Source organism: Oryza sativa, chromosome 6, assembly GCF_034140825.1.
Source record: "Oryza sativa Japonica Group chromosome 6, ASM3414082v1".
NCBI classification, from domain to species: domain Eukaryota; kingdom Viridiplantae; phylum Streptophyta; class Magnoliopsida; order Poales; family Poaceae; genus Oryza; species Oryza sativa.
The window spans coordinates 8766046-8838134 of record NC_089040.1 but is presented as its reverse complement, the minus strand read 5'-3'; the positions used below and the strand labels follow the sequence as shown (position 1 = coordinate 8838134).

The 72089-nt window shown below is 45.9% G+C and overlaps 2 protein-coding genes, 1 long non-coding RNA gene and 1 pseudogene across 3 annotated transcripts; 3 read left to right on the top strand and 1 right to left on the bottom strand.

Moving 5' to 3' along the window:
• The first annotated feature begins 15744 nt into the window (after positions 1–15744).
• LOC4340695 (3-ketoacyl-CoA synthase 5) lies at positions 15745–17680 on the top strand. The gene has a single exon (XM_015786783.3). It carries the CDS (start codon positions 15857–15859, stop codon positions 17369–17371), a length of 1515 nt encoding a protein of 504 aa, XP_015642269.1. The 5' UTR covers positions 15745–15856; the 3' UTR covers positions 17372–17680.
• Positions 17681–54098: 36418 nt separating this feature from the next.
• Positions 54099–61393, top strand: LOC136356859 (uncharacterized; annotated as a pseudogene).
• Positions 56451–60206, bottom strand: LOC136356860 (uncharacterized). Its single transcript, XR_010741885.1, has 3 exons — positions 59350–60206; positions 59127–59264; positions 56451–58542 (listed from the first exon to the last, which is right to left on the bottom strand). It is a non-coding gene; the product is annotated as an uncharacterized lncRNA (long non-coding RNA).
• Positions 61394–62729: 1336 nt separating the features above from the next.
• Positions 62730–64782, top strand: LOC4340694 (3-ketoacyl-CoA synthase 5). The gene has a single exon (XM_015786303.3). It carries the CDS (start codon positions 62833–62835, stop codon positions 64315–64317), a length of 1485 nt encoding a protein of 494 aa, XP_015641789.1. The 5' UTR covers positions 62730–62832; the 3' UTR covers positions 64318–64782.
• Positions 64783–72089: the final 7307 nt, after the last annotated feature.

The following is a 72089-nucleotide window of genomic DNA, read 5'->3' as shown; positions in this document are numbered from 1 at the left end:
GTCAGGAATCTGTAAAACAAGCCACGTACCTCATCCAGTCCCAATCTGATTTTGAGTTTTGAGCCTTGTAATTGTGTCATGGGCTAGCCTGAGGGGGTGTGCGCATATTAATTCAGTAGCCATCATCGTTTAGAGTGGGGTTTTGCTTAGATTATTCTGTCGAGAACAGTTTCGCCGCTAGATCGGTTTGTAAGACCCCAACTTGTGAGCTTAATCATTCATCTGCAATTTTGGTTGTATTCTATCTCATTCTTGTTTATGTTCTTCGATTGGCAAACAGGGATTAGTCTTTTCGGCGAGGTCATTCGCGTTTCGACACGGGTGATAACTAGAGGAGACGTTGTGCTGCGATTGCGGGGCTCAAGAGCGTGCGCGTTTAAGAAGCCGGATCGATTTGTGTCGCGACTTCGCCCAAATCGTTGTTTAATCGGGAACCCTAGTGCACATCACTAGGAGGAAAAAGATCCTGGGAGCCTGGTATCTGTTTAGCAAGGTTTGCCCCTCAATCCGCTGTTTTATTGTTAACAAGGCTTGTAACCTGAACAATCTTGTTTTCTTACTCTTCTCCTAATATATTCGGTAAGTCTTTTGCCGACTTTGATTTTTTAAAAAAGAATTGAATGACGAAGAAGAAAATCTCATGTACGGTTTCCTCTAAAAGCAAAAATCTTATCTATCTACCCTATAGTTCAACAAATGGTTTTACTCATTCATCATTCATCGTGTGACACATCCGACGATCGAAAGAAGTATGGTGATTTGCATCGGACGGCATCCGCTCCTCTCCCTCCGCGCCTCGCACCGCATCCGCTTCTCTTGCGCCTCCCTCTCTCCCGCACCTCTCTCCGAGTCTCCGAGATCCGCTTCTCCCGCACCTCCCCTCTCTCGCCGCTATCGCCTCCCTCCCCCTCCCGTCGCCGCCCCAGACTGCCCTCCCACTGCCGGCTCCCTCCCACCACCACTCCAATCCGCCATCCTACCGCCCCATCCCGGCTCCGATCCCTCTCCCCTCCTCTCTCTTTTACTATTGCAAATCCTAGCTCCTTCTGGTCCCCCGTCCTCCACCGCACCCCATGCCATCCGCCACACAGCCGCCGATCTCCGTCGCCGGTTCAAAGTTGGATGTCGCCGGTTCTCCCCGTCGACCGTTGCCCACGGCGCCTCCAAGAGTCACTGCCCGTCTTCCGTAGCCACGCCACCGCCGATCCCCATCGACCATGACCACTCTGCCTGCCGATCCTCCATCGCCGCCTCTACGAGTCACCGCTCGTCATCCACGACTATGTCGCCGCTGATCCCCAACCACACACGGCTCTGTACCACCAATGTCCTGGACAATCGCCATCTGATGATCTGAACCGTGAGTGGCTCTTTCAGTTCCTCCTCTTCTGCCAGGTCTTCGTTGATGCAGTAGGGTAGAAAAATTGATGGATAGTGTATTTGGTTGAACTGTTCATGTTATGAAAATAGATGCACAACAGAGACACCAATTTTATGTGGAAAACCCTTGCGAGCCGTTCTTGCACAGCAAGACCTCGATGATGCGCTTTCTGGATTTGACAAGAGGACACAGGATTGGTCCGGTGATGAGAAGAAAAGGGATCGTAAGGCTATGTCATATATTCATTTTCATCTATCTAACAATATTTTGGAGGAGGTGCTTAAGGAGGAGACAGTCGCTGGGCTGTGGTTGAAGCTGGAACAGATATGCATGACCAAGGATCTGACCAGTAAGATGCACCTGAAGCAAAAGTTATTTTTGCACAAGTTGCAAGATGATGCGTCTGTGATGGACCATCTCTCCACTTTCAAGGAAATTGTTGCTGACCTTGAGTCTATGGAGGTAAAGTAGGATGAAGAGGATTTAGGCCTTATTCTATTGTGTTCATTGCCTAGCTCATATGCAAACTTCAGGGATACTATTCTTTATAGCCGTGATACTCTAACTTTGAAAGAAGTTTATGATGCTTTGTATGCCAAAAAAAAGATGAAGAAGATGGTACCCTCTGAAGGTTCAAATTCACAAGCAGAAGGCTTGGTTGTTCGGGGCAGGCAACAGGAGAAGAACACAAAGAACCAATCAAGAGATAAAAGCTCAAGTAGCTACCGTGTGAGATCAAAGTCCAGAGGCAGGTATAAGTCATGCAAATACTGCAAGAGAGATGGACATGATATCTCTGAGTATTGGAAGCTACAGGACAAAGACAAGAGAACCGGAAAGTATATACCAAAAGGTAAGAAAGAAGAGGAAGGTAAAGCCGCAGTTGTTACTGATGAGAAGTCTGATGCAGAATTGCTTGTTGCTTATGCTAGTTGTGCACAAACTAAGTGACCAGTGGATTCTTGATACTGCATGCACCTATCACATGTGCCCGAATAGGGATTGGTTTGCCACCTATGAAGCTGTCCAAGGTGGTACTGTTTTGATGGGTGATGATACACCATGATGGGTGATGATACACCATGCGAGGTTGCAGGTATTGGATATAAACACAGGGGATATATTGGGCTATCACACCCTCCCAGTGCGGCTTACAAGGGATATATATAGGAGAAATCTAGGAGTCCTAATAGGAAACTAATCCTATAAAGTAGAGTCCTATTAGATAACTAATCCGAATATACTGTCAGCCTAAAATTCGGATCACATATTTAACGGTTCATACTAAAATTTCAGATGCATGAGTATATAGCATAATGCTAATTGGAAAAGAGAGTATCCTGACAAATGTTGTTCCCTTAAAAATAACCAAATATGTTGAAACTATGCCATGCAAAAAGGTCAAACAGAAGAATTTCACTGTCACACTGCACTTTCAAACTTTACGTGAGTGTTGAATTGATATAGGTGGAAGAAATTATTTTCCTTCACGGCTTCACCCACCCTATGCTGCTTAGTGGATACTGGATTCGATTATTGTCAGTTCTGAGGTAAAGAAAGAGTCGATTAGAGTATAGCCTATGCAACTCAAAAGGTATTTATTTCTATTTCTTTTAATTGTTGGAAGAAATTCAATAGTACAGTATAAATGATGAGTACCTATTTTCCACCGAAGTGGAATCGGCTAAAATGTAGTTGATTGGTGCATCCTAAGATGTGTGTGAGTATTTAGTATTTTTGATGCAAAAATTCACTTGAGGCTACAAAGGCATGCATCCATAGCCTCTTGCCACACCTACGATCACCTTGGATTAATCTCAGTGGATTGGTACTTCTGTGTCGAAACTAACTTTGTGTTAGAATATTTTTTTCATGGTGATCGAGGGTAATTAGGGTCTCCACGCTTCATGGTTACTGGTTCTGTAAGCTTCCTTATTTCTTTTTCAGGGTAGCATGTTCGTTTTGTTGATTGAGTTCGGTATTGCCATGGGCTCCTTGTAGCTTAATCATCGCCCTGATTTCTGAGCATGCCTGCCTGAAAAAAAAATTGAAATCAATTTGTGCGATATTTAGAGATGTCCCCGCGAGGTGAAGTCCCCATTATTATTTTAAATTAATTCATGTTTGACATATATGTGTTTCTCACCCTATTTTCAGTATTTGGCACATGTTATATCTATACATAGTGAATTATGACATAATATCTGTTAACTATAAATGGAGTAGGGTGGCATACCGAAATGATATATTTATTAGGTATGTTTGATCCATGAATTGTGGTTTAGTTTCAGGAAGAGTTATGTCCAAAGTTTGGAGATCTATATATTGAGTTTATCATATTTGTAAATTATATATTCTTATGCATATGTTTAAAACAATTTGGTGCAGCCATCTAGGTGATGATTACTCCCAATATGTATATTAATTGTTCAGAGGGATCACAAATATTATTCCCATGACCACAAATAATATTCCCATAACAACAAAAAAAGTTCCTACTGTTTTTAGCGAAGTGTATTAATTTGTGTTGCTGCCAATTTTAATACAATTCTCCTTTGCACACAGTTTAAATCACGTTAAGAATCTGCAGTCAGATGCTTATGGAACTTTTTTTAATGCAGGGTATTTTTGGAACTAAACATTCCCAGTAATGCTTTTTTTTTCTCTTTCAAGCTTTGATGCGTTAAAAGATCTCCATAAAGATGCTAAGCTAAGTATGTTTTCTTTACGAAATTGCATATCGTTGCTTCTTTACTATGCCCTTAATTCAGATAGCCCTTAATTCTTTACTATGCCCAAAATTCAGATTAGCCTCTTTTTACTATGAGGGAGTTTTAAATTGAGAAAGCCCTTAATTATTTACTATGCCCAAATTTAATACAGATAATGTATTTTGCTCCATACTCTTTTGCCTTTTCAATGATTAAAAGGTTTATTTTTCACACCCTTTCCGATTCAGAAATTGCTGAGTGATCTTCAGGGTATATCTTCCAATAAGTGGAAGCCAAATAAAGGTGAAATTAGGGGGGACCTAATAACTAGAGGTAATTTCTACTCTGATCTTGAAACAAGAACAAGACATGAGCATGTGCTATGGTTGGAGGAAGGGCACTGTATATATCAGATTGCTTCATAACATCACAAGAAGAAATTGTCCATGTTTAACTTTTGAACCATATGTACTTATTTCTTGGTGCATGGAGGACCAAACCACCTCATAGTAAAAAGAGACTGATCTATTATTGAGTTGTATATTCAAACAAAAAGAATAAAGTTAGATGAAAATCAGCATTACCTTGGTTTTTATATTGTGATGCTTAGCTAATGTTTGGTAAAAGTGCTCCTGTTTTCAGTGATTCATTCTATTTGTAAATGGACTCCGAGTTTTTTATGTACAACATTTTATATTACGCAAACAATGAAAAGCATATTTTCAGTGACGTGGATATACAACATTTGTATTACCAAATGCCACCGTAGCATTACCACGAGTATGTTACTAGATAGATTAGTTTAGTTTTAGGTTCAGATAATAGAGAGGTGAAAACACGTCATCAAAGTTTGAGCTCAAATATTGGTTCAGGCTTGTCATTTGTTATGTGTAGTACTACAAAATCAAGCTTGTATCATATTGTTGTAGGCTGGGACAGACAAAGGGAGCCTCTCTTGTGCAAGGTTACCGACTCTGTATTTGTTAGCCATCTTGGCCTTGTTTTGTACATGTTGAGAAGATTGAGAAAATTTTGAATTGACGTTTCAAGAAACTGCTGGTTCAAGAATTGTGTATTGTGTATAGGCACCAAATACACGGGAAAGTGCTTGTTCAAGAAAATTAATTTCATACTCCCCTGTGTGGGTTCTGGCTAACCATGATTAGATGGAAAAATAAAAGGTGGAAAGTAGTGAAGTATAAACTGAAGTTTTGAACATTGACTCCTATCTGCAGCAAGGCTTCTTCAAGTGGAACTTCTAGGAGGCTATGAGATCTACCCATTTCTTGCTACGGTAGATGGGACAGCAAAGAGATGAAGCACTGGCAAAGCTATCTTTGATTGGTTATATTATTATTGTATGTTGAACCGCTATGTAAAGTAGCCCTTGTGATCTAATTGTGCTTATGCGCTTCACTAAGCTTCATGACAAGGAAAACATCAGTTTCATGCAATTTGACACATGTGCGTGGATGTAGCAAAAACTGATGATTTACATGACAAATAAAGATGTATTATGGTAAACCTTTTTGTGAAGTTTGTTTTCCTCGAGTTGAATAAATAGGAATTGTTTCTAAGATTGATCAATTTTTTGAAAATTAACTCAGAAATATAATTCAAGTTTTATTCCCTTTGTACTAAGAACTTAACCATCTTATCTTTTACCTCCTGAATTCTTGGATGTAATTATTTTTCTAATACATATTAAAAATAACGTGCATTGCACTTGTATGGTTACTATAATTTTTTTATTGTTTATTCCATTCTATGCTTACAAAACATATATTCTTTCGGTTGTTTGATTTTTACTGCTAAACTTTACCGTAGCGTTAGCACGGACGAATTACTAGTGTATGGTTGTGTGAGGAACCGTTCCTGACACCAGCAGATGTACGGTACTTCTTCCCATGATGTATTACTAATATTTTGAAAAGGACTCTGTTCATTTCATGACCGAGCAACGGGATTATGTCCTATACTAGTGTGCTAGCTCCTCGCCAAAAAAAAAAAAATGTTGTGACAGTGAAAGTCCATGCATCGGTCCCAACTACATTTCCACCCACTAACAACGAACAACTCCTCGCCAAGCTTGATTTGCCACCAGCCCATCACCTGTCAGCCAACGTGTTGGAGCAACAGCAACTAATGGCGGGATTTTTTCACAATTTGGTCTTTTGAAAAACTTATTTCATAAATAGAATCCTAAAGAAACTTATCCCGAAAATAGTTCTTTTTGGGACACCAGAGTCGCTGGCATCGTCGTCCAATGTGACGGCGCCGCTAGGTTGGGGGGGGGGAGCACGCCAATATAGCTGGCGCAGCCCCCCACCCCCATTTTTCCCTCTCTCTAGTGTAGAGGAGAGAGATATTATTATTATTATTATTATTATTATTATTATTATTATTATTATTATTATTCACACTTAGAAGCACACAAGAACCAACCGTAGAAAAAATTAAACTTAAATAGACGAAATATGTGACTTGTAGAATTTTTCAAAGCTATAACGAAAAGCACCCCCGCTCTCCCTGCTCTTCGTTGTTTTGGTTTTTGTCGACGTTTGATGTCGCAATTATGGTATTTGCATGGTATGGGGATCGTTGGTACTAGGGTATACGCGAGACTGAGGTAAAAGAGATGGAGGCAAGGATTTTTATACAGGTTCGGGCCCTTGAATTGTCAGGTAATAACCCTACATCCTGTTGGCCGAAGCCGGTATTGCTCTTATTCATGATAATCACACCAGTACAATATTTGGGGTAGCCTATCTAACTATTGTCGACATGGCGGTCTAACGATCTGACTCGTAGTCGACAACAGGGTAGCCTTTCTCCTCGAATCCGTGCCCGGCGAGATCAGAGATAGCGCTTTCGTCTCTCCTGACAGGATCCGGAGACACCGTAGGGTACTAGCCGTGCTTATCCCTGAAGTCGATATCCGGCGGCGTGTCTTGGCGTATGTAGGCTTTTATGTTGTGGCTTCTATGTCGATTGTGTTGGGTGTTCCTCGTCTCCCTCTCCTCCTAGGGGGCTTGTATTTATACCCATAGGTGTCCCCTTGTCCAAGTAGAACTAGGGAAACCAATATGGATACGATCCGAGTAGTCCTTATCGTTTCCATGTAGAACTCTGGTTGTCTTTCCTTGTCCGGAACTCCTCCTATATCCGCAGGTTGTTTCCGTATAGGACATGGTATGTGGTGGGTCCTGCCGAGATTTAGTCAACTACTATTAGGTATGTGGTATCCATAACCCTGACAATTTTTCTATAGTCCCCGAAAAAAGTAGATTAGATTTCGAACACTCATAGCCTTTTTTTACATCTTTTACATCCTATAAAAAAGTTAGGGTTTGTGCTTTTTTCCTTTGTTACATTCGTGTGCCATTTCTTGAAGCAGGCGTAACTTTCTCATACGAACTTGGAATTAGGCAAATAATATATCCACTGTCACACCCGGAGTTTTCCCTTCCCTTAGGTTCCAAATCATAAATAAATGGCTTTAAGAATTTGCTACAGTTAACAAAACATTTACTAATCGGAATTGTCAGGGAGAATTTTTTTCAAATTCTCTTTGCTCTGTAAATCACTAACAGGACTTAAAGAATAAATATCAGATCACCAAAGGTAGTGTTGCTAAGTTAAAAGTGTCAAGATAATAATTTCTTCCTTTGCCTTTGGTCGTGATTTGTGCCCAATTCACTCCCCTCTTAGCCCGCGGTTTCATTTTGCATGACGAACCGTGTCAATTTCAGTTTGCGGCACTGTTTCCGTTTTTTCATAAAACAGCACCGCATCGGTTTTTCCTTTCTGGGAAAGTCCTAGTCTCCCTTGTTTCCATTTTCCTCCCCCTCCCCCAGCCGGCCACGCCCTCCCCCTCTCCTCCCGTGCGCGCGCCCTCCCCTTCCCTAGCCGAGTCAGTCTCCCTCTCCTCGTCCTAGTCCTACTCCCTCTTGGACTCCTCCTTTCCTAATCTAGTCCTCCCCTATTTAAGTGATCCTTCCCCTGTTTTTTTTTCTTTTTCCTGTTAGCTTGCCACTGCTGCCGCCCTAGCATCGTGCCGCCGCCCTAGCTGCGCCGCCGCCGTCGCCTTCGCGTCGCCAGTAATCCGTTTTCCCTCTTAATTGAATTGGATGAACCCAATGTCAATTGTCTCCCCGTCTAACCTAGCCCGTTGTGTCCTCTCTAGCACCGCCGTTGTCGTCGATCTCGTGCTTGCCGCCGGACCGCCGCCGCCGTCGTTGTGATCCCTCACCGGCTTTCCTCCCCGGTGAGAACCCCCTCCTGTTTTTAGGGTTTTGTTCCCGTGTGTAGTAGCTTAGTCGTGTTGCCGCCGCCGTGCTGTGTCGCCGTGCCGCCACTACCGTGCCACTGCCGCCGTGCCGCTGCTGCCGAGCCGCCGCACCGTTGCCGCGCCTAGCTGCCGCCGCTGCCGCGCCTGCCAAGCCGCCACGCGCCTAGCCGACGCGCCGCTGCCTCCGTGTGTCATAGCCGCTGAGCCGCCGCCGCTTAGCCGAGCCGAGCCACCTTAGCACCGCCGTGTCGCAGCCGTGTGCTGCTTAATCCTAACCGTTATTTTGTCTCGTTGCTTGGTAATTGAGTTTTCTAGCCGTAGGTGCAACCCTAGTTTCCTACCGGCCTATCGTTTGCCGTACCGGGGCTTTACTGTGAATCATGTCTAGCCCGCTGGTTTTTTTTTTTTGAAAGAACCACAGTAGGGGAAGCCCCCACTGTTAAGATTTTATATTAATAAAGGAGAAAAAATTATAACAAATTTAACCACTGTAACAATGTATCTCTCTTAGAATTTCTGACTCTATGAACTACAAGGGAGAGATCATTCCTAAAGAGAACTCTCCAAGAGGGAACAGAGGGAACAATGTTTTCAAAAATTAAACTATTCCTCTGCTTCCAAATGTTCCAAGCAGCATAAAGCACCTTCTCAACAAAATGGGTAGAGTTATATGAATTTCTGGCCGTGACCAACATTTCACCAAAGCTTAAAGAAAGATTCCAAACCACACCAAATTGCGCCCAACATTGAGTGCTAAAAGGACACTGGAAAAATAAGTGGAGAGTTGTTTCCCTTGATCCTGTTGAACAAAGTACACAGAGCAAGGAAGCATTTTGAGGGGAGCAATGCCTTCTGTCTAACATGTCATAAGTATTTAACCGATCAATCAAGAGTAGCCAACCAAACACCTTGACTTTCATAGTACAACTGCTCTTCCAAATCTATTTAATGTAAACTGGCACATAGACATGAGAAAAATTCATGGCATAAATTTTCTGTGAGGAAAAGATACCGTTGCCCCAAACATATGTCCAGCGATCACTCTCATCATTAAGATGCTCCAAGGTATCTGCAGCTGACATTGCCAAATATTCCTGAAAAGCTTGCTCTGAAAGTGGCAAGGCAAAGAGCTGAGGTAGATCAGAAGTAGAGAACATCAGAACTGAGAGATTTGAATTCCTGGCAAAAGAATATATTCTGGGATAAATTAAGGCCCTGACTTTATTGTTCCACAAATCTTCCCAACACAAACAAGATTTTCCATCTTGCACAGTACAGGCCGAGATGCCTCTAAAAATATTCACAAATTGCAAAACATCCCTCCACCAAAAAGATCCTTTAGGAGTAACAGCATGAGGAGGTTCTGCAGTGTAGTAAGTATTCCAAATCAATCTGACCCAGGGAACAGGATATCTATTATAGAACTTATGCAGATTCTTCAAGAGAAGGGCATTATTTTGCAATCTAAGGTCTATTACACCCAAACCACCTCTATCTTTCGGCTGACAAACTCTTTCCCAGAGAACCAAAGACTTTTTACTAGAATTAATATCAGATCCCCTCCACAGGCAATGTCTCCTAGCTCTATCAATACTTTCTATAACTGTCTTTGGAAGTGAAAGAGAGCACATGTAGTAAGTGGGAAGGGAGGAAAGAACTGCATTCACAATGGTCAATCTGTCCCCATAAGATAACAAAGCAGTGGTTGCTGAGAGTCTTCTCTCTACTCTACCAACTAGAGGAGCAAAATCTATAACTCTTGGTCTTGTGGTTCCAAGAGGAAGACCCAAATAAGTAAAAGGTAACTTGCCAATAGAGCAACCTAACAATTTTGAGAGATGATCAACCTTTTCCAAATCTACATTCAGAGGAATCATGCATGACTTACTATAGTTAATCTTAAGGCCAGTTGAAGAGGCAAAAGTGTTCAAAATTGCCTTGAGACAAAAAAGCTCTTTTTGGGAAGCAGTCAAAAAAAGTAGAGTATCATCTGCATACTGGACAATTGGAAATTCATTACCAGGTGTTGGGATTGGCATTGTAAGAACTCCCTGAGAACAAGCTTTATTGACTATAGATTGTAACAAGTCAGCTCCAAGAACAAATAATAAGGGTGAAAGTGGATCACCCTGTCTTACACCCCTTTTGCAATAGAAGGATTTGCCAGGAACACCATTTAGGATAATTGAAGAAGAGGCTGAAGAAAAAATCTGAGAAATCCAGCTTATCCATTTAGGATCAAAGCCTTTCTGCCTCATGATGTCCAATATAACTGAATGTTCAATAGTATCAAAGCTTTCTCAAAATCCAATTTTAAAAGAACTATTTCCCTCTTAGAATGCTGGCACTGATGCAGATATTCAAAAGACCAAGCCAAACAGTCCTGAATATTTCTAGCCTTAATGAAACCATATTGGTTTTGGTGGATCAATTCAATGATGACAGATTGTAGCCTATCAGCCAGCACCTTAGTAAGAAGTTTTAGAGCCACACTCTGTAAAGAAATTGGCCTGAAGTCATTTACCTTTTCAGGAGAAGACTTCTTAGGGACTAGAGTTAAAAAGGATCTATTAATACTCTCAAGCACCAGAGAACCCTCACAAAATTGAGCATAAAGATTATAAAAGTCATGTTTAATTATAGGCCAACAGGCCTTAATGAAGCAACCATTGAATCCATCAGGCCCTGGAGATCTATCAATTGGCATTTTGTTGACAATAGCCCGCCGGTTTTGCCGCAGCCGTTGTTGAGTCATTCGCTCGTTCATTCGAACGAGGTGTTCCCCTGTGGTTCATTCGTTTGTCCGTCCTGAGTCGTTCTTTAGTTTTGAGCCATTCAAAGCCGCCGGTTCCATTCTCCGGTTTCGGTTGATTATTTGGGTGATCCCCTGTCACGTAGAATTGACTCGTTGAGTCGTTATCTCGTGAGGCTCGCTTGCTAGTCAATCTATCCTTTGATCTTATTTTTCCTTTTGGGCATTAATCTCTGCCAAATGATTAAGGTTTTTCTGTTATTAGTAATAACGTAAAGCATCTGGTAAAGTTCATAACTAAATAATCCGAGCTCTGTTTTAACCCATTCAAATCGCAGTAAATTCGTTAAAATGTCTAGAATCCATTAAAATTGGTTTCTTTTGCTTCTTCAGTAGCTTTTTAGCTTGTATTTATTGTGTGCCATGTTTGTCGTTTAGACTCCGGCAGTTCCGACGCTCTAGTTTATTTTGAAGTGGTCGTCGAGGTCCCATCAGCTCAAGAGAAAGGCAAGTCATACAGATATCATTGATCATATTGAGCCTATTTGCAAAAACCATGCTTTTCTCTTAAAATTGCATTATTTTATAATGTCATGTGGGATGGAATTTACCCATACTCAGCCTTTGTTTACCCTGATTCATTGATAGCCTGGGATAATAATTTGACTAGATGATTGGTTTAGGTATGCTTAGCCATGCTTAGATCAACTAGCTCACAATGGGATTCACTATATTTTAGTCCTTAATTTTCATGATGATGCTGTGCCATCTTGGCATATGGTTAATTAATTAAAATATGCTTATTTGGTGGATCGTGGGTACATGCATGATTTATTTGGTGGTCGTGCCCATGATAATAAGGACCGGTTCTCGGGAATCCCTGAAAGATATACTCGCACTAACTACAAGCCAGATGGGCTCCAGGCTAGATCTTAAGTATAATCTTTTCTAGCTAACACACCATTGGCAAGGGTAGGCATGATGGAGTATGGATGGACCGGGAGGTGGTCTATGCTGCTTCCGGATTTACCTAGGCACGAGCGGGGACTTCCCATCGCCTTATATGGATGGGGGTGAAACCGGAGGTGGGTGTGCTGGTTAGGGGTGGTTATATGTAGGGTTTTGTCACGATTTCCCCCTTTGTAGTATCGTGGCGGTACTTCGGGGCATGGTTTCATGTGCGGAATCGTGTCTTGTGGGTAATGTTGTACACCTCTGATCAGAGTAAAACTATTCGAATAGCCGTGCCCACGGTTATTGGGCAGTCAACCAGCTCACCGTGATTAGTCTCACCTTAATAATTTGACTTAATGAACTGGTGTAGTTCAGGTGGTTTTGGGTTGGGCCTGTCGCAACGTGATTTAGCGTTGGACAGTGATGATGTTAATACTACTTAATTATCTACTGTTTTACTGCTTTCAACTTATGATTTATAAATGCTACTTTTACTGCAAAATATCCTATGAGCCAATCCTTTGATTACCCTTGCATCATACCTTCCCCTTGGTATGACTTGATGAGTACGGTGGTTGTACTCAGTCTTGCTTTATTTTTCCCAATCCCCTAGAAGCCGAGAATTCGTCAGATGGTGAGTTCTATGAAGATTAGGCTTGCGCTAGCCGTCAAGATTTTGCCTATGGAGTATGGAGGAAGCTTCTCTTTGCTAAGAAGATAAAGTTTAGATGGTCTTTAGTTTTTCCTCTGCTTTTTTGAATTTATTTTATATTTTTGTAAGACGTGGAACTGTATCAAATTGTCATCTGTGTACTCTGCTTGATGCCTGTCCAGAGGTTAAATGCACAGATAGCAGGTGATTCGGGCTGTCGAATCCCTGGGCGCGACATCCACGGACATCTACAGAAAAAGTTACATGCGATTCTCCCCACTTTGTTGGGTTCGGCGAAATTAGAACCTCCAAATTCCGCTTGCAAGATTGTGTTTTTGAGGCCAGAAGCTTTTCGGTAGAGCTTTGAAAAATTCTACAAGTCACATATTTTGTCCATTTGAATTTATTTTTTCTATAGTTGGTTCTTGTGTGCTCCTAAGCGTGAAAAAAATATCAAAAAAAATTAAAATATGGGGGGGAGCCACATTGGCGCGCTCCCCCTGCCACCTCAGCGCCGCCTCGCCACGGTGGCAGGAGGCTGGCGCCGTCCCATTGGACAGCGCGCCAGCGACTCTAGCACTCCAAAAAGGAACATTTCTGGGATAAGTTTTTTAGGGTCTATTTGCGAAATAAGTTTTTTAAAAGGACCAAATTGTGAAAAATCCAGCAACTAATGGTCTCATTTCTTTTGAGGGAAATTTGTAAAAATCACCCAATAAATCACTTGAAACTTAACATTCCATCCATAAGTTATTCTATTGTAAATATTTCCCCTACTTAGTTTTATTTAAAAACCACCTTAACACAGAAGTGCTTAATCAAATCAACATGTTTTCATAAATTATGAGCCGTCAATATGGTCTTTACCAAAATTAAATACTTCTTGGAGTATAGTCTTGATACATTTCTTAGAGATTCCACAAATATAATTGCTGATGAGAGGTTAAACATTGTCACATTGAGTTTTGCTATATAAAAATACTAATGAAACATAAATAATAAGTCTAATGCAAACACTTGTATAAGATTGATTTGGGTACAGTCTGTGGTGACTCTACGTTAGCGTTAAGCACGTACATACCGGGGTGTTTCTTTTTATGCAAAACTGAGTAGAGGGGTGTATATTTGTAACAACATGAGTTATGAGATGTAGTGTCAAATTTTAAATAACTTATGGGATGGTTTTTATAATTTACCTTTTTCTAAAGAAGGACAAAAGCTTGCGTAGTACTCCTGTATTAATAGAGCATTAGAAAAAAAAAGGGAATATTTACAAAGCCCTGTTGATACAGCAAAACAAACGGCAGTAAGTGACGTTCCCTGAAACAGAAGACTCCTTTACCTTTGACGCTCCCGCTTTCACTCCTTTAACATAGTGATGATAGTGGTGGGCGTTGTGGCGACATGATGAAATTAAAAATCCTTGCGTTTCTCTCATACCACTCTAAGTCTCATATTTTTATCTCTGTAGTTAAGTGATAAAAGTACAATTTTTTATTCACTAATCACGATGGAGACATGTGACATGTGAGCACGCATGTCATTGCACGTGCATGCAAGTTAGACATCGAACACATGTTTTCTCCACATGATTGGTGCTGGTGTTGATCCTTGATACACACAAAGTGAAAGGATTGATACAACACAACCATTGTGCTTTTCAACATCAATCCATAAATAACATTATTAAAAGCTAGAATACCCTGATAGCGAGATCGGTGTATTTATAGGACAAAAGGAAACTGTCCAATGGACCTTCAAATTACTGAAGAGCAACAATATTTTGGGGTCACCAATTTTTTGGAATTATACCGGAAATTTCAAACCAATTGTTCAAACGGATTTTCAATTCACATAAGTTAGACAAATGTAGCACAAGCAATTAAATTATAGAAGCGTCTATATACACTTTATTTTGCATTTACCCTCATGGATGGAGGAGTGTTCTTGGTGCTGCCGACGACAGTGAGAATGCTAGGGCTGTTTGGCGGCACTAGAAACTAGGAAGCTGATGATGGTTGCGGCTGCGCCATAGCCGTGTCAAGAAGCAGCTGTGTGAGTACTGTGTGACGCAGCGGCTGCATACTGCAGTCCGAATAGTGCCACTGCCCTTACATGGGAAAGGAGTGAGGGAAGGTTTTTCATCATTCTAGAGGATATCTCCTTGTTGTATCATCTCTCATAGAGTCATAGAGAGAAGACACTCTGGTGCTTTGTTTCTATTTTATTTGGGTGGGGATAGTTTTAGTGGGAATTTGAAATCAAGTTCTTATAGGACAGAGGAAGTACAGACACATTTTCATCAGGATGTTGTATTGTAATTGCGTTGCACAATCCTATGGCTGAAGTGCACAGTGAGAAGGACACAGCGCCATTGCACATAATGTGCATGGCCAACTACGAGAGAAAACAGATTCTAATCCCTCGGGCGTCCCTTTGTACCTTTCTTTTTTCAAAAATTCAATGCAAATAAATGTAAAAAAACAAACAAAGCAATAATTTAGAGTATAATAATATCACTTAAAAATCAGTGAAGTTTAATTCGATCTACACATCGAGAAAAAAAACTATCTATATGTTAGATGATTTTTAAATAAACGAGAGGAGCCTCGAGGAATCCAAACATTTTCCCCGCTGTGAGCTTTTATTTCGAGGGAATGGGCAGGGAGCTCCTGCAATTCTCTGTAGAAGAAGAGAGTTGATTCAATTTATAAGGAAAACTGGATCTAAAAATCTTACAACGACACGGTTAATTTATGGAAAATTGACGAAAAACCCGATATTGACAGACTGAACCTAAGAAGTAATTACAACCGTCCAACAAGAGAAAATCTCATAAAACGAAGTTTCAAAGAAGGACGCGCCGACAGAATAACGACATTGTCTGATTCTAACGAATCTAAAATTTTCATTGGAGAAATTCCATGACGTGGAGTTGAACTAGGGCTCTAGTAGAAACTCCTTTGACAAGGTGGACGGCTGCGAGCTTTAAAATGCCTCTGTTTCCCTCGTCCCCCAACCCCAATTGTCGTCACCTTCCCATAGTCCCACCCCCACAACGACGCGTCCGTAGTACACCCAAAGTCCAGTGCTCCTCTACACGCCCCTCGACACGATGACCATGAGCTCGCCACCGCCCCGCGCCAGCAAGCACCTCAAGTCGGCGTACCGGCTTGCCGCCATCGCCGTGCCGGTTGTGGCAGCCGCCGTCGTCGTCATCGTCGTCCTCCTCAGAGCGGCGCAGCTCGGCCCCGGCGAGCTCCTCGCTGGCCGGCTTGGCGCCGCGCGGCACGTCCACCTCTTCCTCGCCGCGCTCGTTGTCGTCCCGTCCGCCGTGGCCACCCTTCTTCGCCTCGTCCGCCGCCCACACAGCGTCTACCTCGTCGACTACGCCTGCTTCCGGCCTCAGCCGAGCAACCGCCTCCCATTCGCCACCTTCGCCGAGCACTTCCGCCTCAGCCCGCACATCGACGACGGCAGCTTCCGCTTCGTGACGCGCATGATGGAGCGGTCGGGCCTCGGCGAACGGACGTACGTGCCCCGTGGCAACCTCTACCTTCCGCCGCGCACGGGGATGGAAGAAGCCCGCGACGAGGCGGAGATTGTGGTCTTCGCGGCGGTCGGCGACCTGCTCGCCAGGACGCGCATCCGCCCCGAGGAGATCGACGTCCTCGTCACCAACTGCAGCGTCTTCAGCCCGACGCCGTCGTTCGCGGACATGGTGGTGAACAGGTTCAAGCTCCGTGGGGACGTCCGCGCCGTGCACCTCTCCGGGATGGGGTGCAGCGCGGGGCTGATCGCCGTGGAGGTCGCGCGCAACCTCCTGCAGGCGGCGGCGCCCCGCGGCGCGCACGCGCTGGTGGTGTCGACGGAGACCACGTCGTTCTCCCACTACGCCGGGACGAGCCGATCGATGCTGCTGCCCACCGCGCTGTTCCGCATGGGCGGCGTCGCCATGCTACTCTCCACGTCGAGGTCGTCGGCCACCACCACCACCTCCCGGTTCCGGCTGGCGCACATCGTCCGGACGCTCAACGCGGCGGAAGACAGGGCGTACCGGTGCGCGTACCACGAGGAGGACGGCGACGGCAACCTGGGGGTGAACCTGTCCAAGGACATCGTCCCCGTCGCCGGCGAGATGCTCAAGGCCAACATCGCGACGGTAGGCTCCCGCGTGCTCCCGTTGTCGGAGAAGCTGCTCTACGCGCTGTCACTCCTCGCGCGCAAAGTGGCCGGCAGCCGACGACGGAAGGCGATCAAACTCCACGTGCCCGACTTCCGCACGGCGTTCGAGCACTTCTGCATCCACGCCGGCGGCCGGTCGGTGATCGACGCCGTGCAGAGCGGCCTCGGCCTCGCCGACGAGGACGTGGAGGCGTCGCGGATGGCGCTCCACCGGTTCGGCAACACGTCGAGCAGCTCGGTGTGGTACGAGCTGGCGTACGTCGAGGCCAAGGGACGCATGCGCCGCGGCGACCGCGTGTGGATGATCTGCTTCGGGTCGGGGTTCAAGTGCAACAGCGCGGCGTGGGAGTGCATCTCGCTGCCGGCGCGCGACGCCGACGGGCCGTGGGCTGATTCCATCCATCAGTATCCCGTGGCCATCACCACCACCACCAAAATGTGCTGATGCAAATGGGAATGGGTTGAGCTACGTCAATGAATTCGTGTGTACTCCATCAAAGAACCTTGCAGTACGTGCCGATTACTTGGATATGATGATCGTTATAGCGGGTGCCCAGATGAAACAGTTGTTGTAATTGGAGCATGAGATGGATTCTCATCCCTCCTGGGCACCACTTGTTTCTTACCTGTCATCAAAATTAATAACATATATTAATATAAAGTATATCATTATGTAAACATGCAAGGCTAAACTGAAAATAATTATCGTATATTTACAGTTATATTTGTTACAACTTGTAGAAGTGGAATTTGAACTGGTATGTTTGCGGAGTGATATATTTTATATTAATATATCTTGTCGATTTTTTTTAAATATTTTTATGACTATTTAGGTGACAATTGGAAAAAAAAGAGAGGATATCTCTTCAAGGATGAAAACACTCTCCCGTTGTAATTGTGGTTTAATTTGTTATTGGCTTCTGTCGACGTTTGAGGCCACGACTATAGTATTTGCATGGTATGGGGATCGTCGGTATAAGGGTATATGCGAAATTGAAGTAAAAGAGATGGAGACAAGGATTTTATACAGGTTCGGGCCCCTTGTATGACATGTAATAACCATACTTCTGTTGGCTGAAGCCGGTGTTACTCTATATTTATCTGAATCACACAAGTACAATAATTGGGATAACCTATCTAGTTGTCGTTGACTTGGCGGTATAGATAACCAACACGTAGTCGTTGACAGGGTAGTCTTCCTCCTCAAATATGAACTCGTCGAGATCAGAGATGGCGCTAGATCCCTCTTGTCGGCCTCTGTAGGCACCAGATTGGGTCTGTCTAAGCTCATCACCGATTAGGGGTGAAAACGGTATGAAAATTTCTCGATCGTAATGATACCGTTTCCGCTAATATAATAATAATATTTTTACCGATGTTACCGTTTTCAAAATTTAGTTTTTTTAATTTCTGTTAGTGTGGCATTGAAGTTGGCACTAAATAGATGAATTCATAGATATGGAAATTTCCCGACCATTTCCGTTCGTTTTCGAAAAAAATAATAAAATATTGTACCATTTCCGACCGTTTTCATCCCTATCTCCGATGTCGATGTCTGGCTTGTCTTGGCTTATGTGTCTGTCTGTTGTGTTCCCACTTCTTCTATGGGGTCTTGTATTTATACCCATAGATGTCCCTTGTCCAATTATGACTAGGTAGACCAATATGGATACATTTCGAGTAGTCTTTATAGTTTCCATATAGAACTCTACTTGTCGTTCCTTATTTGGAACTCCTTCTATATACGAGGTATCCGTATAAGACTTGGTATATGGTGGTAATCGATTACTATTAGGTATGTGGTATCCATAACCATGACAGTAGCCACCGACTTCAACTCAAATGAATTCACGCTGTCATCCGCGTTTTCTTTGTCAACATTGTCATGCACACTTGGTCGTTCTCGATAACAATCGACAGGACATGGAGTACTCAACATCATTCAAAGAACATCAACGGTCCACAAGTGAATTTGAATTGAAGTCAAGAAATTTCATCTCGGCGGGTATACCATTGCTTCATTCCGTAATCTTTGTCGAACTCCATCAACTGTTCTCGAGTAATCGAGTAGTCGTCCAACTGTTCTCGAGTAATCGAGTAGTTGTAGAATCTGCGACAAAGCCTTAAAATATGACTTTCCTGAAATCAATACTCAGAACAAATTGTTAGATACAAATAGCCCCCGAGCAAACGCTCAAGGGTAACACAATGTAATATGAATTTAAAAATTGAAAATAAATTGAATTTGCATGTGACAATAAAAGAGTACTCTCGCTAAAACTGCCCTCAGCAATCGGAGTCTGGCACTCTTCCTAGCCCCCAGCTGTCTTTATGGAAAAATTGTTTTTCCACAAAGATAGATTAAATCTTATAATAAACCAAGCTAAAGCTAATGAAATCCTAGCCCCCAGCCGTGAAGTTGGGAACACCAATTCCCGATTACATAGCTTGGTTAATACACATTTAGAATAGCGTAAAGGAACGATGGGACCGACTTTAAGACAGAGCGATTTTAAAAAAGATGATCAACGGACAAATATTGCATATAGAAACACTTATAGAGGTTGTTGCAGAATACATCTCTTGAACCCATCTCGTCGAAACCTTGAAGCACCAAAATCCCCCTACCTGGCACTCCACTATTGATGTTTGAGGTCACGACTTCGGTATTTGCATGGTATGGGGATCGTCGGTACTAGGGTATATGCGAGATTGAAGTAAAAGAGATGGAGATAAGGATTTTATATAGTTTTGAGCCCCTTATTTGATAGGCAATAACACTACTCCTGTTGACTGAAGCCAGTGTTGCTCTATATTTATCTGAATCACATAAGTACAATAATTTAACCTATCTAGCTGTCGTCGACTTGGCGGCATGGATAATCAACACGTAGTTGTCGACAACGTGGTCTTCCTCCTCGAATATGAGCTCGTCGAGATTAGAGATGGCGCTAGGCACCAGATTGGTTTTGTCTAAGCTCATCTCCGATATCAATGTCTGGCTTGTCTTGGCTTGTGTGTTAGTCTGTTGTGTTCCCTCTTCTCCATAAATGTTCCTTGTCCAAGTAGAACAATGGATACCAATATAGACACAATCCCAAGTAATCCTTATAGTTGCCATATGGAACTCTACTCGTCTTTCCTTATCTGGAACTCCTATATACAAGTTATGGTTCCATATAAGATTTGGCATATGGTGGATCCTACCAAGCTTAATCGATTACTATTAGATATAGGGTATCCATAACCTTGACACCTTCCACTAAGGATGCAAACGGCCAAAAAATGTTCAAATAATTTTGGGTTTATCACCATATTTGTTTTCTCGGAAATATAATTGAAATTGATTGTAAAGCCGGATACAATAACAACAATGTCGGTACTACTAAAATATTGCAAAATACTGGATACAAAATTATCAGAATAGTTTTGGAATCAACATCTGTCAATGGCAAGCGAGTAAAAGTTATATTTACATTATAAATTACACAAAATCTACTTCGAAAAGTCTCTCGATTTTGGCTTAATGTCTGACACCAGCCATACGTGAGAGAAGTACTACTACACATCTACAAACATGCATGTCTTTTTTCTTTTAGGTCATGCATGCCTTCTTTTTTCTTATAAAATTTTCTCTTAAATTACTTACCCGATTTACAATCCGATTATACTATTGTGTTTGTTACAATTAAATCTTTAAAACAAAATTTGACATGATTATATTATGATAAAAAAATATTTATGTTTGTAAATTATTTTTATATGCAAATTACTTTTGTGATCTGACCATCTTCGAAGATTGGGGAAATAATAAGCGCTGAGATCAGGACAACAAAGTTGAGGTGATCCCAACCGGCCGGTGGTAGCAGCAAGAGGAAAACCTCACGATCGTGAGAGCGTTGGTCTAGTCATCCAGGCGAGAGAGCGGCAACCGCCAACAGGCACACAAGGCCTCCACGATGACCAGCAACCCTTGGACATCCGAGTTCTGGAGGAGATTAATATGATTAGGTAGGAAGAGGAAAATGTGTCTGCTCTTACTCCATGAATTAATCTTGATGGAGGCTTTTATGGGAAGAGAAGAGACATTAACTGAGGCAGAGGTATCGATTAGGTAATGAAAATCAATTAGTCTAACCTCTCCCTTCCCATGATATTTTTCTCCCTAGCCCTTCTATGGAAGAAGATGTCGTCCAGCTATTTTCCGCGATTTTCCGCCGCGGCAGTTGTGGGCATGCGCGATTTTCCGCGAGTTCCAGTTGCAGCAGTGGCGACGCGCTGATGTCGGAGGCGGCGGATGTGCGGCGCATCTTGCACGCAGCTGCGCGACTCCCGTCGCGTGGCGACGCGGCCTCTGCGAGGTACGGCTCGTGTCGTGTGTGCGGCCGATGGAGCGCTCGCCCTTGGTGCGTGCGTGGGCGCGTGGCGGAGAAGATGGGCCGGTTGATCGGCCAGAAACAGCAGGCATAAGAGCCCCTTCATTGCTCCCGTCTGATGTTGCTTCGGCTGCCTTGGTCTATGGGCCTTATCTAGCTAACAACAGGTCGGGCAAAGCAGGGAATAAGTTTACTATGTGACCCTCAAAAGTGATCGAAATCTAATCCGTGACCCTAAACCACAAAACCGGATATCTCGACCCCCAAACTCTTAAAACTGGTACAATTTGACCCTCTTGGCGGTTTTGGAGGGCGGTTTTACTGACGTGGTGCCTACGTAGCGGTATTGACCGGATCTCCTTTACACGTGGCGTTTAGGTGGCATTTCGAATTAAAAAAATATGCGTGAGACCCATTAGTCATTCACACAAATGAAATGTGGACCCACTGACATGTGGGGCCCACATGTCAGTCCTCCGTGTCTCCTTCTTCCTCCTCCCTCTCTCCCTTCTCTCTCTTTCTCTCCCCTTTTTCTTCACCTTCGGCCGGTGGCGCATGGCGGTAGGCAAGCCCGCAGCGGCGGTGGCAGATGAAGCGACGAAGGACGGCGGCGAGCGGGAGCACGCCGACGACGGCAAATGAGTTGGGCGACGAGCGGGAAAGGAGGTGGGCGGCGCGGCTCACCACGAGGAGCAGGGTGATGTGGTCGCGGGGAGCGGGGACCAGAGCGGCGGCAGCGGGCGGGACGCCGTGCTATGCTCTGCCTCTCCCCAGTCCCCAGCGACACCGCCGAGCGTGCCCCACGGCACGGGGCCAGAGAGGCCAAGCCCGGGAGGTGGAGCACCACGACGCGTGACAAGTCGCCGCTGCAGGTGACCTGTCACGCCCCGAACTAGTCCCGACTGGAACTAGCCCGTGACGCTCGAAATTAACCTGTTAATCGATACCAGTCCCAGGAAACAGTGCTGGTATCACAGGAAGACAGAATATCACAGCAACAGAGGTCTCTTTATTATAGAGTAGGAGTACAGTCATGTTGGGCTGCGGACAGACCCCGAGCTCACAACTGCATTACAAAAGGAAAGCGGAAGCAGGACTTGGGCCAAACAACACAGGCGCGATTTGGGAACTAGGCCGAAACCCTAAAACTCATCGTAGCCGGCTTGCTCCTGGAAGAACTCCTCATCAGCAGGATCCGCTTCATCTTCTTCAGCAACTGGGGGGGATTATTTATATAGAGCAAGGGTGAGTACGGGAGTACTCAGCAAGCCAGGGGAAATAAGTGTTTAATGCAGGCTTCAAGGAGAGGCTGGTGTTTTTGCAATTGATTTTATTTGAATTCTTTTCTGAAACAACTAAGTGAGTGCTTCTCAAACGACACGGATGAGACAGTGCGTCTCGTCCGGTCGGAGTATGTGCAATGTGTCAGTCTTTAGAATTGAATCAAGGTTGGCACCCGGCCAACAGCTTTTCAAACGGCCACCCGGGCCAACAACTTTCAAACGGCCACCCGGGCCTAGCTGATCCCATCAGCTGCAGATTTTCCAAACGTCGAACCCCTTTCCACAACAGCAATTTCACAAGCAGTAGCCAAACAAAACTACGCTAGGAATCACCTCACATCCGCCCATGACCGTGGGCACGGCTGTTCGAACAGTTTGTTAACCTCTGCAGAGGGGTACACTTTACTCACATGACATTACTAACTCGGATCACCCAGCCCATGGGGATCAGCCACGTCGGGAGACCTCCAAGCTTTCATGACAAGGCATTTCCAAAGCCGACACAGTTTTACCATATGCCGACGAGAGGGGTCCCAGACCAACAACAGGTTAGGTCCCAGACCATACTATGCCAGGAAGCCCAGGGGTCCTCCCCGACACCACCCCGGCGAATCCACATGTCTCTCGGCATCAAGACTCCCCTGATAAGCAAGTTACTCAGCCAGGGGTGTCCCATTCCACCCATGTGGTCGTACTTGTCTTATGTTTGGATGAAATTCCAAGGAAACGGTCCTTAAGTGCAAGAGCGGGAAACCGTACACCCGGTACGTTCCCCGGTCCGCGGTTTTGGAAATTCATTTGGTTCGCAAGCACCGACCCAGATGTCGGGTTTTCCAAGTCTTTTGTAAAACCCAAGTTTTACCCAAGTTGTTTTTCAGATTTTAAGTTTGAAGGCGTCCGTTGATATTCGCACCGGGTGCACGAATATCGAGACGCAACTAGATGGTTGCAAGGGGACATGGTATCACAATTAACAAAGGAGGGATCAAATGCAACAAAATTAGGTAGGTCTGCCAATCTGCCTTGCAGACGGGACAACAGATTAAGTGCGATCCTATCAATGCATAATATTTTTCAAGCAACATAATTAAATTTCAAATATAGGCTCAAGATGTTCAAAGGTGGCTTGCCTTGCTCGAGATCTGGAGCTTGATCCTTGAAATCCTCACACTGCGGGTCTTCGGGCTCCGAAACTACACGCGAAATGGGACAAACTCAACAAACGGCGAAAATAAAGCCCTATTAATGACCTCTAAGCGTGCCATTAGATAGATCTCGAGATTTGAGGAATTTTGGAAGTTGAACGGAGTCAAACGGACTTACAGTTGGGGAGATATTGAATTTCTAAGATTATTGGATTTTTGGTCTAAAGGAAAAATGATTTAATTAAATCCTTTTTGAAAAAGAAAAGAAAAGAAAAGAGGGATGGAAATTAGACTTTTCCTTGGGCGGCTAGGGCGCGGCCCGAGAGAGATGGGGCGGTCCGGCCGAGCTAAATGGGCCGGCCGGCCCAAGACGGCCCAAGCGCGCGCGCGCGGGAGGGGAGGAGAGAGAGGGCCGGTAGACCGGGCTCACCACGCGCGGTCCCGGGTGGGACCCGCTTGTCAGCGGCTCGGCTCACCGTGCGGAGGGAGCACGCAGCGCGGCGCTAGGGTGGGGGAAGGACGCGGTGCACGCGCGCGGTTCGCGGTGGACACGGGTGCGGCGGGCCCACGCGCAGCCTCACGGCTCACGGTGGAACGCGCGCACGGGGAGGGACTGACCGGGGTCGGCTCGACCCGGTCTAGGCTGAGCTAGCGCCGACGTGGCGCCTACGTGGCTGCCACGCGGGCCGGCGGGAGGTAGACGACGACGCCGGCCGGAACGGACGGCGGTCGACAGCGGCGAGCGGCGGAGCGAACCACGGCGATACGGGCAAAAGCGAGCACACCGGGTGGTTGCACGTGACGAGGGGAGACGAGCCAACGGCTCGGATTCGCCGGAGGGAGCTTGACGGCGGCGAATCGCGGCGACGGCAACCGGCGGCGGGAGAAGAGGAAAACGGCGACGAGGTCGCGAGGGGCCAATTCCCAGCGGCGAGAGCATCTACGCGGCTACGGGAATCCGATGCTAGCGTCGGATTGGGCGGAACTACGCCGAGCGAGGCCGGTGACGAGCGGCGCTTCCGAGCTCGGGCGGCGACGGCGGCGAGCACACGGCGAGCGACGGCAACGGTCGGGGCGGCGTCGGCTAGCTACGGGGAGGCTACTCGTGCTACCACCGAAAACTAAGGGGGGGAGATGGAGCGAGGAGGAAGAACGGAGGGAGGCACTACCGTGCGGGCGGGGCGCAGCGACGAGAGCCGACGGCGCGGGAGTAATCTCTCCGGCCTCGGGCCAGGGAAGAGGAGGAAGACGAGCGCCCGGAGTCCCCTTCCGCGTCCTCGAACGCACCGGCTCTCCCGGCGCTTGGCGATGAACGGCGGAGGCGAGACAGAGCTCGGAAGGCGGCGGCAATGGCGCGGACGGGAAACGGGGAGGAATAGGGGGAAAGGGGAAGGGAGGGCGCCCGGGGCTTTAAGGGCGGCAATGTCGGTTTGGAAACCGACTTTGGGCGGTCAAGGCGCGAGCTGGCGCTCCGCGCTCGCGTCCAAACGGCGACAGGGCGGAGGGAGGATGACGCCGGCGGGAGGAAAAGGGGAAAAGGAGGGAGAGAAAGGGGAGCTTGCCCTTTGCTTCTTTGGGAAAAGGAGGAGGGAGCGGAGGCGTCGCGGCAGAGGGAGGAGGGGGGCTCTGCCTCCGTCCCTTGGCGGCTTGCGCGCGGAGTGGCGGGGCCGAGGCGATGACGACGGCGATGACGGCGGGACGGTTTGGAGTGGCGCGACGACACGGGCGACAGGCGCGGGCTGGCGCGGCAGAGAGTGACGGCGGCGGCGACCAGGCGGTCGGCCACTCGGCACGCGCGCGCGGGAAACAACGGGCGGCGCGGCTGGGCACGCGCGCTGGCTCGCGGGGCCGAGCGGCTGCGTGGCTGCAGGCGCGGCAGGGCAGCGGGGCCGGGCGGCACAGACGCGACGCGGGCGAGGACCACGCGGGCGCGCGCGCGAACGACGCGCGGGGAGCGGCAGCGAGGGAGCGGAAAGGAGGGCTCGGCTCGGCGCGGGCGGCTCTCGCGCTCGCGCGCGGGGCGTGCGGGCGGAGCGGAGGGGGGAAGCGGGGGAGAGAGCGAGAAAGAGAGGGAGAGATAGCGGGAGCGCGCCGGGGGAGAGAGCTAGAGAGGGAGAGAGGGCGCCGGGGAGGGAGGGGGAGATGGGCCGAGAGGGATTCGGCCCATCGAACCCGGGGGAGGCAAACTAGACTTTTGCGGAGGAATTTGATTTGGAGGGATTTGGATTCGGAATTGAACTCGACGATAGATCGGGGATTGAGATCTTGAGATGGCACGGACACTAGACAACAAGCAAGGAAACAAATTTTGCAATTAGGGTTTTTAAGAGATAATTTTCCCGCTAGGCGCCACGACGGAACGGGCGCTACATGACCCCCGTCCAATTGCCACAGACGGCGCGCTCCGTGGAGGTCGACGGCTACGACGACGGCAATGACGAGGAAGACGATCCCGCTAGGTGCCCGCCGGTGGCTATCTCCCTTCCTTCTCCGGCGCCCGCCGGTGACTACCGCCGCCATTGTTACAAATAAATTTGTGTCGATCTGGTTTGTGTTTCTGGTTCTGATAGTTCCCCGCCCCCCTGTTTTTCTGTTCATTCTGTCAGAGTCACGCACATGACCTCGCTGGTTTTTCGGTCATGTGCGACGTTGAGGCTCGTCGTGCGCGTTTAGTTCCACGGGAGCATGTCATACGCGGGCACGGTCTTGCTGATTGGGATGGCAGTCGCCATTGAGGGATCATGTCCGCGTCAACCGGGGCAACATGCCAATGATCTTGTATTCACAGAATAAAAGGAAGAAGAGAAACAGAAAATGCTTCTCAGTTGTTCGCAGCGCCAAACACTTGTGTTCTATGTGATTACTGTTCTTCTCTCTCGCGTCCACGCTCACGTGCGTTACAGGTATTCGCTAAGGCCTGTCACAGTGCGTTGACCTGGACCGTGCCTTAGTCGCGCCACGTCAGATTTTTGCTGCCGTGTCGCTCAGACCCGCGTCTCAGCTAGGGCGCTCGTGCCTAAACTAGGGGGCGCAAAACCTCGCCTGGAAAAGGGGACGCGCGGTGGAATCGATGTGAGGCGCGTGCGCTATGGGAGTCGTTCTCTCGCCGCCCGGTGCTCTTGCGCGAGATTCCCCTGGCGAAATCCCCTATTCGCCCTCGAAAAATCAGCAAGAAGTCGCGCCCAAATCCCCTACTCCCGCCACCGATTTCGTTGCCAATCACACAAGAACACGAGAGGAATCACACAAGAACACAAGATGAATCACCCAAGAACACAAAGAGCAGAGGAATCACACAAGAACACAAGAGGAATCACACAAGAGTCCACTGTTCCCGCACCCGCTTCATCCTCACTGCCGTCTGTTCCCTCCGCCCTCGCCGCCCCCGCCATCGGGAAAGGCGGATCCGTCCACCGCCGCGTCGATCGATGACGGAGCAGACCGCGGCGGCGACGGCGGGGTCAGGATCAGCGGCGCGGTCGACGGGGAGGAGGCCGCGCCGCCTCTTCTACCACACCGCCTCCGCTGTGCCTCTTCTTGGGGAGGGGAACCATTGCGCCGGCGCCTTCCCGAGGACTACTCCTCCTCCTCGCCGCCGCCTCGAATTGCTCGCCGCTCCTCCTCGCGCCGACGAGAGCCGCGTCCGCCAGATCCGCCGCCGGCCCAGCCACCCGCTCCTCGTCGTGGCGGCGCGGCTGCTCGAGGTCTCCCTCGGCGAGGTCGCCACGGTGGAGGCGTCCCCCGGTCGAGCCTCCGCCACTGCGCTAGCCGCCGCCGCTGGGGACGCCTCCTCGCCGCGGCTTCCCATAGGCGTCGCGGCGAGGGAGGAGAAGGAGGCGCGGCGAGGGATAGAGAGGGAGGGGAAGGAGGCGAGGCGGCGGCGCCGCCACCACGACGACGAGGCGGCAACTGCTGGCGCCGTCGCCTCCCGGCGTGAGAGGAGAAGAGACGCGGAGAGGAGAAGAGGAGTAGTACTCGAGAAGAGGAGAAGTCTCGCGCGAGAGAGGAAGGGCTGGAGGGGGTAGGTGGAGGAAAGAAATTTTCGTTCGCTCCACCGGTCCGGAAGCTAGGGTCACGCCCACTGTGGGCTTGGTACCCTTTACCAGTGCCTCTATCCGATTAAGCCACACATATATGGGTGCTTGCACTATGGGATGGGTGTCTTAGGACCAATTTTTTGGGCTAGGGGTACGGGCCCCATAGCTTGCACTGTGAGGGGCCTAATAGACGCCTGCCACCGCTCCCTTGTTTGCTAGTCGCCACTGCCGACGGCCGACGGGGGAGAGCCGGAGAGGGAAGGGAGTTAGAGAAACAGGGAGAGAAAGAGAAAGAGAGAAATAAGGGAGAGAGAGCGGCGGCGGCGGCGGCCGTCGATCCAGCTGTAGGAGCGCGGCGGTGGCTGCGGACGTTGTCGGGGAGATCCCCCACCTCACCCTATCCATGGCAGCCACCGCCGAATGCCGCCGTCTTCGCTCCCCGCCACGCCCACGTCTCCGCCGCTCGCCGCCGTCTCCCAACCGCCGGACGCCGCCGCCGCTACTCCCGACCGCCGGCCGCCGCCGCCGTCCCCACTATCGCTCCAGTGGTGAAGAGAGGTTGGGGGGAGAGAATGAGAGAAGGGAGAGAGAGAGGGAGGAGGAAGGAGAGAAGAGAGGATGACATGTGGGCCCCACATGTCAATGGGTCCCACATGTCATACTTTGTGTGAATGATAAATGATTTTTTTAATTCTAATGCCACTTAAGCGCCACGTGTAAAGAAGACCCGGTCAATACAGCCACGTAGGTGCCACGTCAGCAAAACCGCCCTCCAAAACCGTCTAGGGAGTCAAATTACACCGGTTTCAATAGTTCGGGAGTCGAGATATCCCGTTTTGCGGTTTAGGATCATGGATTAGATTCGGTCACATTTAAGGGAGTAAAAGTGAACTTATTGCGGCAAAGCAGCAGTGTCTGCAGTGCACCATAGGACTTGGGCCTTGGGCCCTGTTAGGAACCCACAGTCTAATCTGAATAGGCAGTATCCAATACAAACAATGCAGGATTAATTTGGAATTGAAGGTGGAGAAACTATGGACCTGTTTAGTTAAAAAAAAAATTACACGATATCACATCGAACGTTTAACACCTATATGAAGTATTAAATATAGGCTAAAAATGTAACTAATTGTACAGATTGCGACTAATTTGCGAGACGAATCTTTTAAGCCTAATTTCTCCATGATTTAACAATGCAGTGTTACAGTAAACATTTACTAATGACGGATTAATTAGGCTTAATAAATTTGTCTCGCGGTTTACTGCCGGATTTTGTAATTAGTTTTTTATTAATGCCCGAACATCCCATGTGACACTCTATATAATACTCGATGTGTCACGCCAAAACTTTATACTCCTGAATCTAAACACCCCTCTATGGCATACAACATGAATAGAAGGTTCTAGCAGCTTCTAGACAACTAGAGGAAGAGGAAGGGTAGAGAAAAAGATAAAAAGGGTGCCAAGCCTGGCTAAGTCACTGCCGCTGCAACGCTGCTGCTGCTTTTGTTTCCTCTATTGCAGAGGAGTGCAGCGACCACGACCATGGCTGCTACGGCAACGACCTCTCCACGACCTAGTGGTTGGATTTCTAACTTTTTCTTTTTTTCATTTTATTTTAAATCGTCTAGTGGGACATCCTTATTTGGCCGCACGGAAAAAAATAGGATATTTGCACGCGACTTTCTTACTGCGCCCGTCTATGAAAATGGTATGTATTTTAGATGTGGTTGTGGCGCCCGCACACGAAAATACCGATTTTTGCAGATACCTAGCTCCAGGCAAGTGCTTCATCCGTCTGCTAAAATTAGTATTGATGGTATGCAAAGATCATTTATGTAGTAGTGCCTATAGCATTACTTTAGGTAAACCTTTCAATCGTACTCCTTCTATCCCATAAAAACCAACTTAAAATAAGATACAACGTTTCTTAATATAATGAATCTAGACAGAGACATATCTAGATCTAGATTTATGGTACTAGAAAATATCACATCCTAAATTAGTATTTTATGGGATAAAGGGAGTAGCTAGCTATCTATACATGGCCAGTTTTCAGTACTCAAAACTTTTTATAGACGCCGTCCTTCCCGTGGACATGCTAGATCAGGACTTAATGAATTTGATGTCGTTGTCATTAACAAATGACACAGCACTGAAGAAAATAGTTAGAAGTTAATTGAGAAGTTAGAAGTAGTTAGAAGTTGCAATGAACTATCACTAGCATATATACACATGGGCCAATCCATTAATTGAGAAGCCAATTCAAAATGTCTTGACGTACGATTGTAGTGCATTAGCGCATTCGTAATTTATCAACAACCTACATTCTACGCAAGCACATTCCGGAACAAGCCAACAACATTCGCTACACTTCGAACCAAAAAGTGGAATGTTTTTTTGTTTATACAGAATAGCCAAATGACTAAATAGTTGAATATATTTGTGATCACATTTCAAAGTTATAATCGAATGAATTAATTATAAAGTTGAACCATGAACAGGGAATTAAGACTATCTCGCAGCCTGCAGATGGCAAAATGACACACTACTACAAAAAAAACATTTTTTCCAACGTGGTGTCTTTTTTTCACAAGCGGACATGACCCTTAAAAGTCAAATGACCGCCTAAAAAATATAAATCGGGTGAAGTTCGCTGTCCGATTTTCGCAGGCGGACCACTTAAGCGGCGCCTGCGAAAATGATTTTCACAAGCGGACCATCTATTTTCGCAGGCGCACCTTATGTGGTCCGCCTGCAAAAATCGTACCTACCCAAAAAAAATAAAAAAACTTTAATACTTATCTACTCCTCCAACCCCTCCCCACCACTCATTTCCCCACACTTATCTTCTCAACTCTCTCTCTCTCCCTTCCTCCACCAGCTTCTCAGCTCCCCCTCCCCTCCCCTCCCTCCCTCCACCGGCGGCGGTGGCGGTGGAGCGCGCGGACGCAGCGGTGACCCGGTGCGGGGGCGGCGGCTCCCCGGCCTCCCCTCCCAGCCGGAGGGAGGCCCAGGGAGGGCGGCGGTGGCGGCGGCGACGTGGGCGGCTCCCCTCCGGCGGCAGCCCTCTCCCAGTGCGGTGGCGGCGGCTCCCTGGCCTCCCCTCCCAGATCCGGCCGGAGGGAGGCCAGGGGAGGGTGGCGGCAGCGGCGACGACGTGGTTCCCCGGCCTCCCCTCCCAGATCCAGCCGGAGGGAGGCCGGGGGAGGGTGGCAGCGGCGACGTGGGCAGCTCCCCTTTGGCGGCGGCCCTCTCCCGGTGCGGTGGAGGCGGCTCCCCGGCCTCCCTTCCCAGATCTGGCCGGAGGGAGGCCAAGGGAGGGCGGCGGCGACGACGTGGTTCCCCGGCCTCCCCTCCCAGATCCGGCCGGAGGGAGGCCGGGGGAGGGTGGCGGCGGCGACATGGGCGGCTCCCCTCCGGCGGTGGCCCTCTCCCGGTGCGGCGGCGGCGGCTGCCCGGCCTCCCCTCCTAGATCCGGCTGGAGGGAGGCCGGGGGAGGGCGGCAGCGGCGGCGGTGACATGGGCGGCTCCCCTCCCCTCCCAGATCCGGCCGGAGGGAGGCCGGGGGAGGACGGCAGCGGCGGCGGTGACATGGGCGGCTCCCCTCCCCTCCTAGATCCGGCCGAAGGGAGGCTGGGGGAGGGCGGTGGCGGCTCCTGGTGCAGCGGCGGTGGCGAGGCGATTTTTTTTTTGTTTTTTTATTGGATTTTCGCAGGCGAGCCATGGCCCCGCCTGCGAAAATGGTTTCACCGTCGTTGGTCTGCAGGCGGTCATCCCCTCCGCCTACAAAAATTGTTTTTGGCCACCTAAAAAACAGTTGAGAAGCATGCTTGGTTAAAGTTAATTCGGAGAAATGATTTTATTCTCGGGGTTCACGTACCACGCACGCATGTACGAGCCTTTTCGCGGACCGATCGCGAGCTGGACACCTCACCTAATTAAATTCATCGGAAGTTTTTGTTTCCTACACAGAATACATCGATTGTTTGATTGAAACGGGAAATAAATGATATGTTGGAAGCGACATGAGAAATCGACACTGTACCGTACAGATTAATTTCTTTAGATCTAAAAACGGTAAATCTAATTGGGGAGACCTCTCCAATTAGTCTTAACGAGAGACACCCACGTGCTAGTAATTTAGGAGTTTTGGTTGCTATTAATCCATTGAGCAAGTAGGGAAAATATTCCTATCATCTATGCTTCAAATAAAATTTTCTCTTAAATTACTCATCCGATTTACAATCCGATTACACTGTTGTTCGTAATAATTAAATCTTTACAACAAGATCTCACATGACTATATTTTGATGAAAAATCCCAAATTACTTTTATGATATGTCTAACTTACTTTTAGATTTCACTAAGTTCTTAGACATATAAAAGTAAATTTAGTAAAATCTAAAAGTAATTTACATATATTATAGAAGTAAATTATAACAAAAGGAAAGTAACTTTAATTAATGCCTTTTTTCATTGAACAAATTATCATATATATATATATATATATATGTATATATATATATATATATATATATATATATATGTATATATATATATATATATATATATGTATATATATATATATATGTTATTTTTGGATTTGATTAAAATATTTCTATACATTCATAATTCTCTGAGGTGATTACTTTTATTTTTTTAGTTAATTCCATAATTTGTGCTGATTAATTTAATTTATAGATAGAGTCATGTTTTTATCTCTACAACAGATTTACTTCAAATGACATGCTAAATTTACATTCGATTTGTTCTAAGTTACTTCTATAATATATGTAAATTACTTTTAGATTTTACTGAATTTACTTTTATATATCTAATAAGTAACTTAGTGAAATCTAAAAGTAATTTAAACATATCATAAAAGTAATTTCTGATTTTTCATTAAAATATAATCATGTGAGATCTTGTTGTAAAGATTTAATTGTTACGAACACAACGGTGTAATCGGATCGTAGATCGGATGAGTAGTTTAAGAGAAAATTGTATTTGAAGTATATGAAGATGGTGCCTCTTATAGATGGAATGGTAGCTGGTTTAGACAAACCAGAGCTGTGTAGTTACTTCCATCCAAAAACTATCTCCAACTCCATAAATATCATCCATTATTTCTCAGTCAGTCAGTCCCTCTTTCTTTTTCTCTAAATATTTCAAAATAAGCTCTATTTATATACCTAGTTTTACACCACCATAATTCAAGCATAGATATTTCTAACGCATAGAATTCAATAATATATAAATTCATAATTTCAAACATCACAATTCAAATTTAAATTCAAAATTTTCAAACATCGAAATTACAAATCCTACGTGCAAATGCTTTAAGATAGGGAGAATAGCCCATTTGGTCCCTAAAGTTTCGCCTTAAGGTCAATATGGTCCTTGATATTTTATTCTATCCAATCAGATCCTTAAACTTTGTCATATGGTCCAATATGAACCTTAGGCCCACCTAAAACGCCATGTAGACATGCCATGTCATCATCTTATTAAAAATGGATGGTGAAATATCTTATTTGTCCATTTGTATGTAATACGAAATACTGTGACTAATTAATCCTATAAGATTAGATAATTAAATATAATCCCAGGAATTGATTTATACAAAAAATTGATTATGTTACATGTATTGATAGACAAATCGATATATTTGAGTATTTACGAATGTAAGTGTGTATGATATTTTTCCTTTTTCTTTTTTCTCTCTTATGTTGTATGTAAGGGTATATTAGGCATTCCATGGGAGATTTGTATAAGATGATGAGATGGCATGCCTACGTGGCGTTTTTGGTGGGTCAAGGACCATAGTAGACTGAAAGATAGACTTTGAGGATCAGTTCGAACAAAATGAAATATCAAGGACCATATTGACCTTAGAACGAAAGTTAAAGGACCAAATAGACTATTCTCCCTTTAAGATACCACTTGCAATAGAACAAGTTAGTTTTGATGGGTTCAGACCCTCATCTATGATGGGTAAACCCCACATCACATATGAGTGGTTAGTGATGACTTAACTCACGTTTGACGGGTGGAGGCCCATCAGATGTGACAGACACCTCTGACGGGTTGTATCATGTGACCCGTCACACATGTGGAAAATCACAGAAAAAAAAAGGCAAAAAGGAGTACCAACCCTTGGCTCAACACCCATCATCAATGTAGATTCCGATGAAAGAAATACTTCTGCGTTGCAAGTTGCCATCACATTCATCAGACTCCAAAATCTCTATGAACAAAGAATATGCTTGGGCGCTGATGGAGTGATGGCACAGAGGAAGAAAACGTTCAAAGAGCAGCTTGGGACAACGAAGACCACTAAGCAGCCGCGCTCCGCCCATCGGTCCCTTGAGCACAACCAGCCATGCCGACCCATTCTATGTTTCCTATAGAAAGCAACCTCCGCCATCAGAAAACAACTCCGACGAGCCCACGTCACTAGCAAGTAAACCGAAGAACAAAGAAGGGCCACTGCACCAACCTGCATGACGTGTAGGGTGGTGTTAGGGTAAGGGTGGGGGGGGTGGAGGGGTGCATGGGTAAAGGCGCTAAGTGTGTGGATGGATCCGCGTCTCGCTACCTCGTGGAGGCTGCATCCGACACCCAGCGGTCAGGTAGCGAAGGAGGCGGCTGCGAGTGGTCAGATCTAGCGACAAGTGGTTGGGGAGCAAAGGAGGCATGGTCTAGTGGTCGAATGCAGCGGCGGGCAATCAGATATGTGTATCCTGACCTCTTGGAGGTTGGATGCGATGCCCTATAGTCGAGGGGCAGCGACCAACGGTCAGGGAAAAAAAGTGGCAGGACCCCACGGTTGGAGATGATGACAAGTGATCGGATCCACACCCCTGATCTTGTGGAAGCCAGATCCGATGCTCAATGATCAGCAGCGGCGGGCGATCAAACATGAAGGAGATTTCAGAGAAGATGCGAGGGAGAGAGAGGAGGAAGTTAGGAGGAAAAATGAATAGAGTTGCAGAGGGGAACAAGGGAAGGAGGAAGAAACGGATAGTGGTGAGAGGGACTCGGATGGGAGGAGAGAAGGGAGGAAAGCTACGACAGGTGTGTGGGGGTGGAGGCGCCCCCATCTCCACCTTGATGCACAGCATCCGCCGTCGGCCCCATCTCTGCTAGTAGCCCCCGAGCCTGGGTGACCAGATCTAGTGGCCTACAAGCTGGGGGCACCTGGGTCCGGAAACATAGACGATGACTGTGAGCGGATCTGGTGGTGGTGGTGAATTTGGTGGGCGGATCCGGCCCTGAGCTCGGGAACCAGTGGATCTAGTTAAAGGTGTTGGAGGGATGGGAGGCAGCAAGGAGGCGGTGCAAGCGGTGGAGATGGACGCTGTCACACCCTAAAAATCCTAAATATATAAATTGTTGTTTAATTGGAATTATTAGAAATGATTTAAAAGCCTAGAAGAGAAGATCTAATTTTAAATAATAAATTCCAATCTAAAATGGGGCCAGATAAAATTTCATTAAATACTTTGCTTGATTCTAAGTTTTCTGGGATTTATTTGAGCCAAGGAAGTATTTTTAATAAATGGAATTGCATTTCATGAATAATTTAAATTGGAAAAGGTTTTAAAAGTCCTCTTTTGGCCTTGGGCCGAAAGTCAGCCCAAAACCTTCCCTCTCTATCCTCTTCGGCCCAGTCAGCCCGCAGCCGCCCGCTCGGCCGCTGACACCTCGTGCCGAAACCCTAGCCGCGCCGCGCCGACGCCGCCTTTCCAATTCGGCCTCATCTTTCCCGATCCGGTGAAATCGTTTGAGGGGAAATGCTTCCCGGGATCTTCTCTACCTTTTTCCTTTTGGAATCGATCGCCAATTCGGTTTGGAAATCCGTGGATTCGAGTTCGATTCGGATCGATCTCTCTCCTCCGAACCCTAAACCTTCCATCGCGTCGCCGGTCGCCGTGGGCCTTCGCCGCCGCCTCCTTGCCCCTATAAAAGGACCCCCGGTGTCTCCGCTATCCGTCGCCACCCTCGCCTTTGCACGCCACCGTCTGTAGCGCCCTAGCACCGTGCAGCCGTGCGCCGCCGTCGCCGCTGCAGCTCCAGCCGTGCGCCGCCGTTGCTCCGGTCGTCGTCGCTGCTCGGGGAGGTCACCGTCGTGGTCCCCAAGCCGTCGCCGATCTCGTCCACCCCTCCGTCGTCGCCGTAGGTCGCCGGAGCATCGCCGTCGTCGTCAAGCCGAAGGTCGCCGCCGCTTCTTCCTCGACGCCGTCACCGTCCGTTGATCTTCTGCCGCTGTTTTGGTCACCAGTGAGTTCGCCACGTCGCCCTCTACGTGTTGGTGTCCTCCGTTCGCGTCGTCGTGCCGTCGTTCGCCGGCGAGCTTGCGCGCCCGAGCCGCCGCTGGTGATGACGTCATCGCCGACGTCATCGTTGCCGTCCGTCGTAGACCGGTCGTAGACCGTTAGATCTTGGCCGTTCGTTGTGGATAGGATCGATCTCGGCCGTTTGTTTCCGTGAGCCGCCGCGGTGCACCCGGTCCACCGCGAACCCTAGCCGCTGACGCAATAATTCCCTTTTCCTTTTCAAAAATAATTCATTATTGCGTCATAATTCAATTAAAACCCATATAAGTGTTTTAATCTGATTTAATCTTTAAAAATTCATAACTAATTCATCTTAGCTCGGATTTAGTTGGTTCAAGTCTCTAATTTTTTCTAACATTGAGACCTACATGTTAAAAATATCCACATTACTGTTCATGCTTGTTTATGTGCTGTTTTGGTGATTTTACTCTTTTCTCTTTAGATTCCGACGTTTCCGGAGAGTCTGAGTTTGCAGGAGAAGATTTTGAAGAGTTCCAAGGCCAGCAAGGCAAGTCACACAGATCCCAAACAACCTTTTGAGCATGTTGATCCTGTTTAAAGCTATTGTTTCTATTCAACTATTGCATTTATTTTCGAATGTCATTGGGTGGAATTAACCTATTGTTTGTTATAGCCCTTTTGTTCTTCATTACTTTATTCCTTGATACCTTGGGTTATTATAACTTGACTAGTTGGGCTTTATATATTGGTTCAGCTAGATATTAGATATGATTGCTTAGCCATGCTTAGAAACATTAGCACACTATTGGGATAACTTATGACTCACTATTATTTAATGATGGCTTAATGATAGCTCATGATGGTTAATCATGATTGGTTAATTAATTAATTTGCCAATTAAAACCTGATAATAGCGGGTTGTGAGCACATGGTTTTGATGGTCGTGCTCATGACAATTAAGGACCGGTTCACGAGTTTCGGTTGTGAAACATTAACCGTGCCAACCACAAGCCAGCGTGGGCAACGGCTTTACCTTTTGTATAGCATGGTTCATTGCGGGGCACCAGACTGAGAAATGGCGGAGATAAGCCCACGGGGGTTGCTGGGGAGTCCATGCCTTGTTTATAAGGGGGTGATTATGATCCAGGAATGGTGCGCTGTGGTGGATTGTGTTGTGCGAGGGGTACTATCACAGCTCCTTTCTGAGGTACCGTGGTGGTATTGAGGCGCATGGTGACATGTTGTGGGGCTGTGTCTTGTGGGTACAGTGGTACACCTCTGGTCAGAGTAAAACTATTCGAATAGCCGTGCCCGTGGTTATGGGCGAGTCTAACAATGTCTTTCGTGAATAGTTTCACACTTCTCACCATAATAAAAGATGCTATAACTGGTAATAATTTGATTAGCTCCTGGTTTGGAATGGTATATTCCTGGTTTGGAGATAGAACTGTGTAGCCGGGATGGTTGTTCAGAATGATTGGGCCTATGCAACAGGGTATGTTGTATAGCGTTGGATTAATATTGTTTAATTACTACTTAACTATTTTATTAAATTCTGAAATGTTTATTAAATGATGTTTATGCAAATGAAACCCTACTATGCCATCCTTTGTTATCCTGTGCACTTGCATACTTGCTGCGTGGCTTGCTGAGTATGTCATATACTCACCTTGCAATCATTCATCAGAGGAGGAGTTCTACAGTGATGCTGATGGTGTGGAGGATTAGGTGTAGCCCTGGTCAAGATGCCTGTGGAGTGGAGTCGTCTGCACCGTTTATCTTATTTTTCCGCTGCTTAGATCTTTATTGATTGAGAGGAACTATCTACCTCTATAATGACATTTTATTCGCTTATTAATTAGAGTAATAATTGTACTCTATTATCAATTTGTTATTGTGTGCTTCGGCTGATTCCTGGACGAGGGTTCACACACATGTAAGCGTTTGGAATTTTGGATAGAAATTCCGGGCGTGACAGATGCCACTGTTTGCTCTGGTGGCTTGTGAAATGGCAACGACAGTAACGAGTGAGTGCCCTCGACTCCTGTAGGTTGTGTATGATTTTGATTTTGCAAAGGTTCACCTTCAGATTTCTACTTGAGTTGTGTTGTTGCCTGTGTGGATGTGCCTATATATTGATTGTTCTCAAATTTGAGATGAGGTATATATGTTGCTGAATATGGTGCGGATGTTCTAGCTCTGTAGATCTTTTGCTTGTGTAGATCTGTAAACAAAATGCAAAGTTATTGTGGTACTTGCTTCCTGTGTAATATCATTGTGAGCTGAAGGACAGAGCTCTATTTCTGCTTTTTCGGGGGTGATTTTTCACATTTGTGACTGGTCACAGTATATAACCCGTCAGAGGTGTCCGTTACCACTTACTGATGGTGCACTTATCTGTAATGGGTCACAGTATACAACCCATCGAAAATGTATGTCACCACTAATGGGTATTTACCGCTCATTGATGATGTTGAGTCATCACGGACCACTTTTCTGTGACGAGGGATCTACCCGTCACAGATGATATGTTCCAGCATAGTGTATGTGCCACTTAATAAGTTTTATTTTAGATTTACCATTACTTCACCCAAAGTATAACTTTGTATTTATTAAGTATATATGAGGTAGGCCACAGCAATTATGACTTATTATTGTTTGGGCTGGTGAAAATAATTAAATAACATAAATTATAATTGAGACTCCAGAATGGGTGGTGCGTATTGTGTTTATTAATTCAGAATTTCAGAATTATTAAATAAAGATAATTTAAAATTAAAATATTATGGTAAATATAACTTTATATTCATTAATGAATATAACTTTACAGAGATACCATCCATCAGTCCAGCCCAGCTCCCACCGTTATCGGAGTAAACAATGTACTTCGACAAAAACAACTTCCCTACTTCCGACACCACCTCACGTCTTGCCATCCCGCTTCCACCATTATCGGAGTAAACAATTTACTTTGATAAAAACAACTTCCCTGCTTCCGGTATATATTATTTTTTTCCATACCCAACAAACCACTCTCTCCCCCACTCCATTTTTCCTTTTTTTTTATTTGAATCTATCTACCATCCCAACCCACAGATCGGGGACACACCATGCAGGAGGATGACGGCACCGTGGCGGTTGACGGTGGTGGCAGGCGAGCAGTGCGCACCAAAGAGGTGGACAACGACATCTCAGCGGTTGAGGCAAAAGCGATGCTTCGGTCCTCACTGCTTAATGCTGGGCAACGCCTTCACCAACAAGGAGGAGTTGTTCACCTGGGCCAAGAACAACAACCGCGACTGCTCCACGTCGACGGCATTGACAGAACAAGCAAGTAAGGAAATAACACTCTAATTTCCATCTGTATACTCTACTTCACCTTCACATATAAAGCCTCAATTTCTTTTTGAAAATCAAATTAACGTGTAATCTACAATATTACCTGATTTAAATTGATGGACTACACAAGTCCTACATTTGCACATCATGCTCCATGTATCTGGCCACAGAGGTTAGGGTGGAATCAGCTAGTGACAGAGGTTGTTTGCTATTTTTCTTTTGTTCGTCGTCTAATCAGCTAGTGACAGAGGTTGTTTGCTATTTTTCTTTTGTTCGTCGTCTCCATGACAAGAACTAGAATAATTTTGTATTTTTTTCTACTTGATAGATGATGGATGGCTACTACTGCGCAGCGCTGGCAGTGGTTAGCGATGATAGTCCGGCGAGGTCATTGCCCAAGTGTGATGGCCGATGGGACCCTGCCCATCAATGCAACAACTCCGCCCTGCAGTTCTGCACCTTGCCATGCAAATCCACACCACCGGCACTGCTCAGGAGGCTAGTGGCCTTCTATTCTCTGTTGTGCTTCTTGATGTCAATGAACCGGATGTGGCGGCGACAACGAGGATGGTCATTGACGCTAGATGGCGGGTGGCCCTCGTCGGTGTTGAGAATTTACATGCTCAGATTGTATTGTACATGGAGATTGTAGATGGATAATTCTTTTATCCGCTGGCTGTAGTGCTGATGTAAAAATTTTAGTCTTGTACTGTTGGGTAAATGTAATACAGATGGTTCTATAGAGTTAACAATCATCAGTAAAAAAAAAAAATCTAGAGTATACAAGCAATAAATATATTACTAATGGAGAAATCTACCATTGCCGATCTATGTTTTATTTCCACTAATGATATTTTTTTTACGCAAGAGGATAATTGGCATAATCTATCTACCACCCCTGTTTCTTTGGCCAACGTTATTTTTATGAAAATGTGAAAGTACATCTAGTAAATGTATTACTTGTAGGAGATGTGAAAGTACATGCTAGTAAATGTATTACTTGTAGGAGATGGTGTAAAGCCTTTGCTAATGAAATAGGGTACAGTAACTCTCGGTAAACAATTTACTCCCTACAAAGGACTACCTCCGTTTCAGATTATAAGACTTTCTAGCATTGCTCACATTCATATAGATGTTAATGAATCTAGGTACATATATATGAATGTGGATAATGATAGAAAGTCTTATAATATAAAACCGATGGAGTATTTTGCTTCATTGGGCTTACAAGAGGTAATTGTTTTAATGGGCTTTGGAGGAGAGAGGGAATTACTGTAAGTGGGAAGGAGAAACGGAATTGCTACAAAACTTGCGACAGTTTTCTGGGGGAAAACTGTCAATTTTTCAGTCGTCGGATTTACTCCGAGATTCGTGCGTGCGAGATGAAAGAAAATTGCAAAAAAGTATGCTATACTGGGAGTCGATCCTTTCCCCTCCAATTAACTAGATTAGCATCCCAACCACTGAGCAAGTTGAACTATTGATGTTGAAAGCAGTTACATGATACTTAGACAGTAACTGCATACTTACATACGTTTAACCACATAGCAGATCCCTATTTTTGGATAATCTTATTATATTTCTATTTTCTTTGTGGGTTTGCTAGCAATGATGCTGGTGTTGGATATAAATGCTAAAAAAAATTTTGAATGTTCTGGCACCTAATTTTTGTCGAACGTCCTATAGGTATTGTCATCGTGCTTTAATATACTTACATAACACTTACCCTCTAGTTACAGAGTAGTTACATAGTAGTTACATAGCAGTCACACCCTAGTCAGGAATTACTTTTTTTTTTCATGAGCATGCATACTAGAAGCATGCGTACTAGCTTGTACTAGTGTGGAACCGTTTCCCTGTAACGGTTGATGACAGATCCTGTGGGTAAAAAATTTGAAAGTTTTAAACCTCAAAAACTGTCGACAACTCACTAGCCAGTCCAAAGGAGAAAACCAGAGGGATATGGAACGGGAAAAACGGAGGAAAGATGTGAAGCAGAAAAAACGGAGAAGGGATCGCTGTGTGAGGCGCGTGGTATAATCCGAGCATTGCGCGCGTATTAATGCTACAGTATAACTTTATAACCATTAATTAAAATATAAACTAGCTGGTGGCCCGCGCAATTGCGCGGTTAGCACCCATATAAAATTATATATTTTTTTAATATGATTTTACTTAAAATTTATTAAATAGGTATCTCGTTGTTTTAAGATTTTGAAAAACCAAACCTTATCATCCATGTGTTTCTAATTTTATAGTTTTTAAAAGTCACACCAGCTGCTACCCCTTATTTCTGTCATATTATTCTTTACTTGCTTGCTTGATCTACCATTGTTTCTATTCATTCTCCTTGGAACATTTAAAGATTGGATCTAAAAACTTAAAGGTTTTAGAGTTTATCGTGCTGTTGGCTTCTTTTTTATAATTTCCAGAAGTTACGTTAAACTCTACCATTATATTCCTCTATGACCGTCTACTGCATCTTCTCTTTATTGTCATTGCTATTTTAAAACTCGAACATACTTATCGTTTAGGTTCATTCTTTTACTTTCTAGAAGTTCCGCTAAAACGTCTACGACTTTGTCACTGTACTTCTCTACGGCTCGCTCGCTGCCACCTTTTTTATTATCATTGATATTTTAAAATCAAACATAATTATTATTGGGGATTATTTTTTTTACTTTTTAGAAGCCCGAACATTTAAAAATTGGACCTTATAGTTTTTATAGCTTATTGTCTCGTTGAGTTTCATTTTTTATAATTTTTAGAAATCCCATCAAATGCTGCCACTATACTCTTCTACGATCCGTCTGCCGCATACTCTTTATTGTCATTGGGATTATAAAAATCAAACATAACTATGGTTGGAATTCATTTTTTTTACTTTCTAGAAGACCCAGCAAGCATCGGCGCCTTGTAACATCCTGAAAATTCAAGACAATAAAAATCACTAAAATTTTGAACTTTTTAAAACTTTTGCATCATGCTGGTTGTTATGAATGTTATTGCTTGCCAAACCGTAAATGATCACAAAGAAAGTAAAGTAAGGATCTAAAATTTAAGTAATAGATAAATTTACGAGAATATTTAATTGTTAACCCTACAAATAATTACGCACAAGAAAACAAAGCCAGACAAACGGAAGGTTAATTACTAATTTAAATTATGGGTTAATTACTAAATACTTGAACCATGTGTTGCGTGCCATGACATCTAAATACACATGAAATAATGACCATTTATAATGGAACTCTATCTATAACATAGTTTCACTAGGAGTAATTAATGGGATATTACTAAACTATAAGGGTCTATATAGAGCTAAACTAATTCACATGAAATAATGGTCATATAATTAAATTAAGATTTATAAAATTATATGAGGTTTTAATTAAACAATTAGATTAATATTGTGCCGAGTCTATATTTACTATTTATAGAATAAATAGATTGAACGTATCCGTGTAAAATATATTGCTATACAACTAAACTCGACCAATTTGCTAATTTATTAATCATGACAAGTCGTTATATTAAATTCAATATTACCCCAAAATCTTTAAAAATATATAAGTTCACTTTAGGGTCAATAATCTAAATTAATCTAAAAAGAACTCGTTTGTGTGATAAATAAATAAATATGGGTGGTAATAATTTTGGATAAATTTTCATGAGGATTTAGTGCCTAAATTTAGTTAACATTTAACTAAGTAAAATTAGAGCTTATAGGATTAAAATAGTATAGAAAATGGGCTAAAATCGGGATAAATAGGAAAAGTCACTGTTCATTACGGCATAGGTGTTCGATGTGGTCCCCTAGCCCTCCCCCCCTCATCTCCCACCACGGCGCCCTAGCCGGCCGTGCGCCCCGCGCCGCCGCCACCCGTCGCCGTCGCCGTCGCCATCGCCGCCTGCCGCCGCGCGCCGTCGCGTCGCGTCGCGCCCCGCGCCCGTCCCATCGCTGCGCGCCGAGCCCCGCGCCGCGCCGCGCCGTCCCGTCGCCGCGTCGCCGTCCCATCGCCGCTGCTGCGCCGTCGCCGTCGCCATCCCACTGCCGCGCCGCTCGTGCCGCCGACGCCTCGAGCCCCTCTCTGCGCCGCGCGCCCATCCCGTGCCGCCACGCCGCCCGTCGCGTCCCGCCCCGAGCCGCGTGCCACCGCTGTCACCATCCATCGCCGTCGACATCTCATTGCCGCGCGCCCGTCGCCGTCACGCCTCGCGCTGCGCGCCCGCCGCCTCGCGCCCCACACGCCACGCGCCGTCGCATCGCCCTGGAGCCGGCCGCCCCTCCCCCGCGCCCTATAAACCCCCTCCCCGGTCGCCCTTCCATCCCACACCACCCCTCCTCCTTCCCCTCCTTTTTCCCACTTCCCCTCCACCACGCCGCGCCGCCGCCTTCGTGCTGCCGCGCCGTGCGCTGTCGTCGCGCCGCCCTCGCGCCGCCACACCACCGCCTTCGTGCTGCCGCGCTGTCGCCGTTGTCGTGCCGCCGTCGCCGCCGCCGTCGTCGGTAAGCCGCCGCCTCCTCCCCTTGCTCGGTCGTCGTCGCCAGAGAACAGAGAGAGAGGAGGGAGAAGAAGCCGGGAGGGAGAGAAGAGAGAAAACAGAGAAGAGAGAGAGAAAAGAGAAAGGAGAGGAGAGATTAGAGTGGGCCCCACGTGTTTAGTGAATAGTAATTCTCTTCTTAATCTTTATTAGTTGAGTCTATTACATGTGGGTCCGGGTGGTTAAAAATCTAATTATAGAGGTTTTATAATCTTGAGTCTATGACATGCGGGCCCTACCGGGTTAAATGGCCGGTTTCACCCTAGTCAAAGGAATCGGGCCCACCTGTCATTTGCCCATATGATTCCTTTAGAAAGAAAAACAAAATAAAAGAAAAGAAAATAGGAAGACCCCACCTGTCAGTCACTATAGCCTGTGCATGTGGATAAGGTTGTATTAAAAATAAATGAATTAGGAACAGTACCATTTCGCAATTTTTAGAATTAATTCAAATTTGATTCTTTACACTAGCATAACTTATTCATTTTAGCTCCGATTTGAGTGAAACTTGAACCTAAATTCATCTAAATTCACAAGCTTTCCAATGGTATATAATTCACTATTTAATAAAATATATTTATAATTATTAATAATTAATATCAAGATGATGTATAATAGTTAACTTAAAAATGTGCTAATAATGAAATTGATATTGTACGGTAAAGTAGATGTCAAATAATTGTCTTTAACATGCTTTCTCACTATAAAACCTATGTAAACTAACTAGGAGCATTGTTTCAAATTAATTAAAGCATAGGAAATATTAGTGCCATTTATTAGTCCATGTCCAAATATAACTAAACCTATGACTTATAAATTATTTACATAAGTTTAGCCTCATACTTTGTAACTAAAATATAAACACACTTAGATGAACCTTCAACTTGTCTGAGGAGAATAATAACTGAGCTAGTTGTAAATAGACCACTTAAAGTTAGTTGGAATAATGTCATGTGAAGTGGAATGTATATAGTTCGGTTGACATCCATTAGTTAACAAAACAGAGCCATCTTAATCACATATATCGTATAGCTTCTAGTAAATAGCAACTATTCAGTAAATGATCCAATGATTAAATATTGTTGCACCCACATACATTGTACATCCCAATTTAGATGTACGGTATATCAAAAACCTACCCTTTTGTGTATAGTAAACTAATGAGTCTATGACAAACATCTATAGTGGATAAAATACTAATTATAAATCTTGACCTAATATAATTGTAAATTAGAATTATTCATTGTAAAATTATGTGATGAGATAGCCCGTAACCATAATATGATTGACCTAGACAATTCTAACATACAAAGCAAGGGTAATTGTTAACCTTTATAATTTATTTTGACAAGTAAAATATGTACATAATTAAAATAAAGCCCTCATCAATAAAATAATAATACAAATGATTCACAGTAATTATTTGACCGATCCAAATCCATCCGGCAACAGAACCTCTAGTGTATAACCGTTCTATTTAGATAGATGCATGAATAGCCATTTGCTAGACTAAACCACATAGTAGCCAGATACGTATCTCATTCATACTATATTGGTTAGCTCCTATATAGACCACTATGACAACAGAAAGATTAAGAAACTTTAGCCCTTAGCATGTTGGAATCCATTAGCAAGCGCGAATAATATGAGCAACCGTAAGTTCGACCTCAACAAATATATTTTGTTTGTGCATATTTGATTGTTGCTTGAATATTGGTTTTTCTTGCGTATTCTAGACTGTGTATCGGTTAGTCGTGAGGCAACGTATGCAGCTTCCAGGATGTCGCGACCGAGAAAAATACATTTTCCCGAACGCTAGTGTATTAATCCCCGTCCCAGGAAAAGCCGGGGTACACCACACAAACATGGTACAAAAGGCACATCTTTATTATATCGATAATATTTACATTATTACAAAGGCACTTAAGGCCTGACAATCAAAAATAAACAGCAGCGGACTAGCGGGCCTACGGCTCCATCTTCACAGGCGCTCAACTGGGGTATAAGCCAGGACTCCACCTAAGACTTCTTCTCCAAAGCTTCTCTTACTGAAGGGGGGAAAGATTGAGCAAGAATGAGTACAACCACAGTACTCAGCAAGCCACACCGGTAGATGCATGATTAATGCAAGGGGGTACAAGGGGTAATAATATAGGGGTTAAGTTTTGCAGAAAACAGAATTTAAAAGTCACTTAGTTGCCCAAAGCCATTTTATAAAGACGATCCTAGAGTTACACAGTGTTATTAATCAAGGCCGTGAACCCTCACGAACCTGCCTTAACCCAAGGCCTACGATGATTCAGACCGAACTGGCAACCCGACCCTGGGTCCCAGCTCGTCCCAAGCCAACCCAGGCCAACCATTCCACATTTTAGTTGTTAAGCAAATTTTAAGAATTAAAACACTAACTTGGGTACATTGCTCGGCTTGCCCATAACCGAGGGCACGGCTATTCGAATAGATTATACTCTGATCAGAGGTGTACATCTTTACCCACAAGACACATCTTCCTCACGTGTAACCACGTGCCACATACCACCACGGTATACGGACGGAAGACGTGACATAGTTCCCAACCCATCCTAGCCATAAACAAGAGTACCGACCCAACCCCACCTACGGCCGGAACCCCCGGGATAGGCAGGCAGGATTGAGCCCCTAGCAGCAGGACACCAGCCCTGTGCCATGACATCTCGACTACCGAGCTGCAGCTCGTGTAGCCTTCATTTGTCCTAGAGATGTCCATCGACCCCCGACTTCGTCCATCTCCATCCGTGTACTTTTGTTTATAACCAGACTGAGCCACAAATTAAGCCTTACCCACTAGACATGTGGAAGTACGGTAGTGCTTTGCAACAGAGGCCCGAGCTTAATCCTTATATTGGCCGGGGTGCTACTTCCCACAACTGGCATGCACCCAAACCCCACCGAAAAACAGGTTTTAGGGGCTTTGAAAGAGGAAGAGAGGGGTATGTCCAATTCCACCATAAGCCAACCATTCCATAGTATCCAAGAGATATGAATATTCCCAAAGTCTAAAGTTATAAAAACCACCTAATGTTGTCCTATTAATCGGCGAAGCATCTACCTAAATTCATACTAGTGGAACCATGAATAGAGTACCCACTAGTTGGGGTTTTGTTTATCCTAGGGTGAACAAGGTAATAATAACAATAGCAATAATAATAAGGTCATAACAAAGGTAAATAGGCATGGCTAAATAAAACAATGATAAAGCGATAATGCATTAATTTAAATCAAAATAATTTTATAAACTGGGATTCAATATGTTCAAGGATGATGTGACTTGCCTTGCTCACTTTCCCAAACGTCGGCTTCAACCTCCTCGAAGAGCGGATCTTCCGAAGCTGCAGCGTCTACACGACCAACGGAAAAGAAAAGGCTTTTACTCTAATAAACTCCATATAACAAGCAGGAACAAAGCATAAAAATGGGTTCTTGACTTCTTAAGGAAAAATTAGAGACTTGAACGGTCCAATTCCGAGTTCAAATGGCCAAGTTATGGCCATTTGAAGTTTATATGCTCTTTAAATGAATATTTGCGAATTTCTTCATTTAAATTTTAATTTAAAAAGGGTTTATTGCGTCAGCCGAGGGGGAGGGGCGCGTGGACCGGGTCCACGGGAGTGGGGCCCACGCGGCAGCCTCACGGTCCACGGTGGATCGGGTGCACCCGGGCTCACACCGGCCGGCGCCGTGGACCCCACGCGTCAGCCGCACCCAAGGGCGCGGGCGGCTGACGGCCGGGCCCCACGCGGCGGCCACTTGGCGCTCCCTAGGGCGGCCACGCCGCGCGGTCGGCGGGAGGCGGCGCGCCCGCGCCCCGATGGTCACCGCCGGCGACCACCGGCGTGGCGGAGCGGCGGCCTTGAGAGGGGAGGGAAGGGGGAAAGGAGGCGACGGTCCACGGCTCACCCCGGGCCGACGGCGGCAACGGAGGAGGCGGCCGGAGCGGAGGGAGGCGGTGGCGCGGCTCGGGTCGATGGGGACGGTGGCGCTCCGGCGGTCGGCGACCAAAACGGAGGGGTGGACGAGGTCGGCGAGGATGCGGCGAAGCCGAAGGAGGCGGCGCCGAGGTGGGAGGTGATCCGGGGCGACGACGGCGGCGGACCGGAGCTCGGCGGCGATGGCGGAGAGAGAGAGCGACGTCGCGAGCTCGAATCTGGCGAGGAGGAAGGGCAGCGAGATGCGGAAACGGACGGAGGAGGTGCGGGGAGGGTTTAAATAGGGTTGGAAGGGGGAGAGAGCGGCCGGAGGGGAAGGAAACCGGTGCGGGAGGTCCGGCCGCCATCAATGGCGCCGGCGAGATTTGCGGGGGCAAATCCGCCCGTTTGAACGCGAGAGAGAGAGAGGGAAAAATGGGGGGAAAGGGAGAGGGGATCACGGGGAATGATTCCCCCCACTTTATTGCACGCGGGGACAGCGGGAGGCGGCGGGATTCGCGGCGGCGGCGGCGCTAGGGCGCGGGGGAGGCGGCGGGAGCGGCGGGAGAAAGGGGATGATGGGTGGGCCCCACCCGTCAGCGAGGGTGGCGGGTGGGCCTGCCCGTCAGCGGTGCGCGAGTGGAGAGAGGCCGAGTGGGCCGCGGGGAAGAGGAGAGAGGGGGAGGGAGATGGGCCGGAAGGGGAAGAGGAGGCCCAAGAGAAGGAGAGGGAGAGAAAGAGAGGGAGGAGAGAGGGACTTCGGCCGTGGGCCGAGAGGGAGAGGGGAGAAACCTTGGGCCAGACTTGGCCCAAAGGGAAGGAGAGGGTTATTTTTAGGTTTTTCTTTTTAATAAACTCTGATAATTGTTTTTGTTGCTTAATAATTATTTCCGATGCTCTGAAAATTCAAGTAAAATTTGAGGGCTCCTTTTAGACCAAGGAGAATTTAACAAAAATTCTCCGGGCCACATTTGAATTTTTCTTCTACGTATTTTAGTGTTTGCCAATTTCTTTTCGAATTTTAATTAATTCTATTATTCCTTTTAGAAAATGATTTTTATTTCGGGATGAATTTATCAGGACGTGACAAATCCACCCCCCTTACAAGAATCTCGTCCTCGAGATTCGAGGAGGCTAACAAGAAGATAGGTTGGGCGGTCTTCTCTTCTTGTCTGACTTCTTCCGTCGCGTCTTTTATAACAAACTTGCCTAGCAAAACTTCTCCACTCTGGACTGCTTGTCTCGATCTCCTGTTGCAGATGGAATCTTCTCTTCACCCGACTTGTCCCTGGTTGCACCTTTAACTGACTCGGACTAGGCTGCGGTAGTTGAGGATGGGGTTTCAGTTCCAGAACTTCTTATAATTCATATCTTTGGCGCCAACCTCATACAAGTTACCCACTTCACGTTATGTGTCGATATCAGCTTGTCATTACTAGGATACCATGCTTGTCATCATGAGAATATCATGCTTGTCATTTCGTTCCAGCTTACCACTAAATGCTTTAGATTATGATATCACGCTTATCCAGGATACCATATTTGACAACTTGCCACTAACTGCCTTATATTAGCTTTCTTGGTCTCCGGGTGCTAGATACTTCTGCTATTCGATGCAAGGGTCGGTAACTTTGCCTTTCAATTATGTTTCTCAACAGAACCAACTTATCCTACATGACATGCTTCGACGTCTTCCAAAATGGCTTTACTGTTGGACTAGTTATGGTCTGATCGTGATCCTGCCAAATCTGAAGCTTCGTTGTTAGATGTGATTTTAATCTAACATCTGTAGATTATGTTCGAACATATCACTTGGTTCATAACTGGAAATAGCTCTCACGAACAAACAACTCGGATTCACTTTCTTTATGTTCAGTTTACTTTCCACTATTCTCTTCATGTTGTCATCTTTTAGCATTCAACGTATTCCTTTACACCTTCGACCTTGATGAGTTCCTTCCCATTGGATCATCTTCCAATAGACGTGATGCACCTCACTAAGAACCTTTGCGTAAACCTTCTTGGCTTCCTAGGTGTATACGGAAAGTTGAAAGATACACTGGAAGCACGTAATGATCTGAAGCATATGGAACAACGCGGCGACCTTCACCCGGAACCAAAGAAGAAAGGAAGCCATTACTTGAGTCCAGCCAGCTACACTCTTAGCAAGGCAGAGAAGGAAAGTATGTTTGAATGCTTGGAGAGCATAAAGGTACCGTCTGGATACTCCATGAATATCAAGTGAATAATAAGCACGAAGGAGAAGAAGTTCACAAACCTAAAGTCTCATGACTGTCACGTGTTGATGACACAACTGCTACCAGTTATAATAAGGGGTATCCTTCCAGACAATGTCCGGGCAACAATAACAAAGCTATGTGCATTCATGAACGCAATTTCGCAGAAGGTCATCGATCCGGATAGATTAGAAGCCCTTCAGAATGAAGTGGTGCAATGTCTCGTCAGTTTTGAGTTGATATTTCCACCTTCATTTTTCAATATAATGACGCATCTGCTTTGTCACCTTGTGAAAGAGATCCGTATTCTCGGGCCTGTGTACCTACACAACATGTTTCCTTTCAAGAGGTACATGGGCGTTCTGAAGAAGTATGTTCATAACCGTGCTCGTCCAGAGGCAAGCATCGCCAAGGGTTATGGAACAGAGGAGGTCATCGAATTTTACGTAGAATTTATCGAAGACCTTCACCCAATTGGGATACCTGAATCACGCCATGAAGGGAGACTACGGGGAAAGGGAACTCTCGGAAGGAAAGCAATAATGACGGTAGACAACAATTTATTCCGTAAAGCCCATTTCACTATTCTGCAACACTCTTCATTGGTAGCTTCTTACATCGAGGAGCACTTGGCTCTAGTTCGCGCCAGGAACATCGGTAAGTCCGATGCATGGATTACACAGCATCACATTGATACTTTCCCCACGTGGCTACGACAACATCTCATGGGTAATGAGTCGATCAACCAACAACTTGCCTTCCTGGCGAGGGGACCGTCTGGGTCGATCGCGACATTCAGGGATATGAGATCAATGGGTACACATTCTACACGAGAGCCCAAGACATGAAGAGCACGAACCAAAACAGCGCTGTTCGTGTCGATGCCATGGGACACGATGGAACAACTGCCACGTATTACGGTGCCATCGAGGATATATGGGAACTTGAGTATGGTCCTCTCAAGGTTCCTCTGGTCCGGTGCCAATTGGTTAGGTTGACTGGTGGAGGCGTAATGATGGATGATAGTGGTATGACAACTGTTGACCTTAACAAGGTTGGATACTCGGGCGAACCTTTTGTCCTTGCCAATGATGTAACGCAAGTCTTTTTCGTGAAGGACATGTCTAGCAAAGGAAAGAAGGGCAGAGGGCCTGACGAGCCTAAGCGTCAAGTGGTTCTCCCAGGCAAAAGAAAAATCGTCGGAGTTAAGGACAAGACTGACGAGGATTACGATCAGTTGGATGGGCAACCCCCTTTCACGGTGACGATTGACCCTAGCATGCTCCTATCAAATGAAGACACCCCTTACTCACGCAGCGATCACAAGGAGGGAACAATAGTGAGGAGAAAGTACGTGCGGTCAACCGTCACCGCCGATGTAATGCCGTAATTATTGTGTACACGATGTAAGCTATTTTGGATGTATTGATTATCCATATAAATCAATTGATGTATGGCATAATTTACTATCATTCATATGCTACATTTAATTGACTATCATTCATATGCTAATTATAATTGACTAGAGAATTTTTAAAAGTATTAAACCACTCATGTGGCATTTACAGATGTTAATTAAAGTTTTTCACAATTTAATTTACTATCTTTCATATGCAACTTATATATGACTATTCGAATTTTTAAAAGGTTTAAATCATGCATGTGGCATTTACATATGTTAATTAGAGTTTTTAACATTTAATTTAATATAATTCCTACGCTAAGTATATATGATGATTACAATTTTTATTAATTTTAAATCATGCAGTATGTACATACATATCTTAATTAGAGTTTTTACCAATTTAATAATATCATTCATATGCTAAGTATATATGATTATTGGAATTTTTATTAATTTTAAGTCATATATTTGCTTATTACGATTTATCCACTTAATTTATTACAGACAAAAATAATTTTTCGAAGTAATTGTCATTAATCTTTGTACTTTAAATAATGTTAATGCATTAACTTCTATTTTAGAAACACATATATAAGCGAAAATAATATGCAGTGCTATAATCTTTAGTCCCGGTTCTTAACTCTAACCGGGTTTAAAAAGAATTTAGAAATAGCGGGAAAAGATCTTTACTCCCGGTTGATGAGAACAACCGGGACTAAAGATATGTTTAGTCCCGGTTGTTCTCATCAACTGGGAGTAAAGATCCGGGGGTATATATTTTCCCGGTGCGCCCTCGTCTTCTCCACCAACACTTAACGTTTTCGGCCGATCGATCTCTCTCGGCCTCTCTCCTTCGCTGCCACTGCCTAGGGCAAATCCCCGCGCCGACGCCGCCATATCTCGCCGTCATCTCGAGCTCGTCGTCCTCGCTGCCGCCTCCGCCTCCTCCGCCGCCGCCGCATCTCTGGGGTGAGAGCCGCCGCCGCCTCTCCCTTCATCGATCTCCGATCTCGATCTCTCTCTCCGTCGCGCCGGCCGCCACGAGACGCCGCGCCACGACGACGCCGCCGCCACGCCGACGCCGCGCCACGCTGCCGCCGGCACGCCACGCCGCCGCCTTCGCCGCCGCGCGCGCAACGCCGCCGCCGCCACGCCACGCCGCCGCGCAACGCCGCCGCCGCATGCAATGCCACGCCGCCGCCGCCGTCGCCACTCCGCTGCCGCCGCGCCAAGCGCCGGCCCGATGCCGCCACACCGCTGTTAACGAACACGTGAACGAGAACGAACACGTCAATGTACGTTGCCGCGAGAACGTGAACGAGAACGAGAACGATCGAACGAACGAGAGTGAGAACGAACACGTCAACGTACGTTGCCGCGAGAACGTGAACGAGAACGAGAACGATCGAACGAACGAGAGCGAGAACGAGAACGATCGAACGAATTAACGTGAACGAGAACGACAACGAACGTGAACGAGAACGAACGTGAATGAGAACGAGCGAACGAACGTGAACGAGCTAGGGAACGTGAACGAGCGAACGAACATGAACGAACGTGAACGTGAAATGCAATATATATATGTTACTTCGCATTTATCCTAATACATATTTTTTGTATCTTGCAAAAAAGACGTGTTGTCGGAGTCGTCCCTCAAGACGGAGTGGAAGAGCTAGCTCTAGAAGGAATTCGTGCAGGCAAGTGACGTAATAATATAAATGATTGTTATATTTGTAATGCAATTAAGAATATTATACTTGTAATTAGACTTAGCATATAAGATTGTGTAGTGTTCTAATATTATTTGAGTTTTAATATAAGATTATTTTATTGCAAATTAGACTTAGTATGTAATTATTGACTACGGAATTGGTGCGACTCCTAGCAATTGACTATTGTAGTCTTAATTAGACTTAGCATATACGCACGAAACACTTAGCATACATGACTATTTTAGTCTTAGCATGTAATATTATTTGAGTTTTAATATAAGATTATTTTATTTGTAATTAGACTTACTATATAATTATTGACTACGGAATTGGTGCGACTCCTAGCAATTGACAATTTTAGTCTTAATTAGACTTAGCATATACGATAGTTACACTTAGCATACATGACTCTTTCAGTCTTAGCATGTAATATTATTTGAGTTTTAATATAAGATTACTTTATTTGTAATTAGACTTAGTATGTAATTATTGACTACGGAATTGGTGCGACTCCTAGCAATTGACTATTGTAGTCTTAATTAGACTTAGCATATACGCACGAAACACTTAGCATATACATTACTATTTTAGTCTTAGCATGTAATATTATTTGAGTTTTAATATAAGATTATTTTATTTGTAATCAGACTTAGTATATAATTATTTACTAGCAATGGTTGTATAATATACGTCACCTAGACTTAGCTTATATCACGATTTGTAATTAGACTTAGCACGTAAGGTTGTGTAGGGTTCTAATGTACGACATTTACACTTAGCATACATGACTTAGATTGTTAAAACATAAATGTCTCGTGACTTAGCAGATGTTTCTTGTATCAACAGATGGCTGACCGCGATGAGGAACAGATATTGTACGATACAATCGCGGAGGGAAGCAGCCAGTACTAGAATGAAGAAGAGGGGAACGAGGATCCAAACCAGTACTTGAACGAGGAAGGGAACATGGAGAGGGATGCGGAGGGGAACCAGCAGGGGCACGTGGAAAGGGATGTGGAGGGGAACCAGGAGGAGGAGGCTAGTGGTAGTCAACCCTCCATTGGACAGAAGAGGGCACGCGGGCAACGAGGTGCAGTGAAGAAGCTTGAGGGTCGGCACATCATAACGGAAGTGGAAGAAGATGGACGTCCTAGTGCCCCGGCCGAAGCCGCCAAGAACTATGTACGTCACAGCGGTTGGGTTGTGCGGGATAACGTGCCTGTCAGTACGGTGTATTGGCGAAGAACAAGGGCACACGGAGATCATGAGAGCTTTGTCCCAGATTCGGAGAAAGAGATGCTGTGGACCACAATGCTCGAGACATTCACCCTTCCTGCGGGTACAGAGGACAAAGTGAAAAGGTGGACTCTGAAGAAAATGGCAGAACAGTTTCAGAGTTTCAATAGAGATCTATACCAGAAGTATATCCTGAAGGGGAAGACACCGAACTTCGACACATTTCCAAAGCTAAGGGATCACTGGGACGAGTTCGTTGCATATAAGACAGGTGAACAAGGGCAGGCGATGATGGAAAGAAACAAAGAAAATGCCGTCAAGAAGAAGTACCATCACCACTTGGGGTTAGGAGGCTATAGCGTCGCGATGCCGAAGTGGGAGGAGATGGAGGCTAGCTTGATTGAGAGGGGTATCGAACCGGCAACCGCCAATTGGCTGGAACGATCGAAGTTCTGGTACTATGCTCACGGTGGAACGCTCAACCCAGCTGATGGCTCACTGGTCTTCGGCGATCAGATACGAGAGGCTGCGCGACGACTAACAGATACAGTGGAAGCCTCCTCTCAGGGCACGTTCCGACCGGACAGAGATAGGGACGAGCTGACACTCGCCTTGCAGACTCCAGAGCATCCAGGACGAACACGAGGGAAAGGGGTGATTCCTTGGAAGATTGGTTTCAAGGAGGACATCCACACGTACATGAGTCGGATGAGGAGCAAGAGAGATACCGAGGCGAAGATTGCAGATCTAGAGTTCCGGGTATCGAGCTACGAACTCAGAATGCAAGAGGAGGTGGCAAGGAAGGTTGATGAACGCATGGCCGCACATCGGTCCCATGATCCCCAGCCGACCATTCCTCCTGCAATGGTGAGCCCGTCAGGAAACCGTAGTAGCTGCGCCTCAACGGGGCAGGTAGGATCACAGAGCATGGACGCCATGCAAACACAGGACGAATCGACCTGTCCCGTTGATGATATCACTCAGCGGACACCATGTGAGCTTCATTTTCCTTACAAGAACTTATCAATAAAGGTAAGCTCGTAGTTTATATATTTTAGATTTAGCCATTCCACTAGTTGCTGCTTATATATGTTGATTACTAATAAATAATCTCTCACAACATGAAGGTGGCGTCGGGCACGGCCATCCCAACGGACCCTTCAGGTACTTACCACTTCAGGCCGATTCCAGCAGGATACTCGAAGGTCGAAGTTGAGTTTGTCGAAGGCGCGTACGAGGACCTCGAGCTGGATTACCCTGGAGGAGACGGTGAGACACATCTACGAGACACAAGCCATGCCATTATTCTATGGCGCAGGCGGTACATCATCCTCCCTGGGCGACAAGCGGCGTCTCGTGCACCATCTCCTCTGGCTCTGCCATCTCCTCAGGATCCTGCACCGTCTCCTCCTCATGCTCCGCCAGCACCGTCTCCACCTCAGGCTCCAGCACCGACTCCTCCTCAGGATCCTGCACCGACTCCTCCTCGGGCTCCTACACCTACTCCTCCGCAAGCTCCTCTTCCGGCACATTTAAAGTCAAGGGCCCCCCCAGCTCCACCGCCTGCCCACACAAGGGCAACGAAGAAGGCGAAAGTTGACACCGCCAAGAACAAGGACCCGGGGTACGATTGCACGCAAGAGGAGCTTGACGCTTACGTTGCATCAGAAGTCAAGAGACAATTCAAGCCTCGAAGTCCAGAAAAGAAGATTCCTATAGACCCCAGTGTCAGGAACTTCTTCAGGGGTATGTCTGCACCTGTCAAGGAGGCCATCAAGCTATCGGACTATGAGCGAACGCTGAAGAAAGCATCTTCTGGAAAGTCCAAACCAGTCCCTCAGCTTGGAGAGCAACCAAACCAGGAGATCGAGCCGTTGGTGACCGGGGAAGACATGACGATAGAAGAATTTATTATTGACACCGGTCTAACTACGGATCAATTGCTAGGAGTTGAACCAATAGAAAAGGCGGAATTGAAATACATGTACAAACTCGGGAAACCGCTTGGGAAACCGCTTGTCAAGCCCGAGCTGGTGCAGTCCCTACCCACACAAATGTACAAGTTCCATCAGCTGTACATGGAGATGAGCGCCACCGGTAGATAGATGATCGGAGCGAGGATCAGGGACCCAGACTTCTTGCAAGGAGATGATATTCTCTGGATCAATTTCAAGGGAATCTACGAAGTATACCAGCTGGACGCCCTCGACGTCTCTATTATGAGTTGCTGGATTTTGTAAGTATATCATTCAGTTATATTTCTTAATTACTACGTCTCCTTTAATTAATTAGGTCCTTGTATATAAGTAAACTATATAAAATAAAATACTCCCTTTTATCGTTGTAGAATGGAGATTCAAAGGGCCCGACGTCGGAGTGTTTTCGATACTGGATTCATCGACCCTCGGAGAGTAAACGTCGCAATGCTCAACCAATATCCACAAGAAACAGAGGACAATCTCGTCCATCTCCTGAAGGCGCAGCATTACAAGACGTTCATACTGTTGCCGTACAACACAGAGTTAGTTTAATTTTACTGTCTTCCTACATACCAAATTTCATTCCCGTACGAACTTGCTAAGTGTTTCATATGTAATGTGTCACGCCCAGAAATTTACCCCAAATTTCCAGACTATTTTGCGTATTAAATCCCTGTCCAGGACCAGCCAGGGTACACAAAACGACAAGTAATATACAGTTCCAAACGTAAATAAAGCGTAAAATACTTACAGAAGAGGCACTTAGTCCTCACACAGAAACAAAAGCAGCAGCAGCGGAAAAAGGTGATCCTAGCGGGGCTTCAGCTCCACTCCACAGGCAAAACTCAACTGGGGTCTGAGCCTTGGTCCTCTAACTTCGTCTTCAGCTCAGAAGCACTACACTTCTGAAAAGGGGGAATAATAGCAAGGCTGAGTACAACCACCGTACTCAGCAAGCCACACCAACGATGCAGACGTGCAAGGGGATACAAGGATGGTTTGTGGCTATTTGCATAAAGGCGGTTGTAAAACATTTTATTGAGCAAAACAGTAAAACTGTTGAGTAATTAAAGTAACATTAAATCTCCACTGATCAACGCTACACCACGTTGAACAGGCCCAACCAACCCACCTAAACTACAGTGTATTGGGTCGATTTATTAAGTGTGAGACTAATCACGGTGAATCTGGTCGACCGCCCATAACCGCGGGCACGGCTATTCGAATAGTTTTACTCTGATCAGAGGTGTACAACTGTACCCACAAGACACAGCCCCACGACACGTTCCCGTGCGCCGACATGCCACCACGACATACCGGAAAGAGGCCGTGACAGGACCCTTCGCATAACCCTCTCTAACCGATCGCACTACACCTTAGGGTTCGCCCCCGTCCCCAGCAGGCAACGGGCAGCCCCCCTTTCGTGCCGCGGTGAATCCGGAAGCCGATCAACCGGACACCCCGGCCGACCCAACTCCATCACGCCCACCCTCGCCTGGGTACGTCGGCTAGAGAAAAGCTACACTACAAGCCTAGCCGTTGCCCACGCTGGCTTGTGGTAAGTACGATAAGTTCTTCCAGGGTATCCCGCGAACCGGTCCTTAACTGCCATGGGTGCGACCAGCAAAACCATGCACCCACAGCCCATCATTCAGTCGCGTTTTAGTTGGATAATTACGTCCATGAAGCATGGCCAGATGTCTCGAGCACGCAGCTCAACAAGATACTAGAATGTCTAATACTGCAATTATCCCATCGACTGAGCTAGTGGTAATTAAGCATGGCTAAGCATATAGTTCTAGCTAGGTCATCAAAGTAACACAAGCTAGGCGATTTATTACCCAAGGTTGACAAAGAACAGATATCAAGTAAACATGGCACAAGCGAGCAGATAGGTAAAACCCTGACCCCATGTAATTAGCAAAACATGCATATTTATTTGCAAACAGTAAAACATTTGTAAATTGGGATCAACATGCTCAAGGGGAATGTGTGACTTGCCTTGCTTCTTCACTTGGATCTTCTGAACTCTTATCCTTGCGAACGCGATCTTCCGAAACGACGGGAACTACACGCTGGCATGCAAAACGAGGAAAAACTCTAATAAAAACCAAGAAAACAGTACATAAAAACTAAACAAACATGTAGAGCTCAATTTTAGATGAATTTTGCAAGTTGAATGGCTCAATTCGGAGTTCGAATGAATTAGATATGAATTTTACAAGGTTTTGAGCCATTTAAATGAATTTCTATAATTATTCACGAATTATTGCGCAATTATTATTTATTTTTACAAAGGAAATGGACCTCGCTGACGTCATCAAAGGGGAGGGGCAGCGCCGGCAAGCGGGCCCCACCGGTCAGCGGCACAAGGGCGCCGGTCCACCGTGGACCGGGACCACCGAGGCGATCCACCGCCGGTCCACGGGAACCGACGGCCCGGATCGGCCCAAAACCGATCGGACGGCCACGAGGCGGCGCGGCTGGGGCACGGGCACGGCATGAAATCGGCTCGGCCGAGCCGTGGTGCTGGGCAGCGTGCAGCCTCCGGAGGCAGCAGCCGGCGGCGCCGAACGGCGGCGAGCAGCCGGAAGACGGTGGCGCTCACGGGCAGTGGCGATGCACGCGAAAGGGAACGGGAGCGGGAGGAGGGGCTCACCGAGCGTGCGGGCCGACGAGGCAGAGCGGGAGGTCGCCGGCGGCGGGAAGAGGCGGCGGCGCTCCTCGGGGAGGCAACGGCGATGGCGGTTCGGCGGCGTTCCGTGAGCAGGAACCGGCGGCCGATGGTCGGAGGGACCTAGGGAAGGAAATGAAGAGGTTAGGAGAGGGTAGGGAGTTGCGGTGCGGCGGGAAACGCCGACCGAAATGACGACGGAGCTCACCGGGAGGCACGGGGAGATGAGTCCGGCGACGACCGGCGAACACGGAGGGATTGCTGAGCCACGGATGATGGCTGCGGTACCGCGGAGGGCGACGGCACAACACGGGGCGGACTGAAGAGGCGGTGCGGCGCGGCCGGAGGCGGAAATGGCGACGGTGGCTCTGGTTGGTAGTGGGGAGGGCGGCTCGGTGGTGGATTAGAGGAACGAGGCGGTGGCCGGTGCTCGGCTTGGAGCGGCGAAGCCGACTGTGGCGGTGGCGCGGCTTGGCGGTGGCTAGCGTGGCGAGGAGAGGCGGCCGGAGTTCGGCGGCAAGCGGCGGAGAGAGGTTACACGGTGGGGAGGTGGTTCCGATGGCGGTTGAAGGAAACCGAGTGGAGGCCGGCGTGCGGCGCGGGATGGCGAAGCTGATGGCACACGTGGTGAGGCGCGGCGACGGCGGGAGCAGCGGCGGCGCGCGGCTGGAGATCGCCGGCGAGCGGCGGCGATGGGGATCGGCGTGGAGAGCTCGGTAGAGGGCGTGGGGGACTCGGGAAAACGGGGAAAAAGGAAGAGGAGGCCACGGGGATTGATTTTATAGCTCAAGGGGCGAGGAGAGGGCCGGGGAGCGGCGGAATCGGCCGGCGAAGTGGGGAGGTGAAGTGGAGCTCGTGGGGAGGTCAAACCGGCGCCATTTCTTGCGGGGTGAGTGGGGGAAAAGGTGGAGGACGTGGAGGGGGTCGTGTCCATGTGGTTGGATGCGAGCTCGGGTGCGGGAGGGCGCCGGATTTTGCGGCGACGTGGGCGGCAATGGCGGTTGGCGTTGGCCGGCGAGAGGTAGGAGGAGGAGCTGACGGGTGGGACCGCCGGTCCCACCTGTCGGCGAAGGGACAGAAGGAGGGACGCAAAACAGACTTTTGCGAGCGGGCCAAGGGAGAAGGGAGCCGGCCCGAGAGAGGGAGGAGGCGCGCGGGCCGCGGGAGAGGAAGGAGGGGGAGGAAATTGGGCCGAAAGGGGCCCAAAGAGAGGAGGGAGGATTTTATTTGTTTTCTCTTTATTTTAATTGATGCAATGATCTTGGTGCTATTGAAACTATTTCTCGAGCTCCGAAAATTCACGGAAAATTCCGGAGAGTACATTAGGGCACAAAGAATATTACAAAATATTCCCGGCCAATGATTTTTAAAGGAAATTTTAATTTCCTCTATAATTTCACTTGATTAAATTGATTAACTTTTTATTTAATTTCTAGGAAATGCATTATTAATTGATTTTTATTCCCCAACGAAAATCGGGGTGTTACATAATGCATCCCACGCACATTGCAGATTTCACTGGGTGCTTTTACTCTTCGACCTGTCGGCCTGCACCGTCAACGTATATGACTCAATGGATAAAAAAGAGTCTACGTTTGACAAGGTTTTCGAACTTATAGACAGGTACTGGTATAAGTTCCTCTGTTAATTAAGAAATTCTTGTTATGTTAATTATTTCTACTACGAATCATAACTTTAAACTCCATGTAGGGCTTGGTATCGGTTCCGTCATTTGGTCCACGGCAATTGGAGAGAAAGACTTAGGCGGAGGTTCAAATTTCCTGTGAGTACGCATGCTCTACATTTATATTTCTCCGATTCAAATTAATACATACAAGTGTATATTAATTAGATCTCACACCGTTAATTTGTCATTTATTTGTAGTGCGCAAAGCAAAAGCAGAGAACTAACTTGTGCGGCTACTACGTGTGCGAGTATTGCCACTGCCTTGCAGACCAAATCATCACCACAAGAGAGCTTGATGTACGTACAAATAAATTCAAAATTTCATTACGTAACGATTTCTTGTTTAATTACTAATCAATTTCATACATTCATATAGTTTATTCGCATGAGGGATAACCTGACCACACACAAGGAATTTATCGTGGCGGTTCAAGAACAACTCATGGGATTCATCAACGAAGAAATCCTTGATCCCAAGGGTGAATTCTACTATGACGGAAACACAATTCACCGGTCCTTAGCTTCTGAGCTAGCAGCGAGTACTACTGCTACGTCGAAATCGTAGCTAGCTAAGACATATAATGGATTGTAATTAATACATGACTACATATGTTTCTATATGCATGTGTACACATTTTCTATAATGTAAATATATTTTGGTCATATATATATATATATATATATACACACATATGCATTTGCATAACATATATATGTATAAATACATATATATTATGCATGTACATATGTACTGAACCATATATACATATAATATATATATATATATACGCGTATATATATATATATACGTATGTATATATATATATATACGTATATATATATATATACGTATATATATATATATATATATACATACGTATATATATATATATACATACGTGTATATATATACATACGTCTATATATATATATACATATATATATATGTATTGAAACATATATATGCATGGTTTATATATATATATAAAAACCATGCAGCAACAGGGCCATGCAAAAAAAAAAAGTCAGCTCGATCTTTAGTCCCGGTCAGTAACACCAACCGGGACTAAAGATGGCTCAGTCGGCCACATGGCTGAGCCATCTTTAGTCCCGGTTGGTGTTACCAACCGGGACTAAAAATCGATCTTTAGTCCCGGTTATTCCACCCGGGACTAAAGATAACGTTCTTTAGTCCCGGATTGGTACTCCCGGTTTAAAAACCGGGACTAAATGGGGGTTACAAACCAGGACTACAAAGGTACAAAGGGTTTCTCCACTAGTGTTATTTGCCAGCTAATCATCGACCACAAGCGTATACGTACAATAACGCAGTACAGTGCGCAACGAATTCTGCTAGCAGGCCAGGTAGCGGACTCATCAAGCTTATCAGCCAACACGCTAATAATTAAATGGAAAAAATCTTCCTGTTATAACCACCGCTCCATTACTCCTTAACATGACAATCTAATACAAAATATGATATATTTTAATACTTAATTCAGATTCGTACTAGTATAATACTCCCTCCGTCCCATTTTAAATACAGTTATGTTTTTTCGTGCTCAACTTTGATTGTCCATCTTATTTAAAATTTTATTTAAAAAAATTAAAAACATAGGTCACGCATAAAGTACTATTCATATTTTATCATCTCGTAACAACAAAAATACTAATTATAAAAAGTTTTTAAATAATACGGACGATCCAAGTTAAGCACGTAAACTCATGGTTCCACTTAAAATGAAACGGAGGGAGTATATCCAACCCCTACTATATTATAGTATTTTAAATAAAAGGAGTATTAATTAGATAGTGACACCGTGTGACTAAGTAAAGTGACAGACATGACAAGTAAGCCGGCACACGCGCACCGCTCTGGAAGCTGCAGCTTTAAATTTCGCCTCCATATATCGATCACATCCGGGGAACCAACAAACCAACACACATCCAACGAAAGGGTGAGCAACCAAACTTTAACTGTACAACGTAGGCATAGCGCGCGGCATGAGTATGGCTGCACGTTTTCTCGACAGCCTCAAGGCTACGTACCAGTACTACCACCGTGCCATGGGCAACGTCCTCGTCGCCGTGCCGGCCGCTGCTGGCGCCCTCGTCACGGTGGCTCTCCTCGCGCCGGAGGCCGAGTCGACGACGGTGGCGATCGGGCGTCTACGCGAGCTGATCAGGCCCGCGCACCTCTTCCTGGCCGTCTTCCTCCCGGCCGCCGCGGCCACCGTGTACCTCGTGATGCGCCCGCGGGCGGTGTACCTCGTCGACTACGCGTGCTTCCGCACGGCGCCCAACTGCCGCGTCCCTTTCGCCACGTTCCTCGAGCACGCGAGGCAGGTGCCCACGCTCACCGAGCGCAGCGTGCGGTTCATGACGCGGCTGCTCGAGCGGTCGGGGCTCGGGGAGGAGACGTGCCTGCCGCCGGCGCACCACTACATCCCGACCTACAAGTACTGCACCCTCGAGGCCGCCCGTGCCGAGGTCGACCTCGTCGTCTTCTCCGCCGTCGACGAGCTCTTCGCCAAGACCGGCGTCAGCCCCGACGACGTCGACATACTCGTCGTCAACTGCAGCCTGTTCTGCCCCACGCCGTCGTTCGTCGACATGATCGTGAACAGGTACAAGCTGCGGAGCGACATCCGCAGCATGCACCTGTCCGGCATGGGCTGCAGCGCGAGCCTCATCTCCATCGGCCTCGCGAGGAACCTCCTGCAGGTGGCGCCGCATGGCGCGCGCGCGCTCGTCGTCTCCACGGAGACCATCACGCCCAACTACTACGTCGGGAACGAGCGCGCGATGCTCCTGCCCAACTGCCTCTTCCGCATGGGCGGCGCGGCCGCGCTGCTGTCGACGTCCCCGGCGAAGGCGCGGTTCCGGCTGAAGCACGTCGTGCGCACGCTCACCGGCGCGGAGGACAGCGCGCACCACTGCGTGTTCCAGGAGGAGGACGAGCACGGGAGCATCGGAATCAACCTTAGCAAGGATCTCATGACCATCGCCGGCAACGCGCTCAAGGCCAACATCACGGCCATCGCGCCGCTCGTCCTGCCGGCGTCGGAGCAGCTCAAGTTCGCGCTCGCCTTCATCGCGCGGAAGGCGCTCAGCGGCAGGGTCAAGCCGTACATCCCGGACTTCCGCGCGGCGTTCGAGCACTTCTGCATCCACGCCGGCGGGCGGGCGGTGATCGACGAGCTGCAGCGCAGCCTCTGCCTCTCGGACGAGCAGGTGCAGGCGTCGCGGATGGCGCTCCACCGATTCGGGAACACGTCGAGCAGCTCGGTGTGGTACGAGCTGGCCTACGTCGAGGCCAAGGGACGCATGCGCCGCGGCGACCGCGTGTGGATGATCGGCTTCGGCTCCGGTTTCAAGTGCAACAGCGCGGCGTGGGAGTGCATCTCGCCGGCGCGCGACGACGACGGGCCGTGGGCCACGTCGATCCACAGGTATCCGGTGGACATTCCCGACGTGCTCAAGCACTAGGAAGACACGGCATCGCTGTCCTTCTGAATAATTCAGTGTTAATTAAAACAGAAAACTGTAATATTCCTGTTTAGTGTGTGTGTGAGGCTGCGTTCTTTCCACAAGTTTCCCAACCCCTTTCCCTCGTTTTCCGCGTGCACGCTTTTCAAACTGCTAAATGGTGTATTTTTTTGCAAAAAGTTTCTATACGAAAGTTGCTTTAAAAAAACAAATTAATCTATTTCTAAAAAAAAAATTAACTAATACTTAATTAATCACACGCTAATGGACCGCTCCGTTTTCTGTGCGGTGGAGTTGGGTTCCCAACCCCAAGTATCAAACACAGCCTGAGAGAGTGTGTGACTCCTTCTACGGAGTGCATGGAGTTGCTACAGAGTGGAGTAAAAAGTTGTCGTTGACAGGTAGTACAATAATGTTATGATTATTGCGAATATTAAAGTTGATAACGGAAAAGGAATTATCTTTTCTTGCCTCCACCAAGTTAAGGATATATGGTGTTCACCGATCACAATCTACACTGTTGCCCTTGCTGGTCATCCTCTGTCAATTTATTCGCTCTGTCTCACAATAAATTTATTAATTCATTTCATTTGTTGTAAAATATTTTTTTTAGATAACCATAGTATCAGAGCTTATAAAAAAAGAGAATAAATATATTCAAAATAGATGATAAATTGTATTGAGATTTAAGAAAGTGAGGGTATTTTAGTCTTTTAAAAATCACTAGAAAATTCATCTTTTATCCAATGCCCCAAACCATAAATATACCAGATGTGTTAAAAGAATCAGTACTAAAAGTTCTTTAGTACCAGTTTTAAAAGACCAAGTCCCAAAAATATCTTTAGTCCCAAAAAGCCCTTCACTACTAGTTCTAAAAGCCTAAAGCCTACTCCCTCCGTCCCAAAAAAAAGGCAAACCCTGGATTTCCGTGCCAACGTTTGACTGTCCGTCTTATATGAAATTTTTTTATAATTAGTATTTTCATTGTTGTTAGATGATAAAACATGATTAATACTTTATGCGTGACTTATCTTTTTAATTTTTTTCATAATTTTTTCAAATAAGACGGACGGTCAATCGTTGGACACGAAAACCAGGGTTTGTCTTTTTTTTGGGACGGAGGGAGTAAGTACTAAAAATACATCTTAAATACCTGTTGGTAACACTAATCGGAACTACAGATCCTGATCGGATTACTAACCGGTGCTAAAGATGTCTCTAGGGTTAGTTAAAAAAGAAAACATCTTTATTCAAGTTAGATGTACTCCCTCTGTCCCATAAAAAACCAATCTAGTACTGGATGTGACATATCATATTACAACGAATCTGCACATATATCTGTCCAGATTCGTTGTACTAGAATATGTCACATCCAGTCCTAAATTTACTTTTTTTTTGGGACGGAGGGAGTACGTAGTAGGTGGGATGGTAATGCATGTGAGGGTTAAGCTGTGAGATCTTGGGTTCGAATACTACATCCCACATCTTTCTTTTTTTTTGACTTAGTATATCTTTAGCATCGGTTCTTTCAACCAGTACTAAAAATTTTATATCTCTCCTAGTGAAATTTTATATTTGTAATGTGAGATGAATGAAAATTAAATAAATATTTTAAAATGGAGGAAGTAACTATTTAAGCCTGATTCTTATGGCCGGGCAGAGTTGCCTGCACAGTAGCATTTCCGACCACACATATCTCGTGTGACCTCATGTACATGTATCAGACAGCTATGAGCACCTCCTAGCATAGAGGAACCCAATTCCTCTTGCACAACTTATCTCATCCATAAATCAACAATCATTAATTCTCCCCTGATCTTGCACGCACAAGACAAACCAGAGCATGTTCACTATTTTGAGGAGAGTTGTGCGTACTCGAATTAACCCTTAAGATCTGCTAGTGGTGCTAGGCTGCTAGAAATTCGCCACTTTGTTCTCGGTTTCATATTGTTGGTTCTTCTTTTCTTAACGTATTTTATCATGCTCTCTCCTTAATCGCGCGTGCTTGTGCTCTTACTAGTCTCTCGTGCGTTTTGGCTTCGAATTGAACTAGCACCTTAGCAGTCTAAATATAAAAGGTATTAAGGTAATCGATCTATCTATCTATCTATTATATACTAAAAGTTTATTAAACTTCCTACGAACACTTCTAAACCGTCATGTAGCATCCTATAAACACTCCCAAGTTACCACGTGGCACTATAATAAAATAAAGAAAATCGATCATAAAAAATCTGATAAACATCTAACCATTGATTTTCCATTAAATCGATGGACCATATTTTAACCATTAGATCTGTTTTGAAAAAAATTCGGGTAGCCTCACCACAACGTGCATGCGCAAGTACGGACTCCCTCGGTCCCTCCCTCTCATTCCCTCCGGTCTGTCTCCTTCTCTCTTTCCTATTTTCTAGCTAACTACTCCTATTTTAGCTAACACTTAAATATATTTTATATTTCCTATGTTTATCTGTAAAAAATTTGCACGTAATAAAAGTTCCACATCTCACATACGTAATCTATTTTTTTCCTTTTTCCCTTCTTGGTTACATGAGATAGAAAACCAACATAATAATTCAATACACATATTAACTGTTAATATTTTAAGTTGTAAAAATGCACTTTAATAAATTAGAAAAATTTCAGGAAAATATGAGAATAAAATTAAAACATCCGGTTATCGATTTTTATTTAAATTAGTATATCTATTATCTTAGATCATTAGATTAAAAAATCTATTAATAATCTCTCACCTAATCTCGACGAGAGAAAGATACTTACCAACAGCTAAAAAAGCCAAAAAAAAATACAACTACAACATACGACTCAAAAAGATAAAATCGTAAAACATAAAAATATGTATTACATATATCATTAAAAACTACATCTGCTTCCATCTCCTTCCCTCTTTTCTCCGTATATATAATTAGTGATATTAAATTTTAAGGAATTGTAACTTTATAAACATAACTAGCATAATGCTTGTGCGTTACAACATAATTTAAATAATAGTCATTGACATAAATTAAAACCCAAAATCATATATTATAGTTGGGCATAAATGATGAAGGAAATATAAACGCATAAATAACAACATGAAACTACAAATAACTTTATCTGGGACGATAATTTAATATCATAAAAATTATATAACTTAATCCTATTTTCTTATTTAGTTATAAATAATTTAATATAGAGAAAATTATAAGTTATAATATTTTTTAGTGGATCAAATAGTGCTAAAACTAATATTGTAAATGAAAAAATAACTGAAATTAGCTAGAAATTGAAAAAACTTCTTTTAGCCCACATATGAAAATATGATACATTAATTTGAAATGGGTGCCTATTTCATTGATATAACTTAGAATTTCATGTTCTATTCATACTCTTATGGTCTTAATATTATTATGTGAGTAATCCAGGAGCATGGTTGGCCTAGACAAAAAGGAATAATTCCAACAGACATTGTTTATTGTCTTCCCTAGCTCAAGGTGAGAAACAAAAGATGAGGGAAGATGGGTGCCGGTGCTCCAACGACCACACGATGGTGAGGAAAGTGGTAGGATGTTTCCCATGATGTGACTCGTACATAGACGGTGGAGGTTGGCAATGAAGAAAACCAGAACAAGAGGGGCGCAGGGCGCTGGGTGGGGGACAACGAGGTGGTCCTGATAGAGAGAGAAACGATAACGACGAGCTCAAGTAGTGAACATGACCGGATGAGTGCATCAAAACACTTTCTAGATGAGAGGATTCGCAGGAAAACCGACTAATACTATTCATTGTCTTCCCTAACCAACACAAGAAACAGAAGAGGAAGAAAGATGGGCAACGATGCTCCAGCGACCAAACGAAAGTAAGGTGGCCGAGCGCGTCCAACAATGTGACTCATCCATAGATGGTAGCAGTTGGCAATGAAGAAAACCAGAACAATGGGAACACGGCCGACAACAACATAGCCCGATAGAGAGAAATGGTAACGGTGAGCTCTTGTGGTGAACACGGCCGAGTGAGTACATCAAAACGTGTTCCCGAATGAGGAAGTTCCTTTTTTCTTGAATGCGCAAGAGGGAGGGAATGCAGTAGAGAGGAGGAGCGCTTGGGAGAAGAGATGTCTAGGGGGAGGGGGAGCGTGTGTAGCGAGGGAGAGATGGGGGGTGCCGGGAGGGAAGGAGGGAGACGGGAGAAGAGGGGCTGCAGGGGAGGGGGAGAGATGGGGGGTGCCGGGATGGAAGGAGGGAGACGGGAGAAGAGGGGCTGCAGGAGAGGGGGAGAGATGGGGGGCGCTAGGACAGAGGGAGAGAGGCGGAAGAGGAGGCGCGCGGGAGGGGGGGGAGGGAGGGGGAGGACGGACGAAGGGAAGTTGGAAGCGTTACGTATTTTTTAATTAGGTATAGATTATATATATCATAATATATATACGTAAATAAATTAGATCCACAAATATTTGGAAATAAAATTTATAGAATTATATTATTTTACCCATTATATTAACAATATAATATAATTTTTACTTAAAACAATGTACCTGTAATTTAGAACCATTACATTAAACCACGCAGGTTTAAAATAAAGGTTACACAAATATATTTTGTACCAATAAATTACCAATTTGTGGTCTATATTAACTAATTTATGCTTATATTAGTGGACCCACTATTTTATACTATTTTTAATATTGTGCCATCGATTTGCACTTAAACTAATAGACCTATTAATTAATTAGGTCACAATATCTATCTTTAGTAAAAAATAAAAAAAATTCTAAAGACCTCTCTCAGTCCTCCGCACTACGCACGTGTTCTTATTTGCCTTCTACGCATATGATAAAGTGTTGTACCTGAGGCAGCTAAAAGTGATTGCCAAAGTAATCATGACTGTCGATAAATGCTACACATACTAATTAAACTTATATAATTTCTCTCTTATTTCAAACAAATATTATTTCAGAAAAAATAATCGAACATGTGATTAAGAAAAAAATAGCTTCGAACAATTGCTGATATTTTGCACTACCAAAATAAGCAATTGCGTAGGTGATTTGTGTCCTAACATGAAAAGCCTTTAATTCTTTAAAACTATGGAAAAATATGAAAATTTTAAACTTATACAATGGGAAAAACAATCCAACTGTTCATATATCCTTAATTTGGTTGTTACTAAGTCATGTGTCTTCAGGAGGCGATTCAATTACAATAACATTGAGTTTATTGCTTTCACAATTTATACATATAACAATATTGTACAATATGTGTTTAGATGGTATACATGATATTTACTTACTCGATCCAAAAGCCCAAGTCATATGGCCTTGATCTATCCTCTAAGTCGATGAATGATATTTAGATATGCCTAACCTATAGTTTGCCCTTATAAGATATAATTTTCGAAGAAACTATAATATTATGTTTTAATAATACGGATGCCCATGCATCGCGTGGGCCACCTTTCTAGTTTGGCATAAAAGTAGCACTAACAAAATCAGCAAAGTAGTACCGGAGAGTATGTCACGTCCCAAAAGACCCTAAAATACATCCTCTGAATTATGCCTAGAATAATTAAAATCCGTGTGAAAGCCTCCAACAATTAAAATGTGCAAAGTTAAAAGTCAAATAAGGCTTGGAGGATTTTTGTATATTTCCTAAAAGCCTAAAATGCGTAAATAAATTTTAGTGGAATTTTCAGAGCACAAATAATAATTAAGAAGAAATAAACAAAGTTAAAATGGTTTTATAAAAAGAAAAACTCTAAAAAGTCCCCTTTCTGTCCCTCTCCCTCTTGGGCCGGCTCGGCCCATCTCCCTCCCGATCCCTCTCCTCTCCCCGCGGCCCATCAGGCCTCTCCCCGCGCACGCGCCGCAGACGGGCGGGCCCGCCCGCCACCCTCGCTGACGGGTGGGACCCACCCATCATCCCCTTCCTCCCGCCACTCCCGCCGCCTCGCCCGCGCCCTAGCGCCGCCGCCGCCGCGAATCCCGCCGCCTCCAGCCGTCTCCGCATGCAATAAAGAGGGGGAAATCACTCCCCGTGATCCCCTCTCCCTTTCCCCCCATTTTTCCTTCTCTCTCTCGCGTTCAAACGGGCGGATTTGCCCCTGCAAATCTCGCCGGCGCCATTGATGGCGGCCGGACCTCCCGCGCCGGTTTCTTCCCTTCCCCGGCCACCCTCTCTCGACCCGGCTCTATTTAAACCCTCCCCGCTCCTCCTCCGTCCGTTTCCGCCTCTCGCCGCCCTTCCTCCTCGCCGGAATCGAGCTCGCGCCGTCGCTCTCTCTCTCCACCGTCACCGTCGAGCTCCGGTCCACCGCCGTCGTCGCCCCGGACCACCTCCCACCTCGGCGCCGCCTCCTTCGGCTTCGCCGCATCCTCGCCGACCTCGTCCACCCCTCCGTTTCGGTCGCCGACCGACGGAACGCCGTCGACCCCGTCGACCCGAGCCGCGCCGCCGCCTTCCTCCGCTCCGGCCGCCTTTTTCGTCGTCGCCGTCGACCTAGGGTGAGCCGTGGACCGCCGCTTCTTTTCCCCCTTCCCTTCCCCTCTCTCGGCCGCCGCTCCGCCGTGCCTATGGCCGCCGCCGGCGACCATAGGGGCGCGGGCGCCGCCTCCCGCCGGCCGCGCCGGCTTGGCCGCCCTCGGGCGCGCCGAGTGGCTGCCGCGTGGGGCCCGGCCGTCAGCTGCCCGCCCCCTTAGGTGCGGCTGACGCGTGGGACCCATGGCGCCGGCCGGTGTGAGCCCGGGTGCACCCGGTCCACCGTGGACCGTGAGTCTGCCGCGTGGACCCCACTCCCGTGGACCCGGTCTGCGCGCCCCCTCCCCTCGGCTGACGCAATAAACCCTTTTAAAATTAAAATTTAAATGAAGAAATTCGCAAATATTCATTTAAAGAGCATATAAACTTCAAATGGTCGTAACTTGGCCATTTGAACTCGGAATTGGACCGTTCAAGTCTCTAATTTTTCCTTAAGAAGTCAAGAACCCATTTTTGTGCTTTGTTCCTGCTTGTTATATGGAGTTTATTAGAGTAAAAGCCTTTTCTTTTCCATTGGTCGTGTAGACGCTGCAGCTTCGGAAGATCCGCTCTTCGTGGAAGTTGAAGCCGACGTTTGGAAAAGCGAGCAAGGCAAGTCACATCATCGTTGGACATATTGAATCCCAGTTTATAAAGTTATTTTGATTTAAATTATTGCATTACCGCTTTATTGAAATTCCCGCGTTATCACTGTTTTATTTAGCCATGCCTATTTACCTTTGTTATGACCTTATTATTATTATTATTGATATTATTACCTTGTTCACCCTAGATTAAACAAAACCCCAACTAGTGGACACTCTACTCATGGTACCACTAGTATGAATTTAGGTAGATGCTTCGCTGGTTAATTAGGCAACATTAGGTGGTTTTACAACTCTGGACTTTGGGAATATTCTCATCACCTGGACACTATGGAATTGTTGGATCATTGTGGAATTGGATTCACACCTCCCCTCTATTCAAAACCCTCAAAATGGTTTTAGGCTGGGCTCGGGGTGCATGGTTTTGATAGTAGCACCTCGGCCATATAAGGACCGGTCTTCGGGCCTCTGGTTCAAAGCACTACCGTACTTCCACATGTCTAGTGGGTAAGGCTTAGTTTGTGGCTCAGTCTGGTTATAAACAAAAGTATATGGATGGAGATGGACGAAGTCGGGGGTCGATGGACATCTCTAGGACAAATGAAGGCTACACGAGCTGCGACTCGGTAGTCGAGATGTCATGGCACAGGGCCGGTGT

Bases quoted from the DNA above. Each gene is read 5' to 3' on its own strand.
- LOC4340695 (XM_015786783.3), top strand. From the start codon at position 15,857: ATGACCATGAGCTCGCCACCGCCCCGCGCCAGCAAGCACCTCAAGTCG.
- LOC4340694 (XM_015786303.3), top strand. From the start codon at position 62,833: ATGAGTATGGCTGCACGTTTTCTCGACAGCCTCAAGGCTACGTACCAG.